General features: G+C 37.5%; 1 protein-coding gene across 1 annotated transcript; it reads right to left on the bottom strand.

Annotated features, from left to right (window-relative positions):
• Positions 1–16,856: 16,856 nt before the first annotated feature.
• RBM46 (RNA binding motif protein 46) lies at positions 16,857–51,673 on the bottom strand. The gene is made up of 4 exons (XM_003417544.3): positions 51,168–51,673; positions 49,779–50,246; positions 48,116–48,898; positions 16,857–17,056 (listed from the first exon to the last, which is right to left on the bottom strand). Exons 1-4 carry the CDS (start codon positions 51,316–51,318, stop codon positions 16,857–16,859), a joined length of 1,602 nt encoding a protein of 533 aa, XP_003417592.1. The 5' UTR covers positions 51,319–51,673.
• Positions 51,674–72,089: the final 20,416 nt, after the last annotated feature.

Here is a 72,089-nt window from a genome sequence, read left to right as displayed (position 1 = left end):
TATGGACAAAATCATTAATTAACACTACATAATTAAAGCTTCATTCATGTCAATGAAAAATGGTAACTGGTTTGCAATTTCAGTCCAACTGTCAGGATTTCTTCTGCTTTCTTGAAGTTAAAATTCTACTTATGAAGATGTATAAATGAAACACATGTTATTAATAAAATGTCTAATCAATGAAGTTATTTATTTACCTGTCTTACTGGAACCCAATAGCATTACTAAATTTAAATGTAAATTGAATCTCCTTGAATATCTATTCCTTTTGCTTAGATTGACTTTAGTTTTACTTATTATGGAAGTCAGCCAAGTTTAATTCCTCCATTGCTGTTCCTGGATTGAATTCACGGGCTTCTGTCCCATCAGCTCAAAGGAGAACAAGTCTCAGTACTGTATGTTCTAAAACAATCTTTACAGGCATATATATGTATATATAAAATATTATATATACATATACACATACATACACACACATACATGTACACATATAAAATCAGGCCTCCCTTTTCTTGTGCACAAAGATACACTCTGAACAAAGAGTCTATTCCTATAACTTAGAGTATCTAGGACTAATCATTTTCCTTTATAATAGGATCCCTAGTGGTGCAGTGCTTAAAGCACTCAGCTGCTAACCAAAAGGTCAACAGGTGAACCTACCAGCTGTTTCACAGGAGAAAGATGTGGCAGTCTGCTTCGATAAAGATTTACAGCCTTGGAAGCCCTATGCGGTCGTTATGAGTCGGAATCAGCTCAGTGCAGTGCATTTTGGTTTCATTGCATATTTACTAGGAAAGTTGTGTGGATACATTATTCATTATAACTAGCTATTTTTTTCAAAATTTATTTGCATTCTACATCATTCCACAAAAATTGAGAAGACTTACTAAAAAGGAATTACAATCCAATAGATGAACATAGAATAGAAAAGCCAAGACCAGGAGGAAAAAGCAAACTTGCAGAACCTAATAACTGACCTTGCAAACTGTGTAGAATCACCACAGCAAGGACTGTACAAAGCACTAGGAGGAACCCGGGGACTTGAGTCTGTATTCAAGTCCACGTACTCTAATTAAACCAAATTCTTCAGACTGGGATTGAGTTGATTTTCAATTAAATTAATTAACATTCCTTGAGCACTTTCTAGACGTTAGGAGCTGTGCTCAGCAATGGAAGAGTCAGAACTTTGTAAGATGATGTCTACCTGCCATTTAGTGGTCAAAACAGGCATGTTCACAGCTGAGTCCATCAAAGCAGAACAAAGCAGAACGGGTTAAATAATACAACCAGATGTATAAATAGTGAACTGGGGGTAAAATCAATTCCAACTTGGAATCAGGAAGGACTTTTGAAAAAGGTAATATCTGAGCTAAGCCTTAAAGATAGAATTTTGACAGGCAGACAAGGAAGGACAGTGGCATTCCAAGCTGAGGAAACAGCCCAACCCATGTTGTTGCCCACTGTGCAGTGGAGTAATGACTCTTCCTCCACACTTTCTGTATTTATTCCCAACTCCAAGGCTCTTCCCCTGTCCGGTTCCTACCTCCCCCATAAATCCTTCATCTCTTCTAGCCTACTTCTTGAGCCATGCAACCTCTGGTTCATTATGTCTAACTTTTGTTTTGATAACTAAAAATACAGACTGTATGCTCATCTTTAACATAGGTTTCACTGGGGCCACAAAGCCACCTGACAAAGACGGCAGGGACCTTGTCTATTTTCTTTCTCTTTTTTTTTTTATCCCCAACTATGATGCATTAACACATGCTTTAAATTTAAATGTTCCTTAATAAATGCCCCAGTTTTCCCACCTTTCACATCATTTTCCACACTACAACCCCTCCTTTTTTCCCCACTGCTCTTAAATTAAAACCCATACTGCTCTACCTGGCTTATAAAGCTGTGCGTAATCTTCCCTTGCTTAGCTCTCCAGCTTTATACCTCACTGTCTCTGCCCTGGCCATAGAGTTCCTCCAATCATCTTTTATTTCAAGGCCCTTTTTCAGTCTTTCATTATCATCTTTTAGAGCATCAATCAAGCTTACCTACAGACATCAAATTTCATTGTCCTGAAAGTTCCTATTTCCTTCCTACTTTTCAAATACCTGATAAATTGCAGCGGCTAGTATATTCCCTTTCACCAGCATACCATCCTACTTCATCACTAGTGGAAGTTTTAAGAACTGGACCACCAACTGGAACCAGAAGCTATCTGTACTCTACTGTCAGAGATGGGGTTTTCATTGTCAGCCATATGGAAACTTAGCTCCAAAACTCCATCTTATCATTTGCTTTCTCTGAAAACACTTGGTATCAACTGTTGCAGGTAGGATTTTATAGAAAGCAGACTTCGAGATGAAGTTTAGTATTGAGCATATTTATAAGGACTGCCCTTGGGATCAATACCTCTGAAAGAGAAGGAAAGGAAGCAGGATTGGGCATAGGTCAATTTGTGACACAGGCCTGATATTCTCAGCCAACCCCACGGGAAGCCTCAGTGCTAAAATGGCCCTCGATATTATCCTTCATTGGGTAGACATGGTTGTGCCTTCATACTCCTGCCTTGATCAGTTATTTGATCTCGGTCCTTGCTTTATTCAGTTATTTTCTCAAATGTCACTTTCCCCCTGTATAAAATGGCTCTTTAATTTTTCCCTTATCCTTCTTTTCTTCATAACACTTACCTAATGGTATCTTCTGTTATTAATTATTTCTCACCACAACTAAACTATAAGTTCCACAAAGGCAGTGACTTTTGTCATTTACCCTATATCTAGAACAGTCTAGAACAGTGCCAACCACATAGTATCACTCTACAAAAATATATTGAATCGAGTAATTAATAAAATCCGGTCCTCAGAGGTAAAGAACGAATCAGACACCAAAAGAAAAGCTTAGATGAGGGACCCTGAGAAAGAGAGACAGTACCTTGAGTTTGAATGGGTTTCTTTATTGCTGCTTAAAATCCTGCATGAGGCCAAGCTGTATCACCTGCCCTTGGATTCTGCAAGATGCATATACTCATATCCTTTCAAGGATATGAGTAACCCCTTTTTATTTAAGATGGTTTTCATGAATTTAAGTATTTTGCAACCAAAGTGACCCTGTCAAAGACAACTGGGAAAATAGGAGGCCAGACTGTGATAACGGAGTTTAGATTTTGTTCAGTAGAATAGGGTGGCCCATGGAAGTCTTGGGCAAGGATGGGCTTTGCGAAGATTATTAGCAGCATTCACTAATCCAGCATTCATTCAACTAACACTTTCTGAGAAATTTCAATCCATTTTGCTAAATGCTGTGTATAATTGGGTCCGTGTCCTCAAGAAAATAGGCAATGAACAAATATACACTCCAATAATATATAATTACAAACTTTGCCAATGGGAGAAAGACTTCAATTAGGACCTGTGCTTGAAGGCTATAGACCTGGGAAGAAGTAACCTTAGTTCAGGCTGTGGGGAATGGCAGAGGTAGGCAAACAGGATGGAAATAAGGCAAGATACATTTTGGAAGTAAAATGGCAAGTTTTTGTGACCAGCTTTGTGACTAATGGGAGTAAGATCATAATCTCAAACCTCAGTGACCTGAAAAACCAGGAAAATTCCATGGCAATATAGAAGTCTGGAAGAAGAGATAGGAAAAGTGATTAGTTTGGTTATGGATATTTTGAATTTCAGATACACACAGGACATCTGGGGGGAGATGATAGAAGAAAAGATCTAAATAATAATAATAATAAAAATCTATTGCCGTGGAGTCAATTCTGACTCATAGTGACCCTGAAGGACAGAGTAGAACTCCCATAGGGTTTCCAAGGAGCGGCTGGTAGATTTGAACTGCCGACCTTTTGGTTAGCAGCCTGAGCTCTTAACCACTGAGCCACCAGGGCTCCAAATAAATATTATTATTAAATAATAATAATCAAATAAAAACAAACCTTTAGTAACACACTTAGGTTTGGGGAGGCAGAAAAGGCCCTTGTCAATTCACTTAATTGCACTGTAGCTCAGCTTCACTGAACTGCTACCATTACAGGACTTGGAGGAGGGTTAAAGAAACTGGTAAGTCAGATACAAGTAAAGCTTTCTAAGAAATACCATCAAATGATGCAGCAAGGTCATAGAAAATGAGGGTCGAGCAAGAGCACCTAGATGCTGCCATTAGGTGGTTGTGGATGAGCTGAAACATCAGGGAGAGATTAATTTTTCTCTTGTTGAATTCAAGGTCAAGAATATAACATTATTTACTTTGTATCCCTACTACACAGCCATGTCTTGCACATGAGAGGTACTCAATGCCTTCTGATGGATAGGATGCATGAAGGAATGGTAATCTCCGTTCTATCCCTTTGTGAACATCTCACTTATTCCATTCACCGTTACCTCTGCCCTGGTAGATTTTCCTAGCTCTGCAGATACACAAACTATAGTAGGTGGTCAGTTATGCTTGTAGAAGATGTGGGCTATCCAAGAACTGTATATGCAATAAGTAGCGTACAATGGTTAACTAAAATTTACTTAAGAATATACATATTCCTCTAAAATAATTTATATTAAAAAAATATGAGGGTGATTTCTTTGCCCCAGAAAAACAGAATAGGAATCAAACAGGCACAAGTACATCTTTAATCTTTAAAAAGCACTTATGACTGTTAGTAAGTCAGACTTGTGGGTATTACAAGCTTTAATACGTTTTTTCCTCATAAACTGGGGGCTGTTTCCCCTGCAGGAAAGCTCAGGTTATCTCACATGCAGTTACAGAAAGATCCTTCTGGAGCAGCTATTATTCTTGCAGGGGAACAGGGCTTCTGAGAGAAGGCAGTTTGGAGGAAGTGGCCACTGTGGTGAAGTCTTTCGCAACAAATTCTGGCAAAGAAGACATGTTTCCCATATACCTCAAACAAAAAGAAGCATGAAGCATGAAATCCACTTCTTCTGATCTGCCCTTAGAATAGCCATGGGTTCTGATTATATACACTTAGACTTACAGTGGGTAGTAGCTAAGGGATTGTTTGAGAAGGTGGACTAGCTTGTGGCTCTGTTCCCTGTAATGTTCTAATAATTAGAGGCTCATTTTATGCTCAGGGTTATTTTCCCACCTGGGAATGTACATGTTTATCCATTCAATTTTTAAAAATTTTTATTTGTTCATCGGAGTTTTAATGGATCATGCAAAGTAAGGATCTGATGGTAACTTCCAAATTGTTAAGTGTTTTCCTAGATATATCTGACATTTCACCTGCTTTGCCCTACATAGGTTTCAATCTTACAGCTCACTTCTCCACAAAGATAAAAATTTCAGATACTCAGTGATTGATGAAAGTACCCAGCAACTTAGTAAAGATGGCTGCCCCGTTCCAAAGGCTGCAAGGGACATACTTACCTATCCCTGGTCAGGTAGGGTTTAGTGCGGGAAACAGAAACCATTCTAGATATTTCAAGCAGGGAAGGATTTAATGCAGGGAATTGGGTACTTAAAATATTTCTAGGCAGAAACAGAAATCAGGGGCCCACCAGTGGACAGTTTAGATTTCAAGATTACACCCCCTCACTTGTACTTCAGAGATCAGGAAGCCACTCTTACAAACATGTCATCCCAACTGCCTCACACCCACAAAGCTGGTGACTAGACACTAGAAATTGTCATTTGCTACTGAAGACACATCTATCCAACTTTTCTAACCAACAAGCACAGCAGCAGGATGGCCTTTACGTCACCTCCAATTCCAAATCTCATGTGAGTGCATTTTATTTGCAGAATCTAAAGCAAATCCACAGCCATAGCTGAAAAGGAGTCTGGAAACTGTAGATCCTACAATAAAACCCCAAACCAAGCCCATTTCCATCGAGTCAATTCCAACTCATAGTGCCGTATAGGGAAGAGTAGAACTGCCCTGTAGGGCTTCCTAGGCTATAATCTTCATGGAAACAGACTGCGACATCTTTCTTCCATGGAGCCTCTCATGGGTCAGAAATGCCTACCTCTCAGTTTGTAGTTGAGCACTTAACCATTGAACCACCAAGACTCCTTTAAAATAACCCTATCTGTTGGATAGTATGAACCTAGGATGATACCCGAAAAGACCCAGGCGCTGTGCTATGCACCACTTCTTAAGAACTGTGACTACTTAGGGAGGCAGGATGCTTAACAACTATTTAGGAACTACATGACTCCAACAATACAGGAGAAAATACAAAGAAGGGACAGGAATGATGCTAAATTCCAATATATCATACCCAGCATATCACCTAACCTTACAAGCCAGAAAAGTAACATTTCCCCTGGATCCCTCTCTTCTTCCACTTTTACACTCAATCATTTCCCAACTCTACAGAACTGGGTTTTTTTCTTTTAAATTCATCCTCTTCCCTCTGGTGCAAGCATCACAATATAGTTCAGACTCTTATCATCTGTCACCTGTATCACTGGAATGGCTTCCTAACTGGGCTTCCTTCCTGGAGGCCACACTCATCACCGATTCACCTTCTTGACCGCCACTAATGTGACTTCGTGACATGCAAATATTATTACTTTTCCCTGTTAAAGGTTGTTATCTTATTTTCCATGAACCACAGAACGAAGCAAAAGCTCACACATTGGAATGGCGCATGAGGCCCCCACGGCCTGATCTCACCTGCCCCTCTAGGCTTACGTCTGATTCCCTCTGCATTCTCACACCTCTTCAAATGCCACAATTTATGCTCCATCAGCTACAAACGTCTTACAATCCTCTATACGTGTTATCCTGTCACACAATGCCATCTTTACAAATATTGTCTTTCTGCCTGGAATACCATATCCTCTTTCTCTGTTTAGGGAACTGTTTTCCCCAGTTCACATATTATTCAGAATTATTTGCAAGATACCCAAGATAATCACTCTGTGCTACTTCAGTGATTGTAGTGAGGAATTTACAAGGCCAGGAGGCAGGTACGCAATGGAACTACCACAAGATAGAATGGGCACTCAGTTCAACAGTCAAAGATTCTTCAATGGATGACGACTTTGCATTCCTCTCTCCAGTGCTCCCTGAATGTCGCTCTTTAATCATCACTTATTGTTGAAGAACATTCTAAAGAGCTCTAGTGTAATGGGCATATAGCTTCCTAATCGGAGCTGAGGGTCTTTGCCTTAACATTTGTGCTACACAGAAATTTCATGTAATCCTGGTATTCACCTTATTTATTTATTGAAGACTAGATCTTGGGGAGGAAACCCTGGTGGCATAGTAGTTAGGAGCTACGGCTGCTAACCAAGCGGTCAGCAGTTGGAATCCACCACCTGCTCCTTGGAGACTATATGAGGCAGTTCTACTCTGTCCTGTAAGGTTGCTATGAGTTGGAATCGACTTGACAGCAACGAGTCTGGTTTTTTGGGTTTTTTTTGGTCGGATATTGGGGAAGATGCTTATGATTCTTGGCAATGTCTCTCTGGTATCAAGAAATCTAGAAGCTTTAACTTAGAAAGGAACTCTCATATTGGTTGGGCAGTACTACCTAGTCATATAAGCCCCAAGAAGGATGAAATAATGTATATTATCACTGTGTATCCAACATAAATTACAATTCCAGGCATAAAAAAAAAAAGTAGGCATAAAATATGTGCTGAATGAGTGAATAAATAAATATAGAGGGTCTACAGATGGAGAGACTAGACCCTGGAGGACATCATTCTTCATAGAGGGTCAGTGAAAAAGAGGAGGACTCTCAACGAGACGGACCGACACAGTGACTGCAACAATGGGCTCAAGCATAATGATTGTGAGGATGGTGCAGGACCAGTAGTGTTTCATTCTGTTGTACATAGGATTGCTATGAGTCAGAACCAACTCGATGGCACCTAACAACAACACAGACTGAATAGATAAGAACCCAAGGATGAAATCGTTCATTTTAGGGTCAAAAGGTGACTTGTAGCTTGCAGCTCCTGTCTTTCCCGAGAATGACTGCTATTGTTTATTTTGCAATGTCAGTATCAAGATATGAAAGGGGATTGTGTAGAATGTTAAAAATGGAGAAAGGTTTGCCTTATATAAACATTTTTTAAAAACATTATGTGGTCTGAGACACCTTATCACCTATACCTATGACATATTAGGCAAAAGAAGAACCAGGAAATTTTCTAAGATTCTGGACTCAGACTAATCTCTGTTTACTACATGATCCCAGGGTTCCAGTTCTAGTAATTTCTATCCAAATGTGTTAATTTTTTGGTCACAGTATGCTGAATTCTATTTGTTTCTATGTTTATTGCCTCTTCTGTATTGTGACTTTCGTTAGGTTAGGAACCATATTTATGTGTCTTTCCAGGTTCTAGCACAAAGAATGTGTTCATTAAATGCCTACTGGATTGAATGTAAACAATTCTCTCTTTGGGTCATTAGCCCTGGTGATTCTCTTCTCAGCAAGCTGTGAGACCTCTAGATTACAGAAATAATAAAGCAGAAGTCTTTCATTTGATTTTAACCTGTTAGAAGCCTTTATCAGCTGAGGAGCTTGACACAACCGGGACTTTACTTAGTAAGCTTGGGTCTTGGTACAATTCTCTCCAACCTTATGTCTTGGCTAAGCAGAAGCTGGAACTGAGATGCTTATTATAGAAAGTGAAATAGTAGATATGAATCACTGGCTCCAAGGGCTGAGAAATCTTCTAGGGAGAAAAAAATACTCAAACTCTGTCCATCTCTAGAGTTCAGATGTATATAAAATGTAAGATGAGCCAAGGTTGTCCCAACAGAGGTTTCAGGAAAGATAGAGTAAAACCGGATAATTCACCATAAGAAAATAAAGAATCTGGCAATTCTTTCCTATTTGTAATTAATAATTTGGAGGAAGGCATTTTGAGATTATGAAACTGTCCTGTTATTCATCAAACTTTTACCCACTAGTTTTAGCATCACTGATGATTCTTGTCTGAATCAATTTTTGCTATTGAAGCATGAGAAATGGTGATTTTCCAACTTGTCCATTTCTTCCACATTAGTTGGCATTTTATTGTAAGGAAAAGCTTTTCCTTACCTGCCCTTCATTTATTATTTTTTAAATTTATCAGTACGGACACAAAGATGCTATTTTAGTCAATAAATTATACTCCATCTTTATATTTTATTTGATGCTGAAATTGCCCCAGAATTGGCCAAAGGAAGCCCTTGAAGCTGGCACTTGTGTCCTTTTGACACGTCTCCATCATTTCTGAGCACTTCTTAACCCTCTAAAACAAAAGATGTCTTTATCTAACCCGGAGTTGGCATCAATTATTTCTCCAAGAAGCCCTGGTTCATTTTTCATTTTTCAATGGCATTTAGAAATCAGTATCTGGTGCTAGGTATGCTTCTTGCTGGAAGGGTATCGTTGTTTCAAGGTGCTTTCAGCAGACACAGCTGGGAGCTCTCATGTTTTTTTTTTCTTAAACATCTCCACGTGGTCGCTATACACCTATCTATCACACAAAAAAAGTTCATACTGATACTTCTAAATAAAATCAAGCACCACAGGATTCTTCCTAGCCTTCCACCATTCCATGTTAGTACTCTCTTCTCCAGTAGTGAGAAGTCTGGCTTCCACCACACTCAATATGTTTACTTATTTGTTCACTCCTATAAAACACAGAAAGTAGGTTCAGAGTCGCAAATCCACACCCCTGTGTAAAACAATCCTAAGAGTTCAATTCTGTTCATTTGTTTTACAGTTCTTGTCTTTACACTCAGGTTAAAGAGTCAAAGACCAGGATTCAAAAGTTACTTTACTTAATCATGGATTGAATTGTGTCCCCCCAAAATATGTGTTAACTTGGTTATGCCATAATTCCCAGTATTGTGTGATTGTCCATTTTGTCATCTGATGTGATTTTCCTATGTTGTAAATCCTGTCTCTACGATGTTAATGAGGTAGGAATAGAGGCAGATACGTTAACGAGGCAGGACTCAAACTACAGGATTAGGTTGTGTTTCAAACCAATCTCTTTCGAGATATAAAAGGGAGAAGTGAGCAGGGAGACATGGGGACCTCATACCACCAAGAAACAAGAGCCAGGAGAATAGCACACCCTTTGGATCCAGGGTCCCTGTGCTGAGAAGCTCCTCGACTGGGGAAGATTGATGACAAGGACCTTCCCCCAGAGCCAACAGGGGAAGAAAGCCTTCTGCTGATGCTGGCATTCTGAATTCAGACTTCTAGCCTGTGAGAGAATAAATTTCTTTTTTTGTTGAAGCCATTCACCTGTGGTATTTCTGTTGTAGCAGCACTAGATAACTAAGACACTTGGGTTTGCTCTTTTTGTTTTTCAAAGTGGCTAAATTTGTTTGAAATAGGTTCATTTTTTCTATTTGTATTCTACTTTTGGGATCGCCGCCCCAAAATGATTCCAAAATTCAAAACCACACATGAAGGATAATTCTAGGAATTTGTCGCTACCTCTTCCTCGTCCCTCCCACCCCATTCCCACCCATCTACTGCATGTAGCCAATCTCATTGGTTTCTGGTTTATCCTTTGTGTATCTTGCCTATTTCTCCTTTTGTTCTACAAAAGGTAGCATGCATATACTCTTTTACACTTGTTTTCCACTTAATACATTCCCGAAGTCACTCGTACCAGTTCATGGTATTTTCCCTTATTCTCTTTTACAGCTGCATAATACTTCACGGGGAAACCCTGGTGGCGTAGTGGTTAAGCGCTACGGCTGCTAACCAAAAGGTCGGCAGTTCAAATCCAGCAGGCTCTCCTTGGAAACTCTATGGGGCAGTTCTACTCTGTCCTGTAGGGTCACTATGAGTCGGAATCGACTCGACGGCAGCGGGTTTAGTTTTTGGTTAATACTTCATGGTGTGGACAAGGCAGTTTATTTAACCAATTTCCCATGTATGAACATTTAGGTTTTTTGGAATGTTTTGCAATTACAAATTACGCTGCAATGATAATGTTGTACGTATGTAGTTGAACTTTATTTTCATTTACCATTCCTTTATTTTTTGCCTTTATGCATCACTTTTAGGTCTGTCTCCTGTATACAGAATTGAGTCTTGCTCTGTGAGTCAATTTCAGATAACCCCATTCACATTTATAATTGTCATTTTAGGACATAATTACTGTGTGTAGTTATGTTTCATTGTATTTTTTCTGTACAGAAGTTTTGTTCTTTTTTTAAAATTTAGGTTTGTATTTTTGCTCTAGTGGTCATATTTTTACCTGTATGTTTTATAAAGCTGCTAGTCCCTGATTTCTTATTTAACACTTTACAGCCTGGTTTGTCAGTTTTTACTGGTGACCTCCGGCTGATATCTATTGACTACAAAACAAAGAGCTTATTCCACCATCCTCTTTCCCTCCCTCTCTCCTCCCATTTTTAGTTTAATTTCTATTTGTAACTACATATAACATTTATGTATTCTATTTCCACGCTTAGTCCCACTTTTCGGCCTCAGATCTACAATATATTAAATGCTCACTGTCTTAGGCTGGGTTCTCTAGAGAAGCAAAACCAGTAAAGCATACAAATATATAGAGAGAGATTTATATCAAGGAAAAGGCTCATGCGGTTGTAGAGGCTGGAACGTCCCAAGTCCGTGGGTCAGGCTTCTCTTGATGCACACAGCCACAGGGGCTGGCAAACCCAAGATCAGCAGGTCAGAGAGCAGGGCTCTTGTTCACAGACTATGAAGATCAACGAATCCCAAGATCAGCACCCAAGACCGCAGGGAAGCTGCTACCTCAAGTCCCAAGAACCGGAGATCAGATGAACAAGAGCCAGCTGCAGGATTCAGAACAAGCAAAAGCCCCAAGATCTTACCAGAATATCCACTTATATTCAATGCAGGCCACTCACCCAATGAAACTCCCTTTCAACTGACTGGCTAATCACAACAGATCCCATCATACAGGCAATCACATAGTATCAAATCTCATCATGGAAGTGATCATACCATTATATGGCTATCAAATCACCAAGGATCATGGCCCAGCCAAGCTGACACACAACCTTAACCATTACACTCACCATCACTGTTTTTGCTAGTTCCCCCAAGTCATCTCATTAGAAACTCATTCCCTAGATTTCTCAAGAAGCCTCCACCACTCCCACCAGTTGCCATCAAGTCAACTCCAACACATGGTAACCCCACGTGTGTCAGAGAAGAACTGTGCTCCAAATGGTTTTCAATTTTTTTTTTTTTTTGCCATGCCTTTCTTCTGTGGCACCTCTGGGTGGACTCACACTTTTTGGTTAGCAGGCAAGCTCATTAATCTTTTTCCCCACCCACAGATTCCAGAAGGGTAATATTCCCTGTGTTCTTGCAAGGTGTTTTCCTTTTTTGCCAAATGCTTGTCTGAGGATATTTCAATTCAGAGTGTTGTGTTACTGTTTTCTCCTAGTGTTTGGTTTCTTGAAAAAACTTTCATCAGCTGAAATGTTTTGGTTGTTTTCTTTTTACAGTAGCTTTGTAAAGTACACTACTTTTGCCTATTCACTTCATGGATATGGTTGGCAGTTTTGTGTGGCTTATAAGACTCTGGGGTCAAGAAGACTTTGTTTTTTTGTGGAGCAAAGAGTACCATCTAACTAGGATGAAACCTGTTTAATAGACTTACTTTGTCAGGGGGAGGGGCTATATACCCCTCTCTTTTGGTGGTTCTCACTTCTTTCAAAGGATCCAAAATTTCCCCTTTTGCTTTTTTTCCCTTCACCACCCATAATCCAAAGAGCACCTCACCCTTCCTTTTAACCCTCTTCTCTCCCCAAAGAAATGCCTTTCCAAGACTGTCATGTGGAGTCCATGAAATTTTAAGCCCTTTTCCTTTGATCAGTATCTACCAGGATTCTTCTCAGTAGTTTCAGAGGGTAGACTTTTTGTTAACTCACCCTTAGGTCCTCTACTCCCGTTTTCTTCTCTGTGCAGTTTTTCCAGACCTCTCAAGGCACCCATTGCTCTACCCAAAGGCTTACAGCAAAAGTTCAAAAATTAGCTTTGCTGGAACTTGGTTTTGTATTTATTTTAACTTAATTTGAAGGTTGTAATTGTTCTCCGTCTTCTTTGTTATGCTGAAGGTGTGGAATATGTCTAGTTTTATTTGCTCTTGTTGTTCTGTATAGCTTCTGGATGATGTGTAAAGAAATTTGGTTTTTGGTGGCTTCCATTATCTTTAGGGAACTAGGTTCCAAATTTTTCATTCCTCGGTAAACTGATCTTACGGACCCCTCTGTGATTCAACAGATTAAAGGATGGCAGTATAGCTGGAAGGGGCCATAAACTTGTCACTATACACCATTTCCACTTGATTGTGGCACTGCTGAGCATGCTTGACTTTATGAATTTGGTGGATCAAGTAACACCCAATTCCAATTTAGGATGGTCATTTTCTATTAAGGCCTAATCTCTATCCTAGAGCTGTTTCTCGAAAGAATTTATGTACCTAAATCCCAGGGACTGTGACTGTGATCTTCACACCAGAGACTGAACATGCTTTATACACCCATCACTAGTGACAGACGTTACAAGTACCCTGGATCTACTGCGTTAAAGGTTGTGAAGTCCACAGCTGTTCGCTGATGTGTTTACCCAGGGTCGCTACTCAAAACTCATTAACTTCTGATGACTCGGCAAATAGGTCAGTGGAGCTTTTCCTAATGTGTTTCTGTTCATTCAGACCATGGCTTACTAGAGATCTTTTTTTTCTGAGAATATATGTCGTTTTAATTAAAAAAAAAAAAAAAAAAACTATATCATTATAACGGGGCTAGAATGACAAGTAATTTTAAAGTGTAATTCATCCCCTTAGTTTTTTGTATATCCTTCCAGAATTTTGTGTGCAAATATAAACCCATTGCCGTTGAGTCGATTCTGACTCATAGCAACCCTATAGGACAGAGTAAAACAGCCCCATAGGGCTTCCAAGGAGCAGTTGGTGGATTCGAACTGATGACCTTTTGATTAGCAGCCAAACTCTTAACCACTATACCATCTGAGCTCCCTTATAAGCACGTACAAATTTATGTTCATCCCCACTTTACCTAAAAAATCATACTATACTACACTTTTCTGAACCTTTCTTTTCTTCCACTTATTATGTCAGAGCATACCAATTCTTTTTATAGCTTCTTGGTATGCACGGATGAACGTATCCTCATTTGATACTTGGGTTACAATAATGCAATGAATAACCTTTTATATTTATCATTTCATAAAACAAGTACATCCCAGAAGTAGGGCTGCTGGGTCAAAAGGTTTAAGTATCATTAGTTTTGGATGACAGCTGCCAAACTGCCCTCTACATGAATTATACCAACTGAAAATCCCCCCCGTAATGTACGAGAACGCTCATTTCCTTACTCACTAATTTAATTAGGTTCAAAATGAGAAACACAAACTTCATTAGATCCCTTACCCACCTAACTAGGATAAAAACCTCTTGAACTTTTCTCACAATATTTGAAGTTTCCTCATTTAAAAAAAAAAAAAAAAAAAAAACTTGAGAGACAACTTTTCTGCACAGCCTTTCTGATCTTTCTGCTTATACAGGATTTTAGGCAAGATAGATCACAGCTCCCAAATGGTATGTACTCCCAAGTCTCAGCCATGATCCTTGCATAAAGTTGCACACAGAATTTGATAAAGGATTGTTTTTAGAATTGTTTCCCTGCCCAATAAGCTACATGTCTTATGGCTAAGATATTTATCAACAGACTAGGGAAGCCCTCGTTTGGGGCTTAGGCCCTGTATAGCCTATGCCATAAGAATTGAAGAAGCAAAGTACTAGTAGTTATGTTCACAAGTCAAAAGAAATTTCATATGCAGTACAAATCAGGTTAACTGCTCATCCATATTTCACAATTTAACACCACAGAAAGGTACACTCTGACATGAGTGTGCTAATTCTGTACTTCCGGCTAAAGGGAAGAGATGAAAAACAAAGAAGTACACTCTTCATATAATTATACCCAAGAAGTATCGGCTACCATTTGAACGTCTTTTGTTTGTCAGATGTTTTACCTTCAACACTATCAAGTGTTTACTGCCATTTTAGAGACAGAAAAGTATGTGTCAGAGAGATTAAAAACCATGTCCAAGTTCGAAGTGCTGTTACATGGTAGAAGTGGTACAAAAGCTTATACATTTCTCACCATATTATTATGCGTCACCAAATACACTGTGTGGTTGGTAAAGACTCTCGATTGTTTGAGATGTTTTATTCAAAGTGAAAACGTTATGTGGAAACTTGTAATTATTATGATTTGGGCCATTCCAAACATGTCTATGAAAAACTAACGCTTCTGTCTGTCTTTCTTTTGGCTTATTGTTTGAGTCATCTCTCTAATCCACAGGTATTACCACGGTAGCTGACAAAAGAAACACTCATATGTTTGCTGAACAAGTCATACACACCTGTGAGTCATAAACACAGCAATTAGATTGCAAACTCTCATGCAAATCACATACAGTTACAACAGAAAAAAAAAAAAGTGTTGGTTAAGTATGGTACCTACACTAATTTAAGCGAGGAACCCTAAGGTAGTGACTTGGAAAGTTAAGTATGGCATATGGTTATATGGTATCAATCTTCTTTAGAAGATGAAAACTAATGGAATTTACTCCCCATATAACTTCTGCTGGAAACTTAAGTTGGCAGGAAAAATTTATTTGCAACCATTTCAAATTCTGTATACACAAATTTTATGTTCCATACAGTTGCACAATGAGTTGATCAATATGGATTAATGTTTGGTATCTGAAAGTTGAAAGCTTTTTGTCTCTGCAATCAGTTATGTAAACCATCATTAGGAATTAGTTACAAATGTCCACTACCAAACTATGAAGCAGCCAAAATGACCTGTGATTGTAATTATTCATGAGTAAAAGAGGGAACTTCAGTGGGCTCACCAAAAAATTATTTGTATTTGCACCTGAAAAGGATTTTTGTTACTATGTTTTGCAAAACCAACAATTTTCTGTCTACAATAACCTTTTTTCTTTGGTGCCATGTAGATACCGAGCTTATGACTGTATACCAATTAGGAGAAATTATTCTCAAGAAAAGGTCACAGGGATTATGTGTGAGAGCTAAAAAATTTTTTTTCATTCTAACAAAGAAAAATAAAACAAGACCATATTGGAAGCACCATAAATTTAATGTCAAAGAATTTGAAGTATAAAAATTAAACAACGCATGATTACAACATTAAAAAAAATAACACTTCTCATTCAAACAACTTTACAATGAATATCAAAAACACAAATGAAGCATAACTATAAAAACCTTAAATAAATTAACAGCAAAATTACAATTTATTTCAATAACAAATAATTAACTAAAATATTTATAGTTAGTTTCAAGGACCACAATGGTAGACTGCTTTTCCTTTTGTGCTGCATAAAATCTGCATCTTAATCTTTTTGCCTCATCATTTCTTTCTACATAATAGTTAGCTGCTTCTGGTTAAACACTTGCTGTAATCTCCAATACAGAGAGTGATCCTTGGTAATCCCATCTAGTGTAACCACTGTGTACAAGTGTTTTAATATTCATGACATTCTAGTCAGCAAAGTTATTATGCAAAAATTAACATAAACTACTGGGTTCTAATGCCCACTCAGGAATTAGAAGTATTTTAAATCCCAAAAGTTTAAAAAGAATAGTAGTTTACTGTACCTTTATTAAGAGAAACTACTGGATAACTTTTTAAACCTTACATTTTCACAAATTCTACTACTGTATGCTATTCTGAATTGTGGCTGATGTTTTACTCTGTTAAAATATACATTTATCCTTTTAAAACCAAATGTGTAAACCCGATTCCAAAATAAAACGGTATTTTAATTTGCATGTTTTACAAAGACATTTTCATACTAATGTTTACAACATTTTCTTCAGAAGAATGAGGCCTGATTGGAGATATATAGTCGCTGTCCAACATGGCTGCCATTAGCAAATGATATTGTTGGTGACAAGGGATAGCTTGAATAAGAATAAGGCCTTGAAGTATAAGGAAGCACGCTGGGAGTCCCAGAAGAGAGGGTAGCACTAACAGGGGAAAGACTATTTATTGAGCTGCGACGAAAATTGTAGTCTGTAAATAAATACATGAACAATTATGCTGCACATATTTATGGGTATAAATTTAATTCAAAGACACAAAGCATTAAAACTATAATCACATTTTAACATAATGTTCTAACTTTCAAAATCCTGATGATACTACGTTGCTGGCAAAGATTATCTCAGTGTACTACACACTACACTGGAAATCCTGATGGTTTTATCAGTCAGTATTACGTATCCTTCATTGACACAATGCTTCAGAGATCTTACTAGAGTGCATTCTTGGATGTTTACTTTTTTGAGAGGTTTTTTTGTTTTGTTTTAGTTTGTTTTTGTTGTTTGGATCATAGCAAAAGAGAAACTCTGATTTATCTTGCTCCACAATGAAGCTTCTTTTACATCTGGTTCTAGGGCTAAGGAATAATCCATGAAGAAAAGGTAAAAAACAGCCAATTCATACTTGCTTCTTTTTATGAAACTGTATTAGGCATCGAACCAGCAGAAACACTCACCCCTGGACTGCAGAAACATTTGGTGTTAAGTAACTGTCTGATATTTCATTATTTAAATACTACTATAAACATTTATACAACTCAACACACCAATTTAACATTAGAGTCCTACTGGTACCATAAAACAGTAAAAATCTTCATCAAATAAACTTTAAGAAACCATTATCAACTTAATAGAAAAACACTCAAAATTAAACCAAATTATTAAAAATACAGTATTTGAAATATTACTGTTCCACAATAAACATTCATCTTATATACTAATAATTTCCTGCTTCATTAATTATAATATTTCTAGACAGTATGTGTGTATATCAAAGACCAAATTTGTAAATCTTTCACTTTCCAAAAACTCAACTATGTTCTTTAGTGTAGAATAAGCCAAGGGTGTGACAATGGCTAGCAAATGATTATTTATGAAAGTTATGGCGTCATCTAGGGATGGAAGAAAAGGAATCAGGTCATCTAGTGCACAGGTAAAGTTTTTTTCTGTAAGTTTTCCTGGTACTATAAATGATGTAAAACAAATGAGTATTAACTTAATGTTGTCATGGGACTTAATGTTTAGCCAACAGGAATGAGATCAACTGCAGGAGAATAAGCTCAAGCAACATCAGAAAGGACCTAGTTAAAAAAACAAAATGGAAAAAAAATGACAATCAGTTAAATATAGGTTTAATTTCTAGAATTGTAAAAACTAACTTGAATAATTTTATAACTTTTTAATTTTTATGAATGTTACCATAATATCAATAAAAGCAGTATATACCAGGAAGACAGAAATATATTTACAGCCTCCAGTTTTAAATATTTTCAGTATTCTTAAAGAAGGTAAGAACTACTCTGATTCCAGCCGCTTTTCTAACGGTCAAAGGATGACTCCAGGTATTCACAGTTGAATTTTTTTCTTCTCTTAAAGGATGCACTTTGCCTGAGGGGTTACAGCACTGAGTATGAACAGAAGATCACTGCCCCTATGGTGATCCAGAATAACTGCTTAAAAAAACACCTCAGTTCTGATTCCCTCCCCTCAAAGATCAGTAAGCAAATACATTCAATTCCTTATTAACCACATATGTATGACACACCTAGCTTTTTCAAAAGTTAACAACGTGGTCATCTCTAGCATGATTTAGAAAAGCAGGTGTTTCAATAATTACATTTCTGCAGCTACGGTTTCCTCACAGGTGTGTGAAGTGGATTTCAAAAAGAAATCACTTTTGCTCTGGGTTTATATTCAAGAGCTAATGCAATGTAGACAGAGGAAATATCTCTGGGGGAAGATTTCACAAAGTAGCTAGCATGCCAGCATAGCGCTTAGGACTGAAAATCTGCATTTCTATAGTCCTCTGCTGAAAACCTTTCATTTTACAATACACTAATCAACTGCTGCATTCTCACACTGTGAAGGCGACTCAACAAAAATACAAACTTAAAGTTGATCAGCATGATTTTCCACTCTGGAAAAATCGAGAGGAAAAAAAAAAAAAGATTAGCGAACAAAAAGTTTCAGATGATTCTAAGATTTTACAAGCATTTCAAAAATAAATTTTATTAGAATGTAAAAATCTAAATATATTAAGAAAAACATCTGGGTGATTAGAAAATACAATACACACCAAACCTAATGAAATGTACACCTAACTAATAGGATAAACTTAGAAGTAGAATGTTTTTCTGGGATCTAAAATACAATTTACATATCACAGAAAATAAAAAAATCAGAAGGCCTCACTGATTTTTAGGAACTGAGTTAAAATTCCTCGCATGTACCCACTCGCCCACCCCTGCTTTTCCTTCCCAGTGAACATCCTTAGCTCTTCAATCACACTGTCTCTGCTTCAGACCGGGGTATGTACTCCCCTTTCCCCTTCTCAAGGGAATGATACAGAGCCAATTTCAGAATTTAAATTTTACACTAAATATTATTCAACTGTCTTAACACTGTTTAAACTGAGGTATAACTTACATACAGTAAAATGCATAAATCCTATGTGCTCACTTAAATGAGTTTTGATAACTGTATACATCCATGTAAAACCAACACCCAACACCCAAAACCAAGGTATAAACCATATCCACCAACCCAGCAGTTCCCTTGTGCCCCTTTTTAGTCAACGGCATCCCACAGGAGGCAACCACTTTCTGATTTCTATCACCATGAGAAGGTTTGCCTATTCTTGGAATTCATATAAATGGAATCTAAATATGTATGTTTTTATGTTTAGCTGCTTTCACTCAACATAGTTTCTAACACTGATTTATGTTATCGTGTGCATCGGTAGTTCTTTTAACTGCTGAGTTGTATTCCAGTGTATGAATATACCACTATTTCTTTATCCATTCACCTGCAGATGGCTACTTGGGTTGTTTCTAATTGGTGTGTTCCATTATGAATAAAGCTGCTATGAATATTCTTGTACAAGTCTTTTTGTGGATGTATGTTTTTATTTCTTTTGAGTAAATACCCAGAAGTAGAATGGCGGTCATAGATACTGCCCAACAGTTCCCCAGTGTGCCCACTTTAAGTTTAGACCAGCAACACAGGAGCACTCCAGGTGCTCCACATCTCATCAGCACTTGGCACTGCCAGTGTTTTTAATTTTAGCCATTCCAGAGAATGTGAAATGGTATCCTATCATGGTTTTAACTGGAATTCCCTGATGACTAATGATCTATTTACAGCCCATTGGTCCATCTTTTTTAAGTGTCTGCTCAAGCCTTCGGATCTTTTTACTGGGTTGGTTTATCTTTTTAATTACTGATACTAAAAATATTTTTGACTAATCAAATTCTCTTATCAATATCATAAAGAGGAACAGGTTGAGACTTTAGAAGTTTCTAATTTAAACTACCTGTTTCATTGATGAATGACAGAGACAAAGGTAGTTGGTTAAGTAACAGATCCATATTCCCACAGCTAATGGGAGAAAGAACAAGTTAAACATTAAGCCTTCTAATTCTTAGGAAGATGTCATTTCCATTTGGCCAAGCTCTTCCACTTCAGCAATCTTCTCAAACTAGGTTGAGTGGAAGTGTCTTAAGAGGCTGTTGTGGGCAGGAGGAGAGAAGGAAAGTGATGGTGTCCTCGGCTCCCTGGCCTTTTGCTTGCCCCCCCACCCCCACTCCGCGCCCTTTTCAACCCACACAGCTCTGCATTCCCATGTTTTATATGCTCAAGTTTTATGTAATATTTCACTTGAAAAAAAAAAGTTCCTTTGCAAAAAAAGTTTAATTGTTGCTGTAATATAATGTATTATTAGAGATAACATTTTGATAAAATCCTCTACAATTTCACCTTTGTATCTTGAATGAATACAAATATTTTCATAGAATAAATTTAATCTAGATCAAGGACAGACAAGAGGCTTAACCTTATGTGTAATTCTCATCAAGCAGTAATGGCTAGCAGAAGCCTTGGGTGTAGAAAGATTCCGACAAAGAAAGCGAATAATGACGGCTGCACCCCGACGCGGGAGCAAGTGTAAAGACAGGCCGCGCACACCTCACACGGAGTTGGTCCTGCCCACACAGTCACCGTAATCTGGTCTGATACCTTTGTCTGCCCAACACAAGAAACAATCTGGTAGCGAATGCCACCGATATATTTCTCAGTGATGTGTAAGCAATGGATATACTGACTTACAGAATTTCTTGTTTTCTTTTGTTACTAAATTTATTTTACACATCTTCACCAAACATCACAGATATTCTAGGTGCTGTACTGTCTTGCCTTAAATTGAGTTCGGCGGAAAATGTCTTCTCACATTAATTTTGGATATCCTTTTATTTTAGCTGGTTTCTGACTAGACACTCTTTAGAACAATCTTCCATTATAAAGCATATTTTCCTAATGATTAATTACTTCCTTCTCCTTGTTAGCTATGTGAGTTCTACCTCCACATGCAGCCCTTTTTTAAGGCACCTCTTTATAAAGTGCACAATTCAGCAGTATATTCACAGAGCTGTGCAGCCAACACCACTGTCCAATCTCAGAACATTTTCATCTCCTAAAAATAAAACACTGTACCCATTAGCAGTTATTCTCTACATACTCCCCTCCAGCCCCAGAAACCACTGATCTTTGTGTTTCCATAGATCTGCCTATTCTAAACATTTCATATAAATGGAGTCATACAATATGTAGTTTTTTGTGGCTGGTTTCTTCACTTAGTATAAAGTCTTCGAGGTTCATCCATGCTATAGTGTGCATCAGGACTATATTCATTTTTACGGCCAAACAGTATTCCACTGTATGGATATGCCATACCCTGTTCATCCATTTACCAGCTGATGGACTTTGGGGTTGTAATTAGGAATAATGCTGCTATGAACACTTGGGTACAAATTTTTGCATGGAAATATGTTATCAATTCTCTTGAGTAAATGCCTAGGAATGGAATTACTGGGTGATTTTTTTTTTTATGGTAACTGTATGTTCAACTTTTTGGGGAACTGGCAAACTGTTTTCGAAGCTGCTGCACCATTTTACAACAATGTATGAGGATGAAGCAGCTGATCTTTTATCTATGAAATATATTTCCCAGACCTTAAGCATTTCTTCAGATGTCTATGGGATCTTTACAGAAATTTCTGAAAAAAAATTCCCAATTTCACCATTTTATTTCAATATCTAAACAGTCAATAAACATAACCGAAGGTTATTTTGCAATGAAACAGTTAATTTCATCTGCAAAATAATTTTTTTAACTGTACTGTATAATCCTAGAACATAAAATATGACTGGGTTCAAATACAGAGGTAAAACACCATCTAAGTAACATTTATCACTCCATACTTTCTATCCTATCACAGACAATCAAGACCTAAGTGTGAAGTAAAGTATTTTCAGAATTCTGGCTTAAAAAAAAAAAAATACATAGTGATAAAAAATGATAAAGCAACTTATAACTGATATTTAAAAATCATCAAGTAGAAAATTTTAAAGGATAACATTATCATCAAATTTTTTAGGCTGCCATGAGTATGTGAATATTAATAATGGATGACTGGAGAAGAAGTTATTGCCTGTGATTGCTTCCTTATAAAGTTCTGGTTGGTTAGTTCTCTATTAATTTATTTTTACTAGAGTGATTTTTTCAGATTTATTTTGGGGGGAAAATATCATCTGTACTTGTTCTTAAACTCAAATATTTTTTTCAATTTTCCCAAACAATTCTGAAAGAATGATTTGGGTTTTATATTTTCCTGTGAAACTTTGAAGGTATACAATAACTATCGTAAACACAGATTCGTCAGTCTTTTGCATCTTTTTTTTTTTTTCTGAGAAACTAGAGCTGCTTCATTCTTAATTACTTATTTGCTACAATTTAAAATTTCAAAAATACGAGTTTCAAATTCCAGAGAATGCAAACTAATGTACAGCGATAGAAAGCAGATCAGAGGTTGCTTGACAAGGAGGGGAAATGGAAGAACGGATTACAAAGGGGCAAGAGACAACAACCGAGGGTAATAGGAATGCTTGCTCTCTTGACTGCAGTGACTTTCACAGATGTAGACATATATCAAAACTGATGAAATTGCATACTTTAAATCTGTGTATTTTATTGTGCTTCAGCTATACCTCAAGGAGTTATAAAACAAACAAAACCCAAGTGTGTCTTTTGATCTGCTTCGGTGTTTCCCAGCCCACACTCCCGTACAATTCAAATACCTCAAAACAAGAATCCCTTACCCAAATAATCATGGGAAAATTTTTAAGACAGATGGATTTAGAAGTTTTAGAAGTTGCTACTACAATTACTCAATATGAGATGATGCATTACGATCTTCCAAGAGGAGTATACAGTACAGTTTTTCCCAACCTTATTTGACCTTAAGCTAAAAAACCAAACCCTTTGCCATCAAGTTGATTCTGACTCATAGCGACCCTACATGACAAAGCAGAACTGCCCTATAGGGTTTCCAAGGCTGTAAATCTTTACGGAAGCAGACTGCCACATCTTTCTCCTGTAGAGCGGCTGGTGGGTTCCAACAGTGGGCCTTTCGGTTAGCAGCCGAATGCTTAACCACTATGCCACCAGGACTCCTTTACTTGACCTCAGGAACAGTTATTTCACTGAGCATCTGTGAAAATCAGTTTGAGAAGAATTCCTAATGAAGATAATATGCAATGGGGAAACAAAAAAACCCACAGATAAGTTTTTCAGATATTTTAAACACAGTAATTTACAAAGTCAAATGCCTTCAGAGGCCAAGACATAATAAGCAAAAAAGAACTCTGAGAGGACCAAGTGTAAACAGCAGGTGAGCAGCTATCAAGCCTAACTGCTTTCCTTTCAAACAAACCACATCTAAAGTGTCCAGTCTGCTACCTCTGTATTCAGAGGTTAATTATGTCAAACATCTTTTAATGCCAGCTTCCACAAAAAAAAAAAATTTTTTTTTTTTTTCCAACACGTTCTGAAAAAGCAATACAGCAGCCTGTGAGAAGGAAGGCTCTGACCTGAGCTGCGGCAATCTAGATTTCAGTATAGCTAGAAAACTGTAGCTCTCTTCCCTCTGTAAGTTATCTAGGCAAAAGTGAAGAGAAGATCAAAGTCTGAGAAAAGATAGCAACTCTTTTCAAGTTTCACTTCTATCAGTAAAATCAGTCCTAGTGATTAATGTTAACTGTAAAAACAATGTAGGAAAGGCAGTTCTGAGACTAGCATCATATATTTGAATTTTTATGCTAAGATTAAGATCTCTAAAAATCAGTGTAATTCTCAATTATAATAAAGCTATTTCTCTAAACATCTGAAGTATGGTTTAGACTAATTAACAATAATGCTAATATCTACTGAGTACTCATTAAGTGCTGGAGCCCAGATGGTGCAGTGGTTAGGAGCTTGGCTGGTGACCAAAAGACTGCCAGTTCGAGTCTACCAGCTCCTCCTTGGAAACGCTTACGGGGCAGTTCTACTGTCCTAGACGGTCACTGTGAATTGGAATCGACTCGACCGCAACAGGTCTTTTGTTTGTTTTTGTTTTTTTTCTTTCATTAAGTGCTAGGCACTATTCTAAGTGTCAAAAATAACAATATAAGGTCAGAACTATTTAATCCATATAATACCTTTATTGGAAACCCTGGTGGCATAGTGGTTAAGTGCTACGGCTGCTAACCAAGAGGTCTGCAGTTCAAATCTGCCAGGCGCTCCTTGGAAACTCTATGGGGCAGTTCTACTCTGTCCTACAGGGTGGCTATAAGTCGAAATTGACTCAACAGCAGTGGGTTTAATACCTTTATAAGATAAGCACTATTATTATTCCCTTTGAAAGAAGAAGAAATTGGGGCACAGTTAAGACTCATAATTCAAGGACACAGAACTAGTCCATGGACTGTGCCCCAGGGAACCATAACACGTGACCAGGAGTTCAAGACAGTAAAAATCCACTGGAAATAAAACTACCTTAGCTTCCTACTAAAGTTTATCTGTCTCAGTACCATGGTGTAAAAACTAAACAGAAGTCCTAGAAAACATGACTTTAATTCTGAACTACATCAGTAATAACTTTGATTTAATGAAGTTATAAAAATTAAAGTGTCACTCTTAGGTAAGTTTGTGAAGTGCTGGAAATCCTGCATATAACACGTTCCCTCCAGTTATAGCTACCTCACAGCACTACCAGTTTAACATCTTAGTGTTTACAAGGTACCACAGAGCATGTCAGAAGCTCTGAGACTGCTCTGAGATACGAAATTCTTTTCTAAAGGACTCTATAATTAACAAAGTTATAATAATCAAAATACTTTGCAAGAGTACACTGAAAAATCTTCAGTATTTCTTACAACCACTAGAAGAATAACTTACAACTGGCTTTCTGAAAACTAAATATATCAATATTCCTAAGAAACTTTTTCTTACCTGTTTATTTCCTCCAAATTCTTCTACCCATGTCCAGGCTGAAGAGATTGTGTTCCCTGTCTGTAAGCAGTGGAGACAGAAAAGAATTGAGTCTTTAGAATGTTACCCCTATCTTGGAAGTGCGTGGAATCCTTGATAATTTTAAAAATACTTTTGACTAGTAAATAGGAAAATAAAATCAGAGAAAAAGAAACAAGCAACAAAAAGTTATCGTTTCTGAAGTTCTGCAAAGATGAACAGAGAGAATGGTACTTTTATTTGAATAAAAATTATGAATTAATACATTTTAAAAAACTGACATAATTATTAGTTGGTCTTTCCAAGAAGTACTGCCCTACTAACAAGGTAAAGAAGGGATTTTAAAAATAAATGTTGAAAAACTTCTGATACGCAGCCAAACAAATCTAAGTGGATTTTAAAAATATAAATGTTGTATAAGGTATAGCTGCTTTACATATGAAATATAATTTCCTTCCTGGGTTAAAAAGAGATAGATGTCCAAAATACTAAGTGATTAAAAGTGATTAACAGCTAAACTATCTATTTGAAGCCTAATTTAACCATATATATTACAAAGTTACACTGGCTAACCATTCATTTTAGTGGTTATCTCTCTATACACCTTAAAGGTTTTGGACAGAGATGTATATACAACCCTCTGTGCTAAGAAACTGTGCATAAAAGTATGAATGAATAAAAATGGTGGTTCACAGATGATTTACAGATTTAAAAAACTATAGATTTTTTTTTAATCTAAAAATTATAATTCAGTAGGAAAAAAATCGACAATGTCTTGATTTTTACATGGTCAACTAGGTAACAGCAAGTAATCTATGCAGTGAAAACTAGAGAAGGTCGACCACTACTAAAAACAAAAATATATGTTTGAAAGCACTGGAAAATACCAAGAGAGTCAAGAATTATGGGGCTATGATGATCTTGGACAAGACGGAAAGCCAAAGAGGTGTACACAACCTTGGGAGGTGCAATTCCCCTAGAATGGCTGGCCAATTCCCAAGAAAGCATCTGAGAATCAAGGAAAGACAACAACAGAGAGACAAATTTCTGAAGCTAGGAGATCAAAAAAAAAAAAAAAAAACTAGAGCTGAGGAGTTACTGATGGCACATGCTTAGAACCCAAAAGGGCAACACTCTAAGAGAAAAAATAAGCCAGAAGTAGGCCAACTTTAACAGAGACTAAATTCAACTTCAAATCTTCTCAATGCCTATTTGGATTAAAGAAACGTTGGGTTTGTCAGTACCCTTGGGCCACCTTTCTGAAGCAAACACGTATTTTCTATGAATAAAGATAATACCATGCTAGCCCTCAAATTATCTCCACAACTTTCCATACAAAAGATCTGGCATTCAACCAAAAATAACCAGAAATACAAGGATAAGACAATGTGTCCGTGGACTACCGGAAGAACGAACAAATCTGTCTTGGAAGAAGTGCAGCCAGAAAGCTCCTCAGAAGTGAAGATGGCAAGACTTCATCTACTGTACTTTGGACATCTTATCAGGAGGGATCATCCATGCAGGAGGACATCATGCTTGGTAAAGGGTCAGTGAAAGAGAGGAAGACCCTCAAGGAGACGGACACAGTGGCTGCAACAATGGGCTCAAGCACAGAAATGATTTTGAGGATGGCACAGGACCAGGTAGCATTTTGTTCTGTTGTACACAGGGTCACTATGAGTTGCCTCAATGACAACTAACAACAACAAGACAATGTGGTCTAAGATCAACAGAAACAACAGTCAATAGTAACAGATCTACAAGGAATTTAGATAAAACTTTTTAGAACTTTTGTATGTTTTTAGATAATAAAATTTTTAGAAGAAAATAAAAGCAGACTGAATATACAGAAAGACAGAAAATAGAAAACAATACAAACAGGATACAGTGAAAAGGTCTAAGAACAAACAACAACAAAAAACTCAATGCCATCTAGTCTATTCCGACTCCTAGCAACCCTATGAGTAGAACTGCTCCATAGGGTTTCCAAGGCTGAAATCTTTATGGAAGCAGACTGCTACATCTTTCTCCCACAGAGCATCTGGTGGGTTCAAACCACTGACCTCTTGGTTAGCAGCTGAGCACTTAACTACTGTGCCACGAGGGTTCCTTAAAATAACGTACATGTAATGGAGTCTCATAAAGGAAGAAGAGAGAAAATGGGACTAAAGTAGTATGTGAAAACACAATTAAGACTTAGAACTTCCTAAAATGAATGAAATACATTGATCTACAGATTTCAGAATTGGTGAAAACCCCAGATGAAATTAAGAAGATCACACATAAGTCCCTAAGAACTTCTGAAAATCACAGATAAAGAGAAAATATTAAAAGCAATCACATTAAAAAAATATATTAAAAGGAAAAAAACACAGTTCACAGTAGAGGTAGTAACAAGTAAACTGACAGCTGACTTCTCAACAGAAACAATGGAAGCCAGAAGCCAGTGGCATCATAACATCAAGGGCTAAAGGTAAATAACTGCCAACCTAGCCGCAAAAATACCCTTTCAAAAGAAAGAGGTGAATTAAAAAGACATACAGAGAAACAAAAACTGAGATAATCTGTCACAAGCATACGCACACCAAAGGAAAATTTGTAAGTGTTCTTAGAAGAAATAAACAATCTCAGTGGAAGCCTGAAGATGTAGGAGAGAGTGAAAAGCAAAATAATAATAATAAATATGTAAATGCTAAGTATAAAAAAGAACGCAGATATAAAAATCTCAAACAAAATATCAGAAAATCAGATTTAGTAAGATATAAAAATGATAACACATTATGATCAAATGAGGTTTATTTCAGAAATGCAAGGATAATTTAACATTCAAACATCAATGCAATGCACCACATTAAAGTAACAGAAAAAAATGGTATAATCATCTAAATTAATGTAGAGAAGCATTTGATAAAACTTATCATGCATTCATGATAAAAACTCTTAGCAAACTAGGAATAGAAGGGAATATCCTTAATGTGATAAAGGCCTTCTATAATAAAAAAAAAAAGCTATTACAAAACATACCTTAATGGAAAAATACTGGAAGTTTACAAGGATGCTGTGTATCATCATTTATATTCAATGCTGGGCAAGTAGTTCTAGCCAGAGCAATAAGGCAAGAAAAATATAAGGACAGAAAGGAAGAAAAAAAGCTCATTATTCATCATTGACATGATTTTTTTTGTATGCAGAAATTTTCAAATAACCAAGAGTCGAATCATTAGAACCAACAAGTAGTTTCATCTAATATACAAAAAAATATATTTATATATAACAGGAACAATTACAAAACAAAATTTAAAAAAGAAAGCATCTTTTACAATGGCACTGAAAAACATTAAATACCTAGGAAAAAATTCAATGAAAAATAGAGGAGATAATTACATAGTAAACAACAGAATGTTTGAGAGAAATTAAAGAAAATCTAAATAAATGGAAGGATATATCATATCCATGGATCTATAAAGATCTGATACTATTAAGACCTAACACTATAAAAATGTCAACTGACCTACAAATTCAATACCAATTAAAATTCCAGTAGGTTTTTTGACAGAAATTTACCAGCTGATTTTAAAATTCATATGGAAATGTAGGGGTTAGAAGAGCCAAGATAACTGTGAAGATGACTTAGGAAAAAACAAAAAAAGTGGGAAAATATACTCTACTGAATAGTAAGACTTTTCAGAAAGCTATGCAATTAAGACAATGTGACGTTAGTGCAAGGACAAGCAGATCAATGGAACAGAAGGCACAGGTGCACACACACTTGATTTATGCTAAAGGTGTCACTGCAGAGCCTTGGGAAAAGGGCAGTCTTTTCAATGAATGGCGTTGAGTAAATAAATATCCATAGTGTGGGGGAAAAAGAACTATGACACCTACTTTCCATCTTCACCATATGTAAAATCTTTTCTAAGTTTCTTACTAAAGATAATGTAAGAAAGTATTTTCATTACCTCAGGGTGAGCAAAGGTTTCCTAAGCAGGACACAAACACACAAAATGTAATATAAAAAATGATAAACTGAACCATAAGGTTAAAAACCTTTGTTTGTTTTTTCAAAGTATACCATTAGGACAACTAAAAGGCAAGCCAAACGGGAGAAGGTATTCATGACGAACATAGCCAATGAAGGGCTTGTACCTACTAGAGTAATAAAGAGAGAAAACCTAATTGAATAAAGGGACAAGAGACGTAAACAAGAAAGACACTTCATCAAAAAAGGATGTCTCAGTGGCTTATAATCCTATTAAAAGATACTCAATATCATTACTGATCAGTAATGGAAAAATCATAATCTCAGTGAGATACCAATATATGCTAACCCCTTGTCCACATTTTAAAAGATACCACTAGTCAAATGTTGACAGGACTATGGAACTAGAACTCCTGTAAGATGCCCTGATGGTGCAGTGGTTAAGCACTCGGCTGCTAACCAAAAGGTCAGTGGTTTGAACCTACTGGCCGTTCCCTGGGAGAAAAGACCTGGAGAACTGCTCCCGTAAAGATTTTAGCCTAGGAAGCCCTATGGGGGCAGTTCTACTTTGTCCTATAGGGTCACTATGAGTCAGAATCAACTCAGCACACAACAACGACATATACTACTAGTAAAGTGTAGACTGGAAAATTGCTTGGCATTACCTATCAAAGTTTTATAAATATAGCCCAGCACTTTCATACCTATGAACTCAACAGAAACGCATGTCAATGAACACAAAATAAAACGTGTACAAAAATTTTCGTAGCATCATTGTTCAAACAGCTCCAGACTGAAACCATCCCAGATTTCCATCAACAATAGAAAAAGCAAATAAATGTCATTTCAATGGAATACTTGTATCAGTCAGAGCAAAGGAACTACTGTTACATGGAACAACATGGATCAATATCAACACAATGTTGAAAGAAGTCAGAAAAAAGTGTATATATAATGTATAAATTTCAAAAGACAGAATTAATTAGAAGAGTGGCTTCCTTTGAGAAGGAGGGAGAGTAATGAATGAGAAGGGGCACAAGAGAGTCTCTGAGGTGTATAATTTGACAAAAATAAAATAATTCATTATAATACATTTGTTCTCAAAACAAAACAACACATAAAAGAAAAATAACTCAGACTAATTTAAAAACTATCCGGTGTTTTTTGTTAGTGTTTAATTTTAATGAATTCAAAAAGTATAACAGGAAAAATTGCTGGAATTTATATTATCAATCATAACAATTAAATTTGTTAACACATAGAAAAGATGCTGATAATCCTAAGAGTAAAAGCAAGAGCTATCAGCAGAATCTCAATCTAATAATGCTTTAATCCAATTTAACTGCCATTTTATTGGTGTCATTCCTTGAGAAAAGTACCTACTGTAAATAAATTTATCTGATAAATTGCTTCAAAAGGGATTATCAATAATTAAGTCACAAGGAAGAAACTAGAAAAAAGAAAAAGTACGTCAAAAAGTCACATATAATAGGGTAAATTAAACTTTGAAGACGAGAGACAGGGTCTTTACCTGTTTTCTGTAAAACTGAAATCATGAGATGTGCTATTTTTAGTCTTCTGTTGTTATTATTGTAGCAGAAACCCTGGTGGCGTAGTGATTAAGAGCTACAGCTGCTAACCAAAAAAGGTCGGCAGTTCAAATCCACCACATGTTCCTTGGAAACCCTACTCATAGCAACTCTATACTCTGTCTTATAGGGTTGCTGTAAGTCGAAACTGACTTGATGGCAATATTTTTCTTTTGGGGGGGGGCGTTATTGTAGGAATAAGAGCCAACATCAAGATAAATGAGATAAAAATTCCACTATTAGTATCCTTTCACTAAATTCATTAAGACATAACATAAATAAAAATAGTATTTCATTTGTTCTGTAAGTGTGATGAAAAGTCCTAAAAGTCACTTAAAACTAATTGTACAAACATATTCTATGCCTTAGTAGGTGACTTCAGTCTGAGGAAGAATTCCATACATACATATTTTAATGTAACTAGTATGAAAGATGAAAAACTTTTTTAGACTCAGACACGGCGTATAATATTTCTTCTTTCGAGGACAGAAAATAATTGAATGTACAGGATTCCCGTGTATTCCAAATAAGCCTGCTATAGCAGCATCCTGAATTTTTGGGTTTTTTTTCCCTGCCTCCAGGAAACTAAACTGAAAGGAAAAACACCATCTTCTTAATCTATACCTGTGCAGAGGAATGAAAAAGAAATGGAAGGCTAGTATAAACTAAGTTTATAAATTTCTATAAACTTAGTTTAGAAATTACACAAAATGATCTACTGCTGAATCAAATGCTATAAATGCCACTAAATATAACTAGGGATTATATAACTTAAGCATTACTGTAATGGTCAAAAAAATTATAAAACTGTACATATTATTATCCATTATATTCTATTGTTGATAGATGAAAATGTAAAGGTTTTCTCAGATGACTCAAAAACAACCACTACCAACCACCTTAATCTCCTATTCACCAGTATCTAAATTTATACATAGCATATTTTTACACAAATAACGCACACCTTCTGTTTCTTTGCCAGTCGCATCCCCCTCCCCCTCCCCCCGCAGAGTATTTTCGTAAGCGACTATGCTAATTTTTTTAACATGTTGCTGTAAAAAAAATAGCACAGCACACTTACAAAAATACCCTGTGGGGGGAGGGTATGGTTGGCAAACAAACATAGAAGGCACATTTTATTTGAGTAAAAATGTGGTATTTCTTTTATTTACATATGTATGTCTATATTTACATGTATTACAATGTGTATACACGCATATATGTAAATAAAATAACAGTGCACATACCTCAGTCTGTACTTCAAAGATTTCCACTATTCTGAAACACCCCATCAGCATTTTAAGGATTATATATGTATACTTGCTATAGTGTTCATCTCATCCCATTAAATGCTATTTATAATTGTTCCTATGTCTGTAGATGACTGTACCATATCTCAGTTTTTTTCCAATCCTTTTTTTTTTTTTTTTTCCTCTCTAGGTCCCTTCTCTTTTGCTGAAAACACAGCCAAAATGTATTTTTCCTAAGAATCTGTACTTTTAACCTTACACCATGCAGATCACTTTTAGTTACTTGAAAAGCACTATATTCTGTGTACTAAAGGAGGATACAGTACTGATTTATATAATGCAGGGCATAACAACAACCACCACCAGAAAAGACATGCACAAAGTCCCTTGACTGTATAATCTTGATACATCAAAAAATTTATACCAGTCAATAAAAAAACAAAACAAAACCCGCTGCAGTCGAGTCGATTCCAACTATAGCGACCCTACAGGACAGAGCAGAACTGCCCCATGGAGTTTCCAAGGAGCACCTGGCAGATTTGAACTGCCGACCCTCTGGTTAGCAGCCGTAGCATGTAACCACTACGCTGCCAGAGTTTCCCAGTAAATAAAGAACAATACAAACATTGCTAAATTGTTGGTAATATTATAAAGAACAAGTCCTTTTGTGTCTAAGAAAAGCTAAACAGAAACGATAAATAAACCAGAACATATACAAAATTAAGGGGAAGGCTATTCCAAGCAGAGTGAGCAGCACTAGGAAAGGTCCGGAAGTACCAATGAGCATGGCAAGCCCAGATGATCGAAGCAGGAGGTATCTGTCTACGGTTAGGTAAGGTGGGGCCAAATAATAGCACATTCTGAATAGGAAAATGAAAAGTCTGGAGGATTTACTTACACATTTTCAAGTCACTGAAGGTTGTTAACCAAGGAAATAATGAAAAAGCATAGTTAGATATATTTGGAGTGATAAATTATATGGTTGAGCTATGTATTCGTGTATAATCAAAGAGAGCAAAATGAGACTACCAAGCAACTGGGGACCAGGAAACACATATAAATAAATTTTGCCTATATGAAATTCTGCCTAGCATCTGGACTGGGGGTGGGAGGTGGTAGGGGCATTTGCCACGCTGACACATATGCCTTTGGTTGGGAATGATTATCCTAAAATATATTTAAAAATCCCAAAGCTATAGTAAATAAGATATGTTCACAAGACCGTTCTGATTTAGGATGGTTCATTTAGGATTCTGCCAGATGTCTCAGGTCTACACTACACTGGAGTGGTTTGGTATATGGGTTTGTAGGACTGGTAAAGCTAAAACCTTCTCTGAAAAGGCAAATGCCCATCTCACAACAATATTCCAGAAGTGCACAACCTGTTATCAAGTGTTTAGTATCAGGCAAAGGTCGGTTTCCACTGGACTCAAGTTACAACAAGTAGTAGTAAAGAGCACAAGCTTTCACCTCCTAGCCAGCTGTGGGATCATGGGCTAATTATTTAACCTACTAAAGCCTCAGTTTCTTCATCTATAAAAAACTGTAGATATTCAAATAATATTTACCTCAAAGAACTATGAAAATAATATGCTATATAAGGTATTTAGCCAATACATAAGTGCTCAAAAAATCTTTACTGTTATTACTGATAATATTTATTACCACATGATTAGAAACTCTGGTGTCTGCAACTTATTTTCTGAATAAATATTATCCTTTAACACTAATATGGCACTTAATATACAAAACGTACTGTTCTGGGCCCTTTCTAATTTTAACTCATTTAGTACCTGTGATTAATGAGATAAAAACTCAGCATTTCCATTTTACAGACGAAGGAACTAAAGCACAAAGAGGTTAAGTAACTTGCCCAAGGTCAGGTATCTAGTAAACAGTGAATTCAGGAATTGTATCTCCAAATGCCATGCTCTTTTATCCTATGCTGCCTATATGCTATACTAAATCTAAAGTATTTAATTTCTTTTTGCTGAACTTCTTTCTAAAATGTAATATATCATTTCCTGACCCTTTCTTTCCAGATTAGGTCAGGTCACACCCAATTACACATTCTCACAACACTCTATACTTCTTCAGAGCATTTATCAGACCTGTAACTGAATAACAGTGCCTCCCCTCAATCGAATGTAAGCTCTGTAAAGGCAACAATCATGTCTGACTGACTACAGTGGTCCTCAGGAATTCCTATAAAACAGCGCTCCACTAAGTATTTGTCGAACAAACAAATATATTAACAAGGATTCACAGTCGGCTAGTTGCCAGTTAAACTGAAAATGAGGAAAAGCCTAAAGGAATGAATAATAATAAACAGAAAGGATACTCATATGAGAAGAATAAACCCCCCCCCAAAAAAAACCAAACCCACTGCTGTCGAGTCGATTCCGACTCACAGCAACCCTACAGGATGCAGCAGAACCGCCCCATAGAGTTTCCAAGGAGTGCCTGGCGGATCTGAACTGCCAACCTTTAGGTTAGCAGCCATAGCACTTAACCACTACGCCACCAGGGTTTCCACGAGAAGAATAAGGATGCCAAAAACAAACCTTCTTAAATCACAGTTTACAAAGGGCAAATTTTTCAGAGGGTTTCAAAATGGTAAACCCAAACCAAAAACCAGAGTAGAACTGCCCCATAGAGTTTCTAAGGAGCGCCTGGCATATTCGAACTGCTGACCCTTCGGTTAGCAGCTGTAGCACTTAACTACTACACCACCAGGGTTTCCAAAGGCTATTCTTTTCCAAGCAGTGTTAGGGAAGACAATTCTGAGTTACAATAGTCTAGGTGAAGTTCTCCTTCCCCTAAACATTTCTTTAACAAATATAAACAGATGCAAAATAAATGTTAAAAAAATTATTTTTTTTTAACCGAGGGACACAGAGTTTTTAGTAATTTAAAGACCTAGATGGTTTGGGTTATATAAAATCATCATCGACCACCCTCAACCTTTCCTTTATTAGACTTAATTCCACCTCCTGAAGCTTCATAGATAAATAATTAAAGTCTTTCTTCCACGTTCCAGCTCTTCAAATAGCTGAAAAAAACAGTCACATTTCCCCTAAAAAAAAAAAACCTATTGCGGTTGAGTCGATCCCAACTCATAGCAACCCTACAGGGCAGAGAACTGCCCACTGAGTTTCCAAGGAGCAGCAGGTGGATTCGAACTGCTGACTTTCTGGTTAGCAGCCGAGCTCTTTAACCACTGTGCCACCAGGACTCCTTCCCCCTTAGTTGTTCTTATTTACAGACTAAACAGCCTCAAATACTTCAGGCGGTCAATGGCCTACTTCATAATAGTTTCCAGGCCCTCCCTAGTTGTCAAGATTCCATTACACTGTGGTGCTGAAAAGTGAACAAACACTCCGGATAACGTTTGAGCAGAATATTATTATTTGGTCTGGAAACTAAAGTTTCTACTTTGTCCTGAATTATATTAATTTAGGAATCTCTAGTAGAACAACTCAAACTGTTTTTGACAAAATAATACAAACTTTTACTCTTGGCTGGCTGGCTGGCTGGCTTTCATTCTTTCCCAGCTTATTTAATTGTAAAGTTACCTTAGTTTACATAATTTAAAAAATAAAAATATGTATTCACATCTAGGTTTAGAAATAGAAAAATCTCAATATTTTATTAAGTTTCTTTCGTGTTCTTTCCAATTTCCTGCCTCTAACACTTAAAGTAACCAACCACACTCCTAACTTTTAAGTGTTAATGATTACCTTCTTTTTCTTTACAACTTTACCATAAAGAATGTACTCATATACATCCCTAAACAATATATTGTTTAGTTTTGCTTTGCTTTATTTTCCTACTCATAATTTCTCATGGCCTCAATTCCTTCAATTTAAAATCTATATCCTTTTGTATTTTACATATTTTCATAAACCACCTCAAATCTTCCATGGAATGAGGCAGGGATGAATATGAACCACCCATCAATAACAAAAGACAGACAGAAGATGGAGAGATTAATGTTCTACCTAGATCAGCACACTGCATCAATATGAGACCATGCTACCTCTCCCCATTAAAAGGCTGGGCTGAAGGGAAGCTGACCATCTTCCATCTTTCCCTACACTGGGTGTTCACAACAGGGCTTTTGAATCTATGTAAATTCCCTGAGTCATGTACCATATATTTAAAGAGTATCCCAAGATAAAAAAAAAAAAATACTATTAAATAGTATTAAATAAACAAGTCAATCATATCTGGATTATTTCATTCAATTTATTCATGCCTCATTACATTTAAACATAAATATCTGGAAGGTGACTGTAAGTTTTCTTGTCCTACATAAGCTCACAATATAGAATACCAGATAGAAAGAATTGAAAATAAAAGTTGTCTTTATTACCTGAAAGAAAATTCGGACAAAATCTTAAGGCAATGAAACAATTCCCAGTTTAAAAATTCATATTAAAGACTGCCTGACATCATCAAGCTACTACTTTCCAATGTCCGGGGGGATTGATGAAAAGCTTACCCAACCCCTTGCTTGGCAGACTGTTGTTGGTGTTGGCTGCCATCAAGTCGGCCCCGACTTGTGGCGTGCCTAACGGAACTAAATCCTGCCTGGTCCTGCGCCATCCCCATGATCAACTGCAGTTCAGACCGTTATGATCTAAGGGTTCCCCTGACTGATTTTAGGCAGTAGGTCACTACACCTTTCTTCCTAGCCTGTCTTAGTCTGGAAGCGCCACTGAAACCTGCTCAGCATCACAGCAACACACAAGCCTCCACACACAGAGGAGCAGTGGTTATGTATGAGGCGTACTGGCCTGGAACCCCAGTCTCCGGCTGAACCACATAAACCACAGTAAACAAATAAACAAGCAAATAAATAAAAGTTTAAAGATTTTTAAAAATCAAAAAAAAAAGTGAGTTTTTTTTAATGCTGGTATATAGATCAGATGATCAGAAAAAACAGAAAAATCACAGACATCCTGCATTTCAATGAGAAAACTTAAAAATCTTTACTAAGTTAATCATAGAAAATAAGAAATAAAGAAAAGGGAAAATCATAATGGCTCTCTCATCACATCTATAACTCTCCCCTCCCCCCCGAATCTAGGAGAGCGCTTTGCATAGGGTTAAGGGCAGGTAGTCCTGTACGTAAGTAGAACACCTCATTGTTTTCTTTAGTTTTTACTATTATTGTCTTTTACTCTCAAGATCTTTATAAATCCAATCTTTACTTATCTTTCGGTGTTGGAAACATTACTTATAAACTTACAGATATGATGACATCAGCAAATTACATGATGCAACATTATATGTAGTACATATGACTAACGGTAAGACATAAAAAAAGCATGGTCCTAAGCAAAGTTCATCGTAACTTAAATATGTCCTGAGTTGGGGACTAACTGTAATCATATTTTTGCTTATTATATCCTCTTTTCCTCTAATTCTTAACGCAAAATACTGCTCCTGTATCATCATTATATCTCTATTTGGGATCACTAAATTTCATACCAAGAGATTATGTAATCTCTCAAGGGACCTTATAGAAAGGCAGATATAATGTACATAGGGAGACTAGTTTCCACCACCTATCTGTCAGTTTGTCAGGCTGTGGTGGTTTGAGTGTTGCTGTGATGCTGGAAGCTATGCCACCAGTATTTCAAATACCAGCAGGGTCACCCATGGTGGACAGGTTTTAACTGATTCTCCAGACTAAAACAGACTGGAAGGAAAGACCTGGCAGTCTACTTCTGAAAAAACTAGCCCATGAAAACCTTATGGGTAATATTAGAACGCTGTCCAATATAGTGCTATAAGAGATGAATCCCTCAGGTTGAAATGCACTCAAAATGTATCTGGGGAAGAACTGCTTTAAGTAAAAAATATAACTTTATACAACAGAATACAATCTTAAATAGTTTTCCAAAGATTCATAATGGCTCACATACAAAAAACACAGAACCTTATAAATTCTGTGCCTTAAATAATCCAACACTTTTGTAAATCTATAACTAAGGATTTGGTCACTCTTAGGTTAAGAGTTAACAGAGCAAGGTGAGAAAAAACAAGCCATCCACATAAATGGCCCAAATGCTGCAAACTTTATGTACATTTATTTCCTCTACAATCTGGCCAATCGGTAAGCAGATTCGAGCATGTATTGCTGAAATAAAGTTAACAAGAAAAAATTAAGTTAATGGGCTTGCAGTCTTTCGACAATCCACACACAAAACAGGATTATAAAAAAACAAAACAAACAAGTCAAAAGAAAAAAAGGGTCTCTAGAAAACATTCTGAAAGAAAACTGTGTGTGCAAAAGAAAAAGTCAACACAGGTATCTATTCTATAAAAGAAACTAGAGTTTTATCTCATGGTTTGTATTTTTTTACTTATTCAAATTTCAAACCCTCGTATTGTGTATAAAAATTAAGTTGTACTGTTTCAACACAACAAAAGAGCGGTTTACAGTACACTCGCCAAATTATCAATCAATACAATTACAACAGATTTGTATTTTCTAATGATTGCACACTCCTATATAAAGTTATAGACAGAATTACAGGAGGAATCATTACTATATTATCACTGTGGTATAAAGATTATATTTACTGAATCAAGGCAATACAGGAGGGCATACAGAGAGCCAAGTTAATAGTTTCCTTAAAATCTGAACTGTGTATATAAAAATCCATGTATGGGCTATCTTTATAGCTCAAATATCACTTGATATGTGGCAAATAATGGCCTGTATGCAATTAATACACCCTTAACCAAACACTGATGGTCAATCTACCACCCGCTCCTTGGAAACCCTGTGGAGCAGTTCTACTCTGTCCTATAGGGTCCCTATGAGTGGGAATCAACTCAATGGCAACGGGTTTGCTTTTTTTAACCAAATACTATTAGTTTAAAGATCAATAAAAAATTAAAAAGCAATAAAATCAAAGCAGTTACTAATACTCTGGAGATTCAAAGCTCAGTTCCAGAGACTAAGGGTTTTTTTTGTTGTTGCTACTGTTGTTTGTTTTGTTTTGTTTTAATCTTGTGTTCTTTTATTTGGACTCCCAGGAGGGAAGTGCACCATTCTTGGAGGTACTGCGCTACCAGGTGTGGGGCCGAGGATGTGCTGCTCTAGGATGGAGGATGAATTGCTCTAGATTAGATGATATATCAAATGTTAACTATTAAGAGTAGACGTTGTATCTGATCTTAACTAAAAGGCCTGAAAGCAACTGACACTAATTTTAAAGTGCCTAAAAGCACAGATGATTTCATGAATAAATTCATCACAGTACAACTATTACTTCAAAGCATCTTGTCCCCATTCACTAAATTATATTGATATTGTACAATTATTGTCTACTGCAAGAATGCTAAACAGGAAACTGAAATGAAAGTATGATATACAATGACTAAGTGCAGTTTCCCACAAAGCAGATTTTACTGATTCTAAAACCAAAACTATAGGTAAGTCATAGGAAAGCGAAAAGCAATATAAGTGAAATTATTCTTCTAAAGCCACATTAAAAAAAAACTATCTTTAGGTGACATCATGTGGCATAATTAGGAACTGCCACAGACATCTAAGAATGAAACACAAATACAAACTTTACTCTGGAATTTGATAAAACAAGGAAAAATTTTAACACCGTTATTTTTCAAAAAAATGAATTATATGACAAAATTGACCTTAAATTAATTAATAAAGCAGTCGCTAATGTATTAGGATAAATATTTTGGAAATGTATTAACCAATAATACTAAGAAATGATAAGATAAAATAAAGGAGCATGCATGAGTAAGTGTATGTATAAAGTACATGAAATCACAATGATCATATTGGTCAGTTAATAAATATAACTAAAGAACAAACACAGGGCACCTTCCATGTATTTAATAAAACACTGAAAACCTGAAACCTGTTGCCATCAAGTTGATTCCGACTCATAGCAACCCTACAGGACAGAGAACAGCCCCACAGGGCTTCGAAGGCTATAATCTTTATGGAAGCAAAATGCCAGATCTTTTTCCTACAGAGCAGCTGCTAGGTTTGAACCACTGACGTTTCGGTTAAGAGTGGAGTACTTTAACCGCTGCACCACTAGGGGTTCTTATGTTTTTAATACACATCATTTTCCTAGAACCTCTGCTACAAAAAAAAAAAAAAAAAACTAGTTTCCAACTTTTAAATAATTTCCTGGTTTTGACTGATTAATTGGCAAACTCAGGGAAGAAAACAACCAAAGGCAATTAATTACTTGTTATCATGCAAGCAAAACAGTTAACTGACTGAATCTTTCCCTTTTTTTAATCCAGTTGTTCTGCTGTTAAGTAACACAAGTTTTGAATTCTATAACCTGATGGAGAATTAATTCTTGTGAAAGAAGCTCTTCCTTTTATACTATTTGAACTAAAATACATATCTTGGAAGACAAAAAATTTAAAGTACTGTTTTTAGTCTTCGATAAGGTTTTTTTAAATCAAATTTTAAACAAGCCCATAGAATTTAGGTAAAAGGGTCCTTTATCAAGAAAAACTCTGGTATTTTAGAGGTGAGTGTGTTAAGGTTCGAAAAGATTAAATGATTCATTTGCCATTCCAAGGTCACAGTCTGTTGGTGGCTGAGATGACAGAACTCTTGTACTTTCTCTCTAGTACTCATTACTATGGCCGATTAACGTAAGAATCAGCCAGATGAGAATTATGAACAACACAAGATGATGGTTTGAAGGGCTTTTCAGAAAAATATACCAGGTTTCAAGAGGAATAAAAATACATTTTCATTAGCTTTGGGACCTCTCAGAGGTTCAAAGACGCATAGTTGAGTTAATGGAATTTTTGGCTCACCACTCGGTCATATGAAAAAACATGTAAATGTTTATGCTGATGCCTACCTATTTTAGTAAATTTTAAAGCAACTTCAGAAAATTATTTCTGTTCTTTATAACATCAGTTTAAAATAGCATCAATGAAGTCAGAGCTGTAATTAAAACTAGAAAGGAAAGAGTAACTTTCCAAATGCATTATTTTTCATCTATTTGTAATCAAAATCTCTAGTATAACCATTACATTATATTTAGCTTAAGTGTCCCTTAAAGTGATTTCTTAAATTGGAAAAAACCTGAAGAAGGGTTCTGTACTTCAAAGCAATTTATTGACAAATTTTTAAAAAACAAATTTTCTTTACTTATTTTTGCATTTCTGCCCATCAATCTGGAAACAATAGCTCATGAGAGACAGGAAAAAAAAGCACCAATTATTTTTCAAATTAAAACTTTTAACAAAAGAATATCTTCTCCCCTGTTGTGATTTCTATTCCATAACTTTTCAACAAGTTTTATAAGTGAAAACAGGAACCAAGAACTAATTTAAATGATATTAAGGGGACAGCAAACATAGTAGCTACCATGCATTTACGTGTGTGGTTGTATAGACAAACAGAACCTAAATATCACCACACGAAGATCATAAAAAAATTAAAGATTCAAATGATGTATGCCATTACAAAGTCAAATATGAGAAGCAATACAAGTCAGTCATAAAATGAATACTGAAAAAAGTATGAAAGATAATAAACAGATGAATAATTACCCATAAAATGCTCAACACCAATCAGAATGGATTCACCCAGAAAAAATTACTTGCTCAGAGGAAAAGCAAGTACAGCCAACATAGTCCTGCTTAAAAAAAAAAAAAAAAATACTTGCAAAGTCTTAAAGAGGAGGACTGATGAAATTTCAATTAACGAATGTCCACATCTCTCTCTCATTCGTCCTGAAATCTGACTGAAGCCACCACATTAAACACTATACAGAACTGTTTGCCGTTAAACCACTACCATCCTATTTTTCTAATATGTCATATTGTGCCCCTTTCTGCCCAGAAGGTGTACAATTCCTAACAGGTGGGAGGTGTGCTCTTCCTTTGCACTCCCCCAAAAATCTATGCCTAGTTTGTGTATCTGCCTTCTTCACTAGACTTAAGAGCAAAAACAATTTTCTATTTATCTGTAGTTCCTGAGTGCTTAGGAAAGTACACATAACACATAAAAGGCGTTCAGAAGAGATGTGCTTTTTAATTAAGCTATGTCAGTCATGGCCAGGACAACAGTATGCAGATGAAATTAAATCAAGGGCACAACCTAATTTGTGACACAGCGGTTCCTTACCATTGTTTTAAAGGGTAACATGGTCACTGTTGTTGCTGTTAGGTGCCACTGGGTCAGTTTCTACTCATAGAGACCCTATGCGCAACAGAACAAAACACTGACCTGTCCTGCACCATCTCACAATTGTTATGCTTGAGCCCATTGTTGCAGCCACTGTGTCAATCCATCTCATTGAGGGTCTTCCTCCTTTTCACTGGCCCTCTGCTTTACGAAGCATGATATCCTTCTGCAATGACTGGCCCCTGCTAATAACATATCTAAATTATGTGAGACCAAGTCTCACCATTCTTGCTTCTAAGGAGCATCCTGGTTGTACTTCTTCCAAGACAGATTCGCTCATTCTTCTGGCATCCATGGGAAATTCAATATTCTTCACCAACACCACAGCTCAGAGGCATCAGTTCTTCCCTGGTCTTCTTTATTATTGTCCAGCTTTTGCATGCATATGAGGCTACCGAAAATATCATGGCTTGGGTAGGAGTACCTTAGTCCTTAAAGTGATATCTTTGCTTTCTAACACTTGAAAGAAGACTTTTGCAACCGATTTGCCAGATGCAATGCACAGCTTTATTTCTTGACTCCTGCTTCCATAGGCAGATTGTGAATTCAAGTAAAATGAAATCCTTTACAACTTAAAATATTTTCTGTATATTATGATGTTGCTTATTTGTCCAGTAGAGGATTCTTGCTTTCTTTATGTTGAGGTGTAATCCATACTAAATACTGTAGTCTTTGATCTTCATCAGTAAGTGCTTCAAGTCCTCTTTACTTTCAGCAAGCGTGTGAGTCATCTGCATATCGTAGGTTGTTAATGAGTCTTCCTCCAATCCAGATGCCCTGTTCTTCTTCATATAGTCCAGCTTCTTGGATTATCCCCTCAGCATGAATAAGTATGGTGAAAGGTTACAACCCTGACGCACACCTTTCTTGACTTCAAACCACGCAGTATGTCCTTCTTCTGTTCGAACGACTGCCTCTTGTTCTACGTACAGGTTCCACCTGAGCACGATTAAGTGTTCTGGAATTCCTGTTCTTTGCAATGTTAGCCACAATTTGTCATGATCCACACGGTCAAACATCTTGTCTCTGCACAGTCAATAAAACGCAGGTAAACATCTTTCTCCTATTTTCTGCTTTCAGCCAGGATCCATCTGACATCAGCAATGATATCCCTAATTCCACAGCCTCTTCTGAATCCAGCTTGAATTTCTGGCAGTTTCCTGTTGATGTACTGCTGTAAGAGTATTTGAATGATGTTTAACAAAATTTTACTTGCGTGTGGTATTAATGATATTGTTTGATAATTTCCGCATCCCGTCAGATCACCTGTCTTTAGTTTGGGCACAAACATGGATCTCGTCCAGTCCACTGGCCAGCACCACCAGCTCTGAATCGTTTGTTGAAATACCTCAATTGGTCATCTGTCAATTCCTGGAACCTTGTTTTTTGCCAATGCCTTCCAAGCAGCTTAGACTTTTTCCTTCAGTACCATCGGTTCTTGATCATATGCTACCTCCTGATATGGATGAACATCAACCAATTCTTTTCGGTACAGTGATTCTGTGTATTCCTTTCATCTTTTTTTGGTGCTTGCTGCATCATTTAATATTCTCCCCACAGATTTCTTCAATATTACAACTCGAGGCTTGAATTTTAATTCAGTTCTTTCAGCTTGAGAAATGGCGATTAAAGCAAGAAAAAACTGATACTTGTGTCAGAAGGTATTATGCGAATATAGAAACGAGAAAAAAAAGGCCTTGTCTGTAATTATTTAACGAGTTATTTAATAAAGGAATTATCAACACCCACTAAGGTTACCCTCCCACTTTCCATTATGTATTGTACAGAATTTTTTTTCCAAAACCCTAGCTCTCCAGGACTTTCCTTTATCTGTTTGCTTTTGCTTCTTCTACTTCTAAATGGCAAAGAATCTTCCAAGGAAAAGCAGTGGCAATATCGGAAGGTCCAGATTCAAAACAGAGGCAATGTTTTAGGAAAAGCAGGATTATTCACACTCATGGCGTGCTCCATTATTAAAGAGACACAAAATTATAAAATAGATTTATTTAAAAAGATGTGATGCATGAAACATTTAGTATAAAACATGCCTGTCTTAACCACTAAGTCTGCATTCTGCCTATCAAGCCTATTGGGTATCTTACTTACTACATGTATCTAAATATAACCAGGTAAATACAGGATTTCTTTATCCTGCTTACTGGATCATCAGTTGCCAGTAAGGTAAGAGAAATTGTTTCCTGACTTTACAGAGATGCAGAGAGCCTCCTATTTTCAATTTAAAAATAATGATGATAATAAGAGGGTACAGTTATTTTGTTTAAAATAAAGCTCACTGTAAATGGGACAACAAAACAAATAATTTAAAAGAACTTTTGGATTCTGGTAAAGAGCAGTAAGTGATCACCAAAAATAAACTCTCTAATTAAAAGACAATGGAAAAGCTCAATATCACCAGTCAGAACAAAGGCCAGGGTCTGACTGTAGAAAAGAACATCAATTGCTCATACGCAAGTTCCAGTCGAAACTAAAAAAAATTAAAGCAAGTCCAATACAGCCAAGTTATAACCTTGAGGATATCCCACCTGAATCTAGAGGCCATCTCAAGAACATATTTGAGGCATTGAACACTAATGACCTAAGACCAGACGAGTTGTGGGATGACATTAAGGACAACATAATGAAGAAAACAAAAGGTCTTTAAAAAGACAGAAAAAAAAAGGCTAAAATGGATGTTAGAAGAGACTCTGAAACTTGCTTTTGAACAGACAGCAGTTAAAGCAAAAGGAAGAAATGATGAAGGAAAAGAGCTGAACAGAAGATTTCAAGGGACAGCTTGAGAAGACAAAGTAAAGTATTATAATGAAATGTGCAAAGCCATGGAGTAGAAAACCAAAAGGGAAGAACATGCTAGGCATTTCTCAAGCTAAAAGAACTGTAAGAAAAAATTCAAGCCTTGAATTGCAATACTGAGGGATTCTACGGGCAGAGCACTGGACGACGCTGAAAGCATCAAAAGATGATGAAAGGAATACACAGAGTCACTGAACCAAAAAGAATTGGTCAACATTCAACCATTTCAGGAGGCAGTGTATGATCAAGAACCAATGGTATTGAAGGAAGAAGTTCAAGCTGCACTAAAGGCACTGGCAAAAAACAACGTTCCAGGAATTGATGGAATACCAGTTCAGATGTTTCAACAAATGGATGCTATGCTGGAAGCATGCACTTGACAGCTACCTGGCCAACTGACTGAAAGAGATTCGTATTTGTGCCCATTCCAAAGAAAGGTGACCCAACAGAATTTGGAAATTACTGAACAATATCATTAATAGCATACACAAGTGAAATTTTCGCAAAGATAATTCAAAACCAGCTGTAGCAGTACATCAACAGGGAACTGCCAGAATTTCAAGCCAGATTCAAAAGAGCATGTGGAACGAGGGATATCATTACTAGATATCAGACCAATCTTGGCTGAAAGCAGAGAATACCAGAAAGATGTTTACCTATGTTTTATTGACTATGTAAAGGCATTTGACTGTGTGGATCATAACAAATTACAAATAACACTGCGAAGAATGGGAATTCCAGAACACTTAATTGTGATCGTGCAGAAAACCACATCTAAATAGAATACATACTATAAATCAGACTAAGACTACATTGCAAAAATCTTAGAAACTTATTAACTTTATAAGAGAAACGAGTGGGGATAAAAATCAAAATGTTTCGGTATTACCAATCTATACCAGATACAAGTATCCTGAGAAAACCTTCCCCAATAATTACCTATATCCCACACTCCGAAAGAATATTTTGATCCATTTTTCTCAAAGAACCCTAATGTGAATTATTTTCTATCTTCCTAATTTTATCTTAAGTTACGTAGTCTAGTCTTTTTTAAAATAAAAATGAAGGTTTCTATTTTGTGCAGCAACAGGAATCATCCTTAAGTGTTTTAACTTAGACGACCGTTCAATTTCCAAGCATCTCCAAACTAGTATTTGAAGACACTACTAAAAAGTTTCTTTGATGGAGACCCTACCTTCAGCTTAAAATTCTGACCAGATAACCAAATCAGAATCTCCTAAAATATGAATAACATGGAAATGGCTGTGATGGATAAGGAAGTCTATACAATGCAGAAAAAAAGATTTGGCAATATTTTTTTCTTTTTGACTACCTTCTCTTAATAAATTTGAGAATTTCAATTTTAAATATATAAAATCTTCAGTAATGTGGTTCAGCAACCCTGTAACAAAGCAATTTTAAGCTACAAGGTTGACAATTACAATCAAGAAACAATGAAACTGTGTCCATGAACCATGGCCCCTCTACCCTGAGACCAGAAGAACTAGACGGTGCCCAGCTACTGCTACCGAATGTTCTGATCACAATCACAATAGCTGGATCCTGACTGAAAGGGAGAAAAATGTAGAACAGAACTTCAAATTCAAGACACACTGGATCTGTTAAGACTGGAAGAATCCCCAAGTCTCTTGCTCTGAGATTATCTTTAAACCTTGAACTGAAACTATCCCCTAACAGTCACCTTTTAAATAAATAAAAGGTTAGCTCAAAAGGTAAGGAATGTCACCCCTGAGTACTGTGCTTTTTTAAAAAACTGTCTATATGAGACCAAATAGTCAACAATTACTCTAAAGCATGGGTGAGATGTTGGAGGGCAGTGAGGCTACGTTACTGGGAATGAAACAACTAGAACAGAAATGAGAATGTTGACACAATGTGAAAAATATAAACGTCACTGAACAGTATGTGTAGAAATTGGTGAATCGGAAACTGTCTTGGTGTGTACATTTTCACACACAAAAAAACAATATTCAAAAAAATTATACTACTTTATTGTTGATGTTCAAGAAACCACTGCTCTGAACAACAGGATTTAGGGTATAAAGTAATCATCAATTGAAATCTATGGCTGTATTAAAAAAATCAGACGTACCGGCAGGAGATAGGGGATGAGGCTAATATGACAGTAAAAAAGTTGAGAAGTATAAAAACACCAGACTAACATTACATCTCTTCCTTCGCAATACCAAATATTTATTTACATTACCTATATATGGCCCGAAACTAAAGCTTTTCTTAATTATATCTCTAATTGCTTCAGGGAAAACTTATCCTTTTTAAAGCATGAAATTAAAGAAGAGAATGGTCTTCATATATCTTAATGATGCTTTTTGTCTTTCATGAGTAATAATGACAAATTTCCAGATTGGTGCGCCTAAGGCTGTGTGATCCCTATCTGAAATGCTTCTGATTTTACAAACTCTCCAACCCCACATAAAAAGATCATCTTCTAGACTTTACCAAAGAGGAAGACACTCTCTTACGAACTGGTTTAAGTGGAAAATCCTGTAACTTTCTAAAAATTTTTATTTCAAACAAAGACTAGTCATTATAAAAATAATAAATTAATGAAGCAGGGTTATAAACTCTAAAGTAAATCTAAACCAAATTTCCCCCCAGGCAAGTAATGTTTTAAAAGTTAAATGTACGAAAATTATACAGGAGGCAAGTTTCAATAAAACTGACATGAATTCATGAAGTTGATGTAAAATTTATATTAAATACTCACCACTAATGTTAAGAATTCAAATAAATTTATAAATTATCTATAGTTTTCCTAATCTTATATATTACGATATTTTATTTAAAAAGTATTTTTAAACTTACCCAAATGAAGCAATGTAAACTGGGCTGCCAGTTCTTTTGCATCTTCTAACGTAGTACAGAGTTTGTCTGGCATAAAGTAACTCTGGGATCCATTTGCAATAGCGGGAATCACTATTTTATATACTAAGAGTACTTTCCCATCTTGACTTGTTGTTGAATATAAGTAATATTCTGGTGGTGCCCAATTATTCTTATTGCAGTAATAATCCAAATGCATTACTGCAGAATTGAAATGATTGGATTTTAAAGAATACATACTAATCGGAGTAAGCTTTGTTCCAGGAAAAAATGGGTAAGTGCATCTTTCAACTTCAGGAGGGCTTGGGCTATGCTGACCATTGAGACGAGCTGGAAGAGTTGGTGGCTTGCCTAGAGTTTTTGGGTGGCTCTCTTCTTTGTTAGCAAACACAAGCAGGTTTTCGGAATTAGGGCTAATCTGACCATTAAGATGCTGTCTCCAAGTGTTTTCTTTATTTACTGGTTTTGCCAGTGTTACCTCAATACTTGCTCCATCAATGCATTTTCCATTCATAATAGACATAGCAGCCACTGCATCTTCTCGATTGAAAAAGTGAACAAAAGCATAATCTCTAAGTTTCTTTACTCGTTCAACTGCACCAGGCTTGAATTTATTAAACTCTGCTTTAATTGTTTCCTCTGTAGTTGAGATCATTAAATTTCTTACATAGAGAACTTTAACTCTTTGCATGGTTTCCTCATCAACCTCCTTCTCTGGATCAGCCCAATCTACCTGAATGGTATGGCCCCAGAGTTGGAATGTTCCTGTAAAAAAAAAAAAAAAATTAATCAATTAATTAAACTTCAACTGATAAAAAAAAATTCAAAAACCCATTGTCGTCAAGTCGATTCCAACTCATAGCAACCCTACAGGACCAAGTAGAACTGCCCCACAGTTTCCAAGGAGCGCCTAGTGGATTTGAACTGGAGACCTTTTGGTTAGCAGACATAGCTCTTAAACACCATGCCACCAGGGTTTCCAAAACAAAGAACAGAAATTATAAATTATTGAGTAAAACCGTTTCTCCAAAAAAAAAAAACAAGCAGACACTCAAAGGTCAATATATTTGGTTAAGCACTAGTTTTCTACTCACATAAAACCTTTTATTTTCACTACGGCAAACTTAACCAGAACTTATGGTGGAATTAATTTTAAGAGTCAACAGAACAAATACTTCAAAGATAAAACTTTTTTAGATTTGGGTACTGGCCTTTGGATTTATATCAAACAATAAATAATTCATTAGAAGGGTATGCATTCAGTAAGTCAGTAAACCAAAAGACCAAACCTGTTGCCGTCCAGTTGATTCCAACTCATAGCGACCCTATACGGCAGAGTAGAACTGCCCCATATGGTTTCCAAGGAGCACCTGGTGGATTCGAACTGCTGACCTTTTGATGAGCAGCCATAGCTCTTAACCACTATACCACTAGGGTTCCCAAATCAGTAAACCGTTATAAATAATAATTTATTTTATTGGAACGTCTTGTCTTTTATAACCTTTTGATTGATTTTACTTCCTTACTCAATTCTTTTACTCCTCTTTAAATAGCATTACAAGGTTCAATAATATTGATCTCTGGTCATTTTGCATGTTTATAATAAAGTTAATACGGGAAATGATCTTTAAAATAATCAGTTTACCTGGAATTAGTTTTCTCCTAGCCATAGCAGCAGCTCTGTGAGATTCATATTCAACAAATGCAAAACCACGATTTTTGGTCTTGTCAGTTGCACTTGGATAAACAATAACATCTACAACTCCTTCTGTAACTTTCTTCATTTCATCCAAAATTTCTTCTTTCTTCTTTTCCTTGGGAATAGCTCCAATAAATAATCTGCAATTATCCAAGCTTACACATACACCAATGAACTTCCCTGGTCGAATCTCATAATTATTAAGAATTCTGATGGCTAACTGGGCTTCTTCTTTTGTGGTATACATCACAAAAGCATAACCTCGATTTTCACCACTGAACTCCATCATAAGCCGAAACTCATATATCTTCCCAGCTCTTTCAAATACAGGCACTAATTCATCTTCATACATGTCACGAGGTATTTTTCCTACAAAAACTTCACAACCTCTAGGTGGAGGTGGACCTTCCCAACCTGAAAGACAAAAACAGAAAGATAAATTCTTATATTTATATCCACTATGCAAACATTCATTCATTCTACCAATCTTCTGTGTACCATGTATTATTCTAAGTATGTGGGATACAAAACTGAACAAAATAAATCCCCTTCCCTCACGAAGCTTATATTCATTCAATAAAAGGAGACACTAAATGAGCGACAATTTAGAAAGAAATGAAGAAAAATGAAGCTGTACAAGGGGTGACATTTTCACAAGTGTGGTAGGTAAAGCTCGTCAGAGTACGTGAGGTTTAAGCAGAGGCTTGAACGAATCAGAGAATAAACTATGAAGATATCTGGGCGAAAAGCATTCAGGAAGAAGAAAAATCAAGTTCTTTATATGTGAGAGTAACATGTTGAAGTATGGAGGCCTGTATGGCTGAAGTGCAGTTAAGGGAGGAGGACAGTGGTAGGGGATGAGACCATCAAAGAAGCTAGAGGCCAGGATTTTGCGTGTGATAGGAAGTTATCAGGTTCTGAGTAAAAGGGTATACTGGTTGCTGGTAGTAAGAGTAATGTATTTTTTACCTACTGTTTTTTTTTTGGATGACTACCACTCCTCTATTCCCTGCTCTTTCAAATTCCTCCCTAAATGACCTGCCCTCTATTTCAACAGCTAGAATACCATCTTCCCCTCTGCCCCAATCCTGACATAATAACTCACGAACCTAACTTCTTTCTCAACTGCTTCTTAAAGCAAGAGCGGGAAATGAAAAACTTAAGGGTAAGACATGCATAACATATAATCTACCTTTTCCCCTCACAGCAGTAAAAAAAAAAAAAAAAATGACTGCTGAGGTCTTAAAGCAGCCAAGAGGCGAGAGCTATTGTTTGGGACAATTGCAGGAATATATACCTAAGCTAAGTAACTACATTAAAGATCTAATTCCACACCTGGGGGAGGACCACCAAATTTTCTTTGTCCATTTTCTTGAACCATGTTGTAGCCAGTCTTTTCCATCAAAGCAAGTAATGCGGCTTCATTCTGAGTACCAGTTCGAACCTTACTGCATCCATTTGTTCCATCTATATTTTCTTCATTCATGGCTGCAGTTCCTAAGACAAAGTTCAAAAACAGCTTAATCTTATGACATGAAGCACCTAGAATCTACAAGGCATTTCTTTGGGTTGCAAGAAACCAAGAACAGTTGTGGCTGCATGTTTGGTGATTACTCTTCATTATCCCTTTCATGTTCTGCCCCCAACTCTCCTCCCTGTGATAGATGCTGGAAACTTAGTGATTAAACTGATTGATTAAACAGTACCTTTAGAAGACCTAAGCTACAAGAAGAGGAGGTAAAAGTAAAAAAGAGAAAGAAACAACTAAGACAAGAGTGAGAAAACAAAAATATGTGAAAGGGAGCTAAGAAAAAAGAAGAGGGAGTAAGAAAAAAGTATACTATCATCATTGCCAATTACATTTTTATCATATATGCCAACTGCATTTTATTGTGACTTAAATTTGCCAGATAACTATAGCCTAATGGTAATACGGCTGATGTTGTCAGCAACCGACCAGAGTTCCACCAGTTACCAGAAACTGAACAGATTCATGAGAAAACAGTTTCCAATCAGCCCCTGTTCCTATCTACTAGAAGAAGCTGCTAGAAAGACCAGGAATTACAACCACTTCTGATCTGAGCACAAACAGCAGCTACTGCTATTTCCAGTGAGCAGCAGCTTAAAAAATTTCCATCAACAGGTGGGCAGGAGCTATGGTAGAAGAGCTGGGATCTCTGTTGACCTATGTACATAAAAAAGTATTTTTAATTTTTTAAAATGAGCTTATTACTTACTACATATATCCCTTAGGCTGTCTTCCTAAAGATCAATGCTGTGATTTATTGTTTCTGAATTTTATATCCCTCTCATTTGTTGTTATAATGAACAAACACAAATTAAATCCACTTTTGAGGTACAGGGAATGCACCAGGAAAGCTATTTTAGCTTTCGATAGAAATTTCCAATTGGAAATGGAAAGCAAGTCATTGTAGCACAGCATTTTAAAAAGGATGGAATTTTGAGCCACAGCACCTTAATTCAGACTTGGCTTTGCTGCTTTATCCAACCTTGAGCAACTTATCCAATTTCTTTACAACTTAGTCTCTTCATTTATAAAATGGAGGTAATGAGTTCTCACCGTGTTGCTCTTAGGATTAAATAAGACAAGGTGTGTGAAAAGCTTGTTAGAATTATATATATAAACTTAAGATGTGCCTCTCTCTAGAACTTATAAAAAGTAGCCTTTACTCAGTAAAGGTTAGTTCTTGGAAGCTCTAGAGAGAGATGCATCTGAGGCTTGTAGGCACTGACACTGACACACGCAGCATACTTTCTTCAGAAGCATCTTTCCTTTCTCCAAGGCAGAAGTGTGGGTGTGATGCAGCAGATGCACATCTATCAAAGTCAGGACAAAGGCCCTAAGGGAGGGATGTGGTTGGCATTTATAAGGCACAGCAAGGTGGCCAGCATGGCCGGAGACAGGTTAAGGGTATGCAGGAGATGCAGTCAGCACGACAACAGTCATGTCACGCAGGACTCGTAGGTCAGGTAACTAAGGACTTTAGCTTTTGTTGTAAATTAAATGAAGAGCCACTGTACATTCTGAGCATGGGAGTAATATGATCATTTATGTCAAAGGGCCATCTGGCTGTTGTGTTGAGAAGAGTCTGTAAAAGGGCAAAGGTGGAAGTAGAAAACCAATTAGAAGACTACAGCTAAAACCCAGTTGAGAAATGATGGCGGCAAGGACCAGAGGGGTTTAGGTGACAAGAATTAGTCTAATTTGAGATATATTTTCAAGGTCCAGTCAACAGAATTCTCTGATATGGGCTATGGGATAAAAAGAAGACTAAAGTATGACATCAAAGTTTTTGGCCTGAGCAATGAGAAAAACAGTGACAAAAATGAGGTGGAGAAGGCTGAGGTAGAACAAATTTTAGGGGGGTAAGATCAGAGTTCAGGTTTGAACAGGTTAAATTTGGATATCTACTAGACAGCCAACTCAAATGCCTACAACAAGCTTCTGGCAGTAAGTATTTAAAGGAGTGAAAATGTCAAGAACAAGACTATAAGAATGGTACGAACTGTGCTTAACAAGAGAGCCCATGAACCACCTAAAAAAGGAAATGAGGAAATCCAGCTTGCCTAGTGTAGTAGGTTAAATTGTGTCCCCAAAACATATGTTCAAGTCCTAATCTGGAAACAGGGTATTTCCACATGTAATCAAGCTAAGATGAGGTCACAGTGCATTAGGGTGGGCCCTAGATCCAATGACTCAGTCTTTTTATAAGACAAAGGAAAGGGAGATTTGGACAGAGATCCAGAGGGAAGAAGGAATGTGAAGATGAAGGCAGAGATTAGTGATGCATCTACAAGCCAAGGAATGCCAAGGACTGCTGGCAGCTGCCAGAAGCTGAGAGATGGGCGTGGTGTGGTTTCTCCCTTAGGTCCTCCGGAAGGGAAAAATGCTGCTGACACTTTTGATTTCAGACTGCTAATCTTCAGAACTGTGAGCAACTGGATCTCTGGTGTTTTAAGTCACCAAGCCTGTGGCAATTTGTTACAGTAGCCACAGTAAACAAATATACCAAGTTATGCCAAATTTTCCAATTTTTCAAGAGAGGCCAGAAATCTGAAGATTATTATGTGAAATCTCTCAATTCTTAAAAACTGGAACTCAATTCAATTTTAAAAAAATAACAAAAACCGTGCAGACCATACAGAACACCTGCAGCCTTTCTATGGCTGGTTCAAACGCTGGGCTGCATGAGGGCAAGAACTCCATCTGAATACTTTCCCTAGTACCCACCATAGTGCTTGGCACACAAAAGGTACTCAATTAAGTATTCGTTGGGTGAAGAACCGAACAGAAAATACAGAAAAACAATTAACAAGACTTCATACATTGTTGGCAAATTTGCATTAAAATTGGAATTATCCAATAAGACTAAGTGCTGATTTTTCCTCAAAAACCATTCAGCCAACAAGGCAGTGGGAATAGCACAGCCACCATGGATAACAATTTGGCAGTTCCTCAAAAAAGTTGAACACAGAACCACCACATGACCCAGCAATCCCAATCCTAGGTACATACCCAGAAGAAGTGAAAGCAGAAACACAAACAGAAACCTGTATACCAATGTTCACTGCAACACTTTTCACAATAGCCAAAAGATGGAAACAACTGAAATGCCAGTGAACAGATGAATGGATAAACAAAATCTGACATACGGAAGCGGAGCCAAGATGGCGGACTAGGCAGATGCTACCTCGGAGCCCTCTTACAACAAAGACACGGAAAAACAAGTGAATCGATCACATACATAACAATCTACGAACCCTGAACAACAAACACAGATTTAGAGACGGAGAACGAACTAATACGGGGAAGCAGCTATTGTTTTCAGAGCCTGGAGCCAGCGTACCAGTCAGGTACGGCACAAGCACAGAGAGCTGCTCCACCCCTCTGAACTAACCCCGGGAAGGGGACCAGCCGGTTCCGCAGGCGGCGTGGGACGCAGCCGGTAGGAGAAGTCCCCGGGAGGCAGTGACTGGTCTTGGAACAGGGAGAGCAGCGTCCCAGCCAGGGAATCATCCCGCCGGGATTTGGACTGGACGCAGGTACGGCATAAACACGGAGAGCTGCTCCACCCCCCTGAACTAACCCCGGGAGGGGGCCCAGTTAGGTCGCGTGGGCGGCGTGGGACGCAGCCGGTAGGAGAAGTCCCCGGGAGACAGTGACTGGTATTGGAGCGGGGAGAACAGCGTCCCAGCTGGGACACTCAGTCATGGCACAAGCATGGGGAGCTGCTCCACCCACCTGAACTAACCCCGGGAGGCGGCCCAACTGGTTCGCGGAGGCGACACGGCAACGCGGCTGGAGGGACGAGAAGTCCCCGGGAGGCAGTGACTGATTTTGGAGTCGAGAGTGCACCGTCCCAGTAGGGGAGCCTTGACGCTGGGCGTGGGGCTGGAAGCGGAGGATCTGACCTTGACTCCAGCGGGCCAGACCCCCCGGGGGCAATCTCCACACAGCCAGCACACACAGGCGACACGCCCTGCGGGAATCTCAGATATAATAGTCATTCCAAGCAAGACAAGCAACTCTGGCTATATTCTGAGGTGCTACTCTCCTATCTCTCTGTTCCCTCCCTCACCCTCCCCAAGCGGCTTCATTAACATATGAATAGCCTGAGCCAGAGGGAGAACTCTGATAGGGATCTGACTGCATTTTTTTTTTAGCGGATTTTCTGGAAAAACTAGTTTCCCAGTGATGGCTCGAAGACAACAATCCATATCAAACCACTTAAAGAAGCAGACCATGACAGCTTCTCCAAGCCCCCAAACAAAAGAATCAAAATCTTTCCCAAATGAAGATACAATCTTGGAATTATCAGATACAGAATATAAAAAACTAATTTACAGAATGCTTCAAGACATCACAAATGAAATAAGGCAAACTGCAGAAAAAGCCAAGGAACACACTGATAAAACTGTTGAAGAACTCAAAAAGATTATTCAAGAACACAGTGGAAAAATTAGTAAGTTGCAAGAATCCATAGAGAGACAGCATGTAGAAATCCAAAAGATTAACAATAAAATTACAGAATTAGACAACGCAATAGGAAGTCAGAGGAGCAGACTCGAGCAGTTAGAATGCAGACTGGGACATCTGGAGGACCAGGGAATCAACACCAACATAGCTGAAAAAAAATCAGATAAAAGAATTAAAAAAAATGAAGAAACCCTAAGAATCATGTGGGACTCTATCAAGAAGGATAACCTGCGGGTGATTGGAGTCCCAGAACAGGGAGCGGGGACAGAAAACACAGAGAAAACAGTTGAAGAACTCCTGACACAAAACTTCCCTGACATCATGAAAGACAAAAGGATATCTATCCAAGATGCTCATCGAACCCCATTTAAGATTGATCCAAAAAGAAAAACACCAAGACATATTATCATCAAACTCGCCAAAACCAAAGATAAAGTGAAAATTTTAAAAGCAGCCAAGGAGAAAAGAAAGGTTTCCTTCAAGGGAGAATCAATAAGAATAAGTTCAGACTACTCAGCAGAAACCATGCAGGCAAGAAGGGAATGGGATGACATATACAGAACACTGAAGGAGAAAAACTGCCAGCCAAGGATCATATATCCAGCAAAACTATCTCTGAAATATGAAGGCGAAATTAAGATATTTACAGATAAACACAAGTTTAGAGAATTTGCAAAAACCAAACCAAAGCTACAAGAAATACTAAAGGATATTGTTTGGTCAGAGAACCAATAATATCAGATACCAGCACAACACAAGGTCACAAAACAGAACATCCTGATATCAACTCAAATAGGGAAATCACAAAAACAAACAAATTAAGATTAATTAAAAAAAAAATACACATAACAGGGAATCATGGAAGTCAATAGGTTAAAGATCACAATAATCAAAAAGAGGGACTAAATACAGGAGGCACTGAACTGCCATATGGAGAGTGATACAAGGCAATATAGAACAATACAAGTTAGGATTTACTTAGAAAAATAAGGGTAAATAATAAGGTAACCACAAAAAGGTATAACAACTCTATAACTCAAGATAAAAGCCAAGAAAAACGTTAACGACTCAACTAACATAAAGTCAAACACTATGAAAATGAGGATCTCACAACTTACTAAGAAAAACGCCTCAGCACAAAAAAGTATGTGGAAAAATGAAATTGTCAACAACACACATAAAAAGGCATCAAAATGACAACACTAAAAACTTATTTATCTATAATTACACTGAATGTAAATGGACTAAATGCACCAATAAAGAGACAGAGAGTCACAGACTGGATAAAGAAACACGATCCATCTATATGCTGCCTACAAGAGACACACCTTAGACTTAGAGACACAAACAAACTAAAACTCAAAGGATGGAAAAAAATATCTCAAGCAAACAATAAGCAAAAAAGAAGAGGAGTAGCAATATTAATTTCTGACAAAATAGACTTTAGACTTAAATCCACCACAAAGGATAAAGAAGGACACTACATAATGATAAAAGGGACAATTGATCAGGAAGACATAACCATATTAAATATTTATGCACCCAATGACAGGGCTGCAAGACACATAAATCAAATTTTAAGAGAATTGAAAAGTGAGATAGATACCTCCACAATTATAGTAGGAGACTTCAACACACCACTTTCGGAGAAGGACAGGACATCCAGTGAGAAGCTCAACAGAGACACGGAAGACCTAATTACAACAATCAACCAACTTGACCTCATTGACTTATACAGAACTCTCCACCCAACTGCTGCAAAATATACTTTTTTTTCTAGCGCACATGGAACATTCTCTAGAATAGACCACATATTAGGTCATAAAACAAACCTTTGCAGAGTCCAAAACATCGAAATATTACAAAGCATCTTCTCAGACCACAAGGCAATAAAACTAGAGATCAATAACAGAAAAACTAGGGAAAAGAAATCAAATACTTGGAAACTGAACAATACCCTCCTGAAAAAAGACTGGGTTATACAAGACATCAAGGAGGGAATAAGGAAATTCTTAGAAAGCAACGAGAATGAAAATACTTCCTATCAAAACCTCTGGGACACAGCAAAAGCAGTGCTCAGAGGCCAATTTATATGAATAAATGCACACATACAAAAAGAAAAAAGAGCCAAAATCAGAAAACTGTCCCTACAACTTGAACAAATAGAAACTGAGCAACAAAAGAATCCATCAGGCACCAGAAGAAAACAAATAATAAAAATTAGAGCTGAACTAAATGAATTAGAGAACAGAAAAACAATTGAAAGAATTAACAAAGCCAAAAGCTGGTTCTTTGAAAAAATTAACAAAATTGATAAACCATTGGCTAGACTGACTAAAGAAACACAGGAAAGGAAACAAATAACCCAAATAAGAAATGAGAAGGACCACATCACAACAGAACCAAATGAAATTAAAAGAATCATTTCAGATTATTATGAAAAATTGTACTCTAACAAATTTGAAAACCTAGAAGAAATGGATGAATTCCTGGAAAAACACTACCTACCTAAACTAACACATTCAGAAGTAGAACAACTAAATAGACCCATAACAAAAAAAGAGATTGAAACGGTAATCAAAAAACTCCCAACAAAAAAAAGCCCTGGCCCGGACCGCTTCACTGCAGAGTTCTACCAAACTTTCAGAGAAGAGTTAACACCACTACTTCTGAAGGTATTCCAAAGCATAGAAAATGACGGAATACTACCCAACTCATTCTATGAAGCCACCATCTCCCTGATACCAAAACCAGGTAAAGACAAAATGTGACATACACATAAAATAGAATGAGTCAGGATCGGCTTGACACTTAAAAATGTGTGTATAAGGTTTTGTATCAGAAACTGACTTGAATTGTAAACTTTCGCTTAAAACACAATTAAAAAAAAGAGAGAGAGAAAAAAAGGAATCGACTTGACAGCAACAGGTTGTTTTAAAAGAGAAATTAAGTCTTGAGGCATGCCACAATATGGATGAACCTTGAAAACATCATGCTGAGTGAAATAAGTTAGTCACAAAAGGACAAATACCATGTAATCTCACTTATATGAAATAAGCAAATAAACAGAAACTAAATATTAGTGGGTGGGAATGAGGGGGAGCTTTTGCTTACACAGCATTATGTTAATGGTGGGATAATTTGGAAAAGCACAGCAATAAAGGTTGGACAACATAAAAAATGTAATCAATGTCACTGAACTGTACATGTGAAAATTGTTAAATTGGTGTCCGTTTTGTTGTGTGTATTTTCGCCACAATAAAAAAAGAAAGAAAGAACAGAAAACCCTATGGATCATAGCTGTACTCTGACACACATGGGCTCGCCATGAGTCAGGAAAAAACTGGAACTACCTTGAGAGAAATTTGGCAATATTTACCAAAATCTAAAAAATGCACAAATACTTAGTAATTCAGTTACTAAGACTATTACCTACAAATATAGTTGTACAAACATATATATATGTACCAGCATAGTCACTGAAACATTGTATGTAAAAGCAAAAATCAAGAAAATACCTCATTATCCATAAACATGGGACCGATTTAAAAAATCATGGCAAACTACACGATGGAATGTTACACTGCTGTTAAAGAATGGCATTATAGGCGGGATCAAGATGGCTGACTAGGCAAAAGCTTCCACTGAACTCTCTTGCAACAAAGACTCGAAAAGACAACTGAATCAATTACATACATGAGAATCTACGAACGGTGACCATCAAACACAGGACTAAGGAATTGACCTCAGTGACAGGGGAGCAAGAGACTGAACTGAAGCAGTGACTAGTTCCAGAGACCAGCGTGCAGCACCCCAGCCCTGAGCCCTAGGTGCGGTGCTTTGGTGCCAATGTGGTGGGGTTGATGGTGGCTTCCTGAAACAGGGGACGCAGCTCTAACTCCCTTGGGCAACCTCAGTGGGGATCCAGCCAGCGCACACAGGCTACACACCAACCTGACTGACAGGGGAACCAGAAACCATGCAGAACCAGGGTCTAGTTCTGGAGCCCGGTGCACAGCACCCCAGCTCTGATCTCTTGGTGCTGGGCTTTGGCGCAAGTGCGGCGGGGCTGAGGGTGGTTTCCTGAGACAAGGCAAGCACGGGACACAGCCCTAACTCCCAGGGACAATCACCGTGGGTACCTAGCCAGTGCACACAGGCTACACACCAGCCTGAGTTACAGCAGAGCAAAAGACCACGCAGAAGCAGCACCCCAGCCCTGATCCCTTGGTATTGTGCTTTGAAGAGTGCGGTGGGGCTGATGGTGGCTCCTTGAGTCAAGGAAAGCATGGGACCACAGCCCCAGCCCCTGGGGCAATCTCCTCGGTGAGGACCCAGCCAGCACACAAAGGCTACATACACACCCCTCTGGAATCTCATATAAAACAGCCCTCACCACACAAGATAAGTGATTTTTCTATTTTACCATGCTACTCTCTCCTATCTTATCTGATCCCTTCCCTCCCTGCCCCAGCCGGCTTCATTAACATTTGAATTCCCTGGGCCAGAGATAGAAGCGCCCTGCTTCTTCCTAACCCATTCTCCTGGCCTGGGAAAAGCAGCAGTTAACAATCAGGGGAAAAAGCCTTTCCTGACTTCTCTAAACTGGAAGATCAGAACAGAAGCAGCTTCAGTCCAGGCATAAAAGATCCATAGTCTTTGGCTTTCACCCCTACGTGGAACCAGGTGGCTATTATAACGCAAAGGCAATTCTGTTGGAGGTCTGACTGTAACTGTTTCAGCTGAGCAGTGGAGAGGCAGGTTTTGGAGGTCTGATACTGCACTGCCTATTAACCAGAGCCCTCACTGACCCACAGCAGGAAACTGAGGGCTGAGGCTCCATCCACACCACCTAGCCACCTGCTAAAGAGGTCTGAGGATAGTGGTGCCTACCAGTCTTTACAGGCACAAGCACTGGGTGCCTGAAGTATAGGTGCAGAGACCACCCACCAGAGCACTCTAGAGAACAGGGATGCTCCTTCCTCACTGGCACTTGGGGGAAGGCTGTTAGCACCCTGCCCTCCTCAGAGTGTGGCCACCTGCCGCTACCAGAAACCAGTGCATACAACCATCACCACTACTCCTCTAAGATAGTAGATGAGAGCCTACACCACACACTAGGTGACTGACTATCAGGACACCTGAGCTGATTCTATTCAAGAATAGTGAATGGACTCATAGGCTCATATACCTGGTAACAGCTCTAGCCATCTGTAACAGGACATAAGTGATTCAAAGGCACCAACAATCAAGTTGGCGCACTCTAGTAGCCCATTTGGGTATACTGAAACAAAACAAGACTCAGTAAGCAAATAAAATAAAATAAATTATTAAAATAACATTTAGATGGCTCAGAGACAGCAGTCGATATCAAATCACATAAAAAAGCAGACCATGATTACTTCTACAAACCCCCAAAATGGAGAAACAACTTTCCTGGATGAAGATATATTCCTGGAAATGCCAGATGTAGAATACACAAGACTAATACACAGAATGCTTTAAGACATCAGGGATGACATTGAAAAAGAAAGAATGCAATGTACAGAAAAAGCCAAGGAACACACAGATAAAGCAGCTGAAGAAATTAAAAAGATTGTGCAAGAACGTAATGAAAAATTTAATAAGCTGTAAGAATCCATAGAGAGACAGCATTCAGAAATTCAAAAGATTAACAATAAAATTATACAATTAGACAATCCAATAGGAAGTCAGAGGAGCAGAATCGAGGAACTGGAATGCAGAATTGTGGAGATGGAGGATAAGGCAATTGGCACCAAAATATGTGAAGAAAAATCAGATAAAAGAATTAAAAAAAAATGAAGAAACCCTAAGAATCATGTGGGACTCTATCAAGAAGGATAACTTGCGTGTGCTTGGAATTCCAGAACAGGGAGGGATAAAAGAAAATACAGACAGAACTGCTGAAGATCTGTTGGCAGAAAACTTCTCTGCCACTGTGAAAGATGAAAGGATATCTATCCAAGATGTTCATCGAACCCCATACAAGGTAGATCCCAAAAGAAAGGCAGCAAAACATACTATCATCAAAGTTGCCAAAATGAAAGATAAAGAGAAAATTTTAAAAGCAGCCAGGGATAAATGAAAACTCACCTACAAAGGAGAATCAATAAGTTCGGACTGCTCTGCAGACACCATGCAAGCAAGAAGGCAACAGGATGACACATATAGAGTGTTGAAGGAGAAAAATTGCCAGCCAAGAATCATATATCCAGCAAAACTCTCTTTCAAATATGAAGCTGAAATTAAGTCATTTACATATAAACACAAGCTTAGACAATCTGCAAAAACCAAACCAAAGCTACAAGAATTACTCAAGGAAATTCTTTGGTCAGAATATAAGTAATATCAGATATCAACACAACACAAGGATACAGAACAGAACATCCTCATATCAACTCAGATAGAGAAATCACAAAAATAAGATTCATAAAAAAAAAGCTCAACACAGGGAATAATTGATGTCATTATATAAAAGATGACAATAATCAATAAACAGGGACTAAATTCAGGAGGCATAGATCTACCACATGGAGAGGAAATCAAGGTGATATAGGGCGACACAAGTTAGGTTTATACTTAGAAAAATTGGGGTAAATATTAAGGTAACCACAAAAAGGACTAACAATTCTACATTCCAAAATAAAAACAAAGATACACATAAGGACTCAGCAAAAATAAATTCAACTACAACGAAAAAGAGGCACACACATTTACAAAGAAATACTTCTCGGCACAAAAAGTGGAAAAATGAAACTGTCAACAACACACAAAAGAGGCATCAAAATGATAGCACTAAACTCATACCTATCTATACTTACTCTGAATGTAAATGGACTAAATGCACCAATAAAGAGACAGAGTGGCAGAACCGATAAAAAAAAACACCATCTGTCTACATACTGCCTACAACAGACATACCTCAGACTGAGACACAAACAAACTAAAACCCAAAGGATGGAAAAAAATTTATCGAGCAAACAACAATCAAAAAAGAGCATGAGTGGCAATGTTAATTTCTGACAAAATACACTTTAAAGTTAAATCCACCACAAAGGCTAAACAAATACACGATATAATGATTAAAGAGACAATTTACAAGGAAGATATAACCATATCAAATATTTATGCACCCAATGACAGGGCCGCAAGATACATAAAAAAAAACTCTAACAGCATTGAAAAGTGAGATAGACACCTCCACACTTATACTAGGAGACTTCAAAACACAACTTTCGGTGAAGGACAGGACATCCAGAAAGAAGCTCAATAAAGACACGGAAGATCTAAATGCCACAACCAACCAACCTGACCTCATAGACATATACAGAACACTCCACCCAACATCTGCAAAGTATACTTTCTTTTCTAGCGCACATGGAACATTCTCTAGAATAGACCACATATTAGGTCATAAAGCAAGCCTTAGCAGAATCCAAAACACTGAAATATTACAAAGCATCTTCTCAGACCATAAGGCCATAAAAGTAGAAATCAATAACAGAAAAACCAGGGAAAAGAAATCAAATACTTGGAAACTGAACAATACCCTGCTCAAAACAGACTGGGTTATAGGAGATACTAAGGAGAGAATAAAGAAATTCAGAGGATCCAAAGAGAATGAAAACACTTCCTATCAGAACCTTTGGGACACAGGGGAAGCAGTGCTCGGAGGTCAATTTATGTCAATAAATGCACACATACAAAAAGAATAAAGAGCCAAAAACAAAGAACTGTCGCTACAACTTGAACAAACAGAAAGAGAGCAAGAAAGGAAACTGTCAGGCACCAGAAGAAAAAAAAATAAAAATTAGAGCAAAATTAAATGAATTACAGAACAGAAAAATGAAAGAGTTAACAAGACCAACAGTTGGTTCTTTGGAAAAATTAACAAAATTGATAAACTACTAGCCAGACTGACTAAAGAAAAACAGGAAACAAATAACCCAAATAAGAAATGACATGGGCGATACCACAACAGACCCAACTGAAATTAAAAGAATTATATCAGATTACTATGAAAAACTGTACTCTAACAAATTTGAAAACCTAGAAGAAATGGAAGAACTCCTAGAAACACCGCACCTACCTAAATTAACACAAACAGAAGTAGAACAGCTAAATAGACCCATAACAAAAACAGAGACTGAAAAGGTAATCAAAAAACTCCCAACAAAAAAAAAGCCCTGCCCAGACAGCTTCACTGCAGAGCTCTACCAAACTTTCAGAGAAGGGGTAACACCACTACTACTAAGGTATTTCAAAGCATAGAAAAGGACAGAATACTACCTAACTCATTCTGTGAAGCCAGCATATCCCTGATCCCAAACCAGCTAAAGACACCACAAAAAAGAAAATTACAGACCTATATACCTCATCAACACAGATGCAAAAATCCTCAACAAATTTCTAGCCAAGAGATTTCAACAATATATCAAAAAAATAATTCACCATGACCAAGTGGGATTTATACTAGGTATGCAGGGATGGTTCAACAGTAGAAAAACAATTAAGGTAATCCACCATATAAATAAAACAAAAGACAAGAACCACATGATTTTATCAACTGATGCAGAAAAGGCATTTGACAAAGCCCAACACCCATTCATGATAAAAACTCTCAGCAAAATAGGAATAGAAGGAAAATTCCTCAACATAATAAACAGCATATATACAAAGCAAACAGCCAACATCATCCTAAATGAAGAGATTCTGAAAACATTCCCCCTGAGAACAGGAACCAGACAAGGATGCTCCTTATCACCACTCTCATCCAGCATAGCGCTGGAGGTCCTAGCCACGGCAGTTAGTCAAGATAAAGAAATACAGGGCATCCAGATTGGTAAGGAAGAAGTATTTCTATTTGCAGATGACACGATCTTATACACAGAAAACACTGAAGAATCCTCAAAAAAACTACTGAAACTAATTGAAGAGTTCAGTAGATTAACAGGATACAAGATAAACACACAAAAATCAGTTGCATTCCTCTACATCAACAAAAAGAACATTGAAGAGGAAATCACCAAATCAATACCATTTACCATAGCCCCCAAGAAGATATAATACTTAGGAATAAACCTTACCAGAGACATAAAAGACCCATACGAAGAAACTACAAGGCACTACTGCAAGAAACCAAAAGAGACCTACCATAAGTAGAAAAACATACCTTGCTCATGCATAGGAAGACTTAACATTGTAAAAATGTCTATTCTACCAAAAACCATCTATAGATACAATGCGATTCCCATCCAAATTCCAACGACATTTTTGAATGAGATGGAGAAACAAATCACCAACTTCATACGGAAGGGAAAGAGGCCCCATATACATAAAGCATTACTGAAAAAGAAGAAGAAAGTGGGAGGCCTCACACTACCCGATTTTAGAACCTATTATACCACCACAGTAGTCAAAACAGTCTGGTACTGGTACAACAACAGATACATAGACCAGTGGAACGGAATTGAGAATCCAGATATAAATCCATCCACATATGAGCAGCTGATTTTTGACTAAGGCCGAAAATCAGTTATATGGGGAAACAACAGTCTCTTTCACAAATGGTGCTGGCAAAACTGGATATCCATCTGCAAAAAATGAAACAAGACCCATACCTCACACCATGCACAAAAACAAACTCAAAATGGATCAAAGACCAAAACAAAGTCTAAAACGATAAAGATCACGGAAGAAAAAATAGGGACAACGTTAGGAGCCCTAATACATGGCATAAACAGAACACAAAACATTGCATAAACAGAACACAAAAATGCCGAAGAGAAACCAGATAACTGGGAGCTCCTAAAAATCAAACACCTTTGCTCATCCAAAGACTTCACCAAAAGAGTAAAAAGACTACCTACAGACTGGGAAAAAGTTTTCAGCTATGACATTTCTGATCAGCACCTGATCTCTAAAATCTACATGACCCCCCAAAAAAACTACATGATTATGCTAAAATTCAACCACAAAAAGACAAATAACCCAATTAAAAAATGGGCAAAGGATATGAACGGGCACTTCACTAAAGAAGACATTCAGGCTGCTAACAGATACATGAGGAAATGGTCACGATCATTAGCCATTAGAGAAATGGAAATCCAAACTACAATGAGATTCCATCTCACTTCAACAAGGCAAGGCTGGCATTAATCAAAAAAACATGTAATAATAAATGCTGGAGTGGTTGTGGAGAGACTGGAACACTTACACACTGGTGGGCACGTAAAATGGTACAAACACTTTGGAAATCGATTTGGTGCTTCCTTAAAAAACTAGAAATAGAACCACCACACAATCCAGCAATCCCACTCCTTGGAATATATTCTAGAGAAATAAGAGCCTTTACAGGAACAGACATATGCACACTAACGTTCACTGCAGCACTGTTTACAACAGCAAAAAGTTGGAAGCAGCCAACATGCCCATCAACGGATAAATAAACTATGGTATATTCACACAATGGAATAATACGCATTGATAAAGAACAATGTTGAAACCATGAAACATTTTGTAACATGGAGAAATCTGGAAGACATTATGCTGGGTGAAATCAGTCAATTGCAAGAGGATGAATATTGTATAAGACCCCTATTATAAGAACTGGAGAAACAGTTTAAACAGAGAAGGAAATATTCTTTGATGGTTACGAGAGGGGGGAGGGAGATAGGGAGGGAGAAGAGTACTCACCAATTAGATAGTAGATAAGTTTCATTTTAGGTGAAGGGAAAGACAATACACAATACAGGAGAGGTCAACACAAATGGACTAAACCAAAAGCAAAGAAGTTCCCTGAATAAACTGAACACTTCAGAGGCCAGCGTAGCAGAGGCGGGGGTTTGAGGACCATGGTTTCAGGGGACATCTAAGTCAACTGGCATAATAAAATCTATTAAGAAAACATACTGCATCCCATTTTGGAGAGTGGCACCTAAGGTCTTAAATGCTAGCAAGCAGCTATCTAAGATGCATCAATTGGTCTCAACCCACCTGGAGCAAGGAAGAATGAAGAACACCAAAGACACAAGGTAACTATGAGCCTAAGAGACAGAAAGGATCACAGAAACTAGAAGCTACATCAGCCTGAGACCAGAAGAGCTAGATGGTTCCCGGCCACAACAGATGACTGCCCTGACAGGGAACTCAACAGAGAAATCCTGATGGAGCAGGAGAGCAGTGGGATGCAGACCCCAAATTATCATAAAAAGACCAGACTTAATGGTCAGACTGGGACTGGAAGGACCCCAGGGGCCATGGTCCCCAGACCTTATGTTAGCCCAACACAGGAACCATTCCCAAAGCTAACTCTTCAGACAAGAATTGGACTGGAATAAGGGATGGAAAATGATACTGGTGACAAAGGAGCTTCTTGGATCAAGTGGACACATGAGACTATGTTGGTATCTCCTGTCTGGAGGGGAGATGAGAGGGCAGAGAGGGCCAAAAGCTACCCGAACGGACAGGAGGAAAGAGAGTGGAGGGAAGTACTGAGCTATCTCATTAGAGGGAGAGCAATTAGCAGTGCATGGCAAGGTGTATGTAAATTTTTGTATGAGAGACTGACCTGATTTGTAAACTTTCACTTAAAGCACAATAAAAATTAATTAAATAAAAAGGATTGCATTATATTTGTGTGTGTTGATATGGAAGAATATTCAAGATATATCTAAGAAGAAAAACCAAGTTGGAGAATGACACTTTTACTATGATACCAACTGTATTTCTTCAAAGGATATAAACAAAACAAAAAAAAACTGCCGTCCAGTGGATTCCGAATCATAGCGACCCCTATAGGACAGAGTAGAACCGCTCCAGAGAGTTTCCAAGGAGCACCTTGTGGATTCCAACTGCTGAACTTTTGGTTAGCAGCCACAGAACTTAACCACTACACCACCAGGGTTTCCTCAAAAGATACACAATTATATATTCACTAATGCTTATATAAAAAAAACAAAACCAAACCCATGGCCATGCAGTTGATTCCAGTTGATTCCTACTCATAGTTATCCTACAGGACACAGCAGAACTGCCCCACAGAGTTTCCAAGGAGCGGCTGGTGGATCCTAACTGCTGAACTTTTGGTTAGCAGCCAAGCTCTTAACCACTGTGCCACCAGGGCTCCTGATGCTTACACAGGCATATAAAAATTTTGTAAGAATTTACAAGAAATTTTAATAATAGTTATCAATAGTGAGTAGAAAATGGGAATCAACAAATCTTTACTTTTCACTCTTCTGGTCTGCTTAAAGTATCATGAGTATGTGCCATTTGTATTAAAAACAAAAAGCCCTTTCAGAGGGTCCCACTGTTTCTTAAAAATAAAATCCATACGCTATAAAAATTCATAAGGGTCTTTTTATAATCTGGTCCAGCCTATCTCTCCAGCTTTTTACTCTATTATGCCAACAACAATACTTACCTATTTGCAATTTCTCAAATGTGCCATGTTCTCATATACCAGCCTCTGCATAGATCGTTCTCAGTCCTTCCTCACTTTCTTTGCCTATCCAACTCCTAACAGTCTCTAAGAAAAACCATGACCTTCCGTCTCAAAACTAAATTAGGTATTACTGTATACTTAGTAAGGTCCCTGGGCGGTACAAATGGTTTCTGCTCCACAATTAACCTAAAAAACCACCACATATCTGTCAGTTTATTGTATGGTGGTGGCTTGTGTGTTGATTTGATACTGGAAGCTCTGCCACCAGTATTTCAAGTACCAGCAGGGTCACTCATGGTGGACAGGTTTCAACTCAGCTTCCAAACTAAGACAGACCAGGAAGAAGGACCTGGTAGACTACTCCTGAAAAACCAGGCCAGTGAAAACCTTATGAACAGCAGTGGAACACTGTCTGATACAGTGCCAAAAGATGAGCCCCTCAGGTTGGAAGGCATTCAAAATACAACTGGGGAAGAGCTGCCTGCTCAAAGTAGAGTCAACCTTAATGATGTGGATGGAGCCAAGCTTTCCAGACTTTCATTTGCTGAAATTGCACAACTGAAAATGAGAAGAAATAGCTGCAAACAGCCATTAATAATCAGAACACAGAATGTACGAAGTATGAATCTAGGAAAATTGGAAATCATCAAAAATGAAAGGGAATGCATAAACATCGACATCCCAGGCATTAGTAAGTTGAAATGGACTGCTATTGGCCATTTTGAATCAGACATCATATGGTCTGCTATGCTGGGAATGACAAACTGAAGAGAAGCAGCAACACGTTCATCACCAAAAAGAACATTTCAAGATTTATTCTGAAGTGCAACACTGTCAGTGATAGGGTAATATCCATATGCCTACAAGGAGGACCAGTTAATATAACTATTGTTTAAATTTATGCACCAACCATTAAGGCCAAAGGTGAAGAAACTAAAGATTTTTACCAACTTCTGCAGTCTGAAGTTGATCAAACATGCAATCAAGATGCATTGGTAATTACTGGTGATGGGAACGCTAAAGTTGGAAACAAAGAAGGAGGACTGGTAGTTGGGAAGTACGGACTTGGTGATAGATACAATGCCAGAGAGCGCATGATAGAATTTTGCAAGACCAATGACTTCTTCATTGCAAATACCTTTTTCAACAACATAAACGATAGCTATACACATGGACCTCACCGGACGGAATACACAGGAATCAAATCGACTACATCTGTAGAAAGAGATGATGGAAAAGCTCGATGTCATCTGTCAGAACAATGCCAGGGCTAACTGTGGAAGAGACCATCAATTGGTCACATGCAAGTTCAAGTTGAAGCTGAAGAAAATTAGAATAAGTCCACGAGAGCCAAAGTATGATGCTGAGTATATGCCACCTGAATTCAGGGACCATCTCAAGAACTGATTTCATGTGTTGAACACTAATGACCAAATACCAGAAGAGTTGTGGAATGACATCAAGGACATCATACATGAAGAAAACAGAAGATCATTAAAAAGACAGCAAAGAAAGACAGACCAAAATGGATACCACAAGACTCTGAAACTTGCTCTTGAATGTATAGTAGCTAATGCGAAAGGAAGAAATGATGAAGTAAAAGAGCTGATCAGAAGACTTCAAAGGTCAGCTCAAGAAGACAAAGTATCATAATGAAACGTGCGAAGTCCTGGACATAGAAAACCAAAAGGGGAGAATACACTCTGTGTTTCTCAAGTTGAAAGAACTGAAGAAAAAATACAAGCCTTGAGTTGCAATATTGAAGGCATCTGTGGGGAAAATATTAAACGACACAGGAAGCAACAAAAGAAGATGGAAGGAATACATAGAGTCACTGTACCAAAAATAACTGGTTGACATTCAACCATTTCAGGAGGCAGCATATGATCAAGAACTGACCGTACTGAAGGAAGAGATCCAAGCTGCACTGAAGGTACTGGTGAAAAACAGGGATCCACCAACTGACAGAATACCAATTGAGATGTTTCAACAAACAGATGCAACACTGGAAGTGCTTACTCGTCCATGACAAGAAATGTGGAAGACAGCTATCTGGCGAACTGATTAGAAGAGATCCATATCTATGCCTATTCCAAAGTAAAGTGATTCAACTGCAGAAATCATAGAACAATACCATTAATATCACAAGCAAGTAAAATTTTGCTAAAGATCATTCAAAAGCGGTTGCATCAGTACATCAACATGAAACTGCTAGAAATTCAAGCAGGATTCAGAAGAGGACATGGAAAGAAGGATATCACTGATGAGGTCAGGTGGATCCTGGTTGAAAGCAGAGAATACCAGAACAAGGTTTACCTGTGTTTTATTGACTATGCAAAGGCATTTGACTGTGTGGATCCTAACAAATTATGGGTAACACTGTGAAGAACCGGAATTTCAGAACGCTTCATCACGCTCATAAGGAACCTGTACCTAGACCAAGAGGCAGTTGTTTGAACAGAACAAGGGGATACTACATGGTTTAAAGTCAAGAAAGGTGTGTGTCAGTGTTGTATCCTTTCACCACACTTATTCAATCTATATGCTTGAACAAAGAATCCGAGAAGCTGGACTACATGAAGAACATGACATCAGGATTGGAGGACGACTCATTAACAACTTGTGTTATGCAGATGCCACAACCTTGCTTGCTGAAAGCGAAGAGGACTTGAAGCTCTTACTGATGAAGATCAAAGACCACAGCCTTCAGTATGGATTACGCCTCAACATAAAGAAAACAAAAATACTCACAACTGGACCGGTAAGCCACACCATGATAAACAGAGAAAATACTTAAGTTGTAAAGGATTTCATTTTACTTAGATCCATAATCAATGCCCATGGAAGCAGCAGCCAAGAAACCAAATGATGCACTGCACCGGGCAAATCTGCTGCAAAAGACCTCTTCCAAGTGTTAAAAATCAAAGATGTCACTTCAAGAACTAAGGTGCACCTGACGCAAGCCATGGTGTTTTCACTGGCCTCATATGCATGTGAAACGTGAACAATGAGTAAGGAAGAACAAAGAGAATTGATGCCTCTGAATTATGGTGCTGGCAAAGAACACAGACTATACAATGGACTGCTAAAAGAATGAGCTAATCTGTCTCAGAAGAAGGACGGCCAGAATGCTCCTTAGAAGCAAGGATGGGAAGACTTTGTCTCACATACTCTGGACATGTTATCAGGAGAGACCAGTCCCTGGAGAAAAGCATCATGACTGGTAAAGTAGAAGGTCAGCAAAAAAAGAGCCTCAACAAGATAGACTGGCACGGCGTGCAATAATGGGCTCAAGCGTAACAATGATCGTGAGAATGGCGCAGGACCGGGCAGTGTCTCATTCTGTTTTACATACGGTCGCTATGCATCAGAACCAACTCAACATCACCCAACAACATTAACCTAAAGGTGGGTGGTTTGAACCTACCCACCCAGCAGCACCACAAAATAAATGCCAGGCGATCTGCTTCTGTAAAGATCACAGCCAAGATAACCCTGTGGAGTAAGTTCCACGCTGTTACACATGGGGTTGCCGTGAGTCAGAACTGATGTAAAGCAATGGGTTTGGTTTTCTGTTTCTCTGCTCTGTACTTAACTACTATCACAGAGCCCATCTCAGGGTGTTGTAACTGTCTACTTGTCAATTCCCTTCTTCCTACTTCCTACCTGACATGAGAAGGGTCATGTGTTTTTATTTATGAATCCCTAGCACCATTTACACTCCCTGGCATATGATACATGTTCAATGAATCAGACAGGAAGGGAGGGACATCTGATTTAGCTAAAGATCACC

The sequence above is a fragment of the Loxodonta africana genome, chromosome 13 (genome assembly GCF_030014295.1).
Source record: "Loxodonta africana isolate mLoxAfr1 chromosome 13, mLoxAfr1.hap2, whole genome shotgun sequence".
In the NCBI taxonomy this organism is placed as follows: Eukaryota; Metazoa; Chordata; class Mammalia; order Proboscidea; family Elephantidae; genus Loxodonta; species Loxodonta africana.
Note: the sequence above shows the minus strand (reverse complement) of the source record. Positions and strands in the feature narration are given on the sequence as shown.

Bases quoted from the DNA above. Each gene is read 5' to 3' on its own strand.
- RBM46 (XM_003417544.3), bottom strand. From the start codon at position 51,318: ATGAATGAAGAAAATATAGATGGAACAAATGGATGCAGTAAGGTTCGA. The intron at 50,247-51,167 runs GTGTGGAATTAG...TTTGTCTTTCAG, and splicing joins ATTTGGTGGTCCTCCCCCAG to GTTGGGAAGGTCCACCTCCA. The intron at 17,057-48,115 runs GTAAGTTTAAAA...ATTTATTTACAG, and splicing joins GTTTACATTGCTTCATTTGG to ACTACAATTTTCGTCGCAGC.